Genomic DNA, 72,089 nt, shown 5'->3' on the forward strand with positions numbered 1-72,089 from the left:
CGTTATTGTCAAACTACTGATATAGCAAACTAATACCAAACTCTGTAATAAACATATACTGATATAGCAAACTAAGAAACACACAGAACAAACATGGTTACTGAACAAAGATATAGCAAACTAATACCAGACTCTGTAATAAACATATAAACACCCAAATAGAGTGGGATTACCTCTAGAAATTCTTTCTTGCAAAAGAACCCTGAGTTCTCAAGTTCTCAGATTCTTATCTTCAAGGAAAGAAAACAAATTAGCATTAGATAAAAACAGAAATCAAAGCCCTAATCTAGAAAAAACAAATACAAACCTTCACCCATGAGCTAATCGGATACAGAAGCTACATCGAATGGAGTTGGTCCAAGGTCGAAGGTCGAATGGAGGTTAGGGCAAAGGTCGAAGGTCCAAGGTCCAAGGTCGAAGGTGGAGTTGGGTCAGGGAAGATGCGAGCAGAAGAAAACGTCGGGGAGAGAAGGGACTAGAAGAAGACGTCGTTCATGATTTAGGACTTAGGTCGAAGAAAATCGCAAAGGAGAGAACAGAGAAGTAAATCGCAGAGGAGAGAGAAGGGAGAGACGTTGAGAGAGAAGAGAGAGACGCACACGTTTAGGTTTAGGTTTTAATTTAATTTAATTTTCTTTTTTCTTTTTAATATATAATTTTGGTTTATCCTATTTTGCTACTAAGCTTTGGTCACCGGATGAAATTTCCAGTAGCTGTAATGGGCGGCAATTTTACCGCCTTGTGCAGCGACCAGGAACAAGTATGGGCGACGAAATTAGTCGGTAAATAGCGACCAAAATCCATACGGTCGCTAAAAACAGTAGCTAACTAGCTATTCACGTGTAGTGGTCGCTGTCCTTCATCAGATCGCAGTGTTACCCACTGGTTCATAGCAAGCTCCTCTCCTCTTGGCAGACACAAAACAGGCTACATAACAGCCTTTTTGACTTGATCAATGAAAATCTGCATAAAACACCAATTAGTCCTTCATTTAAACAAGATTAAACCTTTATTACCCCCATTTTATCACATATGGTATGCTTAAGTATGATCAATTTCGTGCCTATCATCTAGTCAAAGATTACAAAACATAAAGTCTAGTAGAAGCATCATTAAAATATCTTAAGACATAATGTAGTACAACAAAAGAAAATGTTTAGAGAAAAAAACCTAGTGTAGAGTGTGGATCTCAGAGATTGTTGAACCAGACTGAATATCTGAAGAAAAAAAATCTAGAATTGAGTTGAACTGTTGACTTTGTCTATAGGACTGAAATGAATTGTACCATTGATTTAAGGAAAAATTACAAAAATAAAACTTGTGGTTACACCCATTTTCGAACAATACCCATGTGGTTTAAAAGTTTACAAAGTAGTACCATGTACTTTATTCCGTTAGCAAACACATACCAAATTGACTAACGGTGTTAAAAGTCAAAGAGAAAATAGTTAATTTGGTCTTTATATTTATTTATTTTTATAAATTGATCCTCTTATTATCTAATTACCACAAACAAAACCCAAAATAAAAAATAAAACTGAAATATACCATCATCTCTATCTTTCTTTAATTTTTTTTTTTTCTCTCTATTTATCTCTCTATCATGTCAGCCAACATAAGAAATTAAACTGAACCCCCTAATCCTGATTTCCCAAGTTGGATCGCTTCAAACCCAGACCCAGATGGAAACTATACCCGTCTCTTTGATTATCCTACTTTACCTGCAACTCCAAATCCAAAACTCCAAATCCAAATTCATCTTCCTCTCCTGTCCTAACTAAAGACATCCAAATTAACTCTGCTAACAAAACTTGGCTCTGAATATATCTTCCACGCCATGTACTCGATTCTTCATCCTCCGCCAACAACCGTCGCCTTCCTCTCCAGCTTTATTTTCACGGCGGCGGCTTTATTTCTTCGCTGCAGATTCAACCATTAACCATCACTTTTGCGTGATCATGTATCAACGCATCGATGATGCCGTTGTAGTCTCCGTTGAGCATCGTAATGTGCCCGAACACCGCCTTCCAGCAGCATACGCCGATGCATTTGAGGCGCTGGAATTTATAAAGTCTTTTCAGGAGGAGATATTGAATTAAAGAAAACGCAGCTTGTGTCCAGATGTGGTGGAGAAAGACAACGCAGCTTCAAATTCAAGTTTGGCAGCAGTCGTTAATGGAGATATTGAATTAAAGAAAAATGGGCCAAATCAAGTGATATGTATTTTGTTTTTATTTATTTATTGGTTGGGTAGAGAGAGAAAAGTAGAAAAAAAAATTAATGGGAGATGAAGAAGATGGTATAATTGATTTTTATTTTTTATTTTGGGGTTTTTTTTATAATAATTAGATAATAAAGGTGTTTAATATATAAAATAAATAAATATAAGGACCAAATTAGCTCTCTTCCCTTTGACTTTTAATACTGTTAGTCAATTTGGCATGTGTTTGCTAACGGAATGAACCTCAAGGTACCAGTTTGGAAACTTTTAAACCACAAGGATGCCGATCGAAAACAGGTGTAACCACAAGGTTTATTTTTGTACTTTTCCCTTGATTTAATTAGGTAAAATTCCGGAGATTTTCAAATTCCTAATATTACTGAGTAAATATGTTGCAGATTCTAGAACCGGGCCGAATATCCGGAAAAAAAAAGATCTAGAACCGGATTGAACCGTTGACTTTTTCTATAGGACGGAACCGAATTGTACTGTTGACTTTATTAGATGTAATTCTGGAGATTTTCAAATCCCCGAATTGTACCGAACTGTACTCACCCCTAGAAAAACCTAATCGGATAAACCTTAGCGTAATTAGCTTTGGTGATGGTTATATTGGTGTGAATGTGTTTCTCACAAAGATTTCATCAAGTTACATCAAGGTGAAACTTTGTGTTTCGTGAGGTTTTAGCAAGTTTCATCTTGGTGAAACTTAGGCAAACCTTGTTGAAGTGGAGTTGGAAGTCGATGAAAATTTGAAAGGTGGTGAAATTGTGGGTTTCATCAGGTTTCACTATTGAAATTCTAGTTAAATTTTAGTGAAACTCGGTGAAACTCTAATGAAATTTGTTGAACCGCTAATGAAACTACTTTGAAACCCAATGTGATACAGTGAGTTTCATCAAAAGTTTCATTAAGTTTTAGTGAAACTCTAGATTTCATAAGTTTTCATCTAGTTTGATGAGTTGAGTTTTACCAAGTTTCTCAAAGGTAAAACTATGGATTATTTCACTAGGTTTCATTAAGTTCCATTATTGTGTATGTGAAAAGGGCTAATTATTAATATAGCTCATTTGAATGGGTCCATTAATATATTTGACCCACTTTGCTTCCATCTCACCAAATTATACAATTTCATCCACTTTGGACAAGAATACCCTTATTTTAATTCATCTTCTTCCTCAGACACTCAACGTCTTCTTCGCCATCCCAAACCGACAAAAAGACGGTGGTTTATAGAGAGAAGAGATTAATGTTTCGTTCAACCTTTGAAGAATTAGTGTCTGCGGAAGAGGATTAGGATGGAAAGCTCAAAAGATAAGAAAGAAAAAAATCTAACAATTGAACTGCTACGATGTCGTATTTGTGACGAATTCGTCACAAATGCGACAAGAGTTGTCGCATTTGTGACAAAATGCGACAACTGTTGTCGCATTTGTGACGAAATGCGACAACTGTTGTCGTATTTTGTGACGAAATGCGACAACTGTTATCGCATTTGTGACGAGATGCAACAACTGTTGTCCCATTTATGACGAAATGCGACAAATTTCGTCACAAATGCGACAACAATGGAGGAAATAGAGAAAATTGAAACGATACCATTACAGATGAAGAAAAAAGCAAGACCAGCGAGAAAAGTAGATGTATAAGCTAAAAACATACCATTTCTACGGGAAATTGAACATAATACTCCAATAATCTCAAAAATCTCTAACGATTGGTATCAAAAATTGAAGAAGATGAACCAAAGAAGAAGAAGAAGAAGAAGAAGAAGCGGACGAAGGGGAATAAGAAGAAGCGGGAGTAGGAGCAGATGGATCGATCGTATAGAACTAAGGATAATTTTGTCCAAAATGGATGAAAGTGTCTAATTTAATGAGATGGAAGCAAAGTGGGTTAGATATGTAAATGGATCCCTTTATTTGGGCTAGATTTGTAATTTGCCCATGTGAAAATCTACTAAAACCATAGGTTGAAATTGTTGTAATGATACAATAGCATCAATGTGTAGTAATTTCACTAAAACATTTATCAAATTTGACTGTGATTTCACCATGGTGAAATTGATTTCACCATGTTTGATTTGTTTAGTAGAGTTTCACAAAAATTTCATCAAGGTAAAATTTTGGATTTCATTAAGTCTTATTGTATATCTAAAATACTAGTTGATATCACACTTCTTGTAAACGTCTCCTTTTATGACACTCCAGTGACCTGAGATCACAAAATATGTCAGAAAAGCGGGTCGGAGTTCCGACGAACTCTCTCTGATGGTAAAGTTAGAAGATATTAGAGGTAATATCTAGCCAACAAATAACAAAAGAGTGAAGTATAGAAGCTACATGAGGTTGTGGAATGTCCCTGCTATTTATGAATAAAATAAAGTGTATCTGGACATATGGCAGCATCTGATTGGTCGGACCCTATCTTTTCGTGCCACAATATTTCTGAATGTGGGGAGCGTGTATTTGAAATAAATAAGGAGTGAATATGATAAGTATTGTTAGAGATAATATGCATTAATCATTCCTTAAATCACTAAGGGCTTGATTGGATGGGGGGTTTGGAGGGGTTCATAAGGGAAGGGTTAGTAAGGGTTGATAGAAACCCTTATTTGGGAGGGGAAATGGTTAATAAGGGTTTCTACAAACCCATATTTGGAACACCAAAAAATTTAGAAAGGTAAGGGTTTGGAGGGGTTTTGAAGGATTTTTTCACTCCAATTTTCAACCCCCCAATTTGGTGGGTTTGGAAAGGTTAGAAATTACACTTCCTTCCCCTTCCTTACCTTTCCCTACCCTTCCTTTATTTACCCTTCACTACCCTTCATCCAATCAAGCCCTAAAGGTTAAGTGTTTATATTATCTTTATCGAGGTGGACTAAAAGTTTTTAAAGATGTTCTAATAACATCTAAATGTTATCTTCAGGTGTGTACATAAGCATCTGTCCTTGATTTACAAATCTTTATCAGCTTTTTAAAGCAAATCAACACTACAAAAAAATCGCGAATTACCGGCGGAAAAATCCGTCGGTAAGATACTAAAATCCGTCGGAAATACAACTTACCGTCGGTTTACCAGCGAAAATTATCCGCCGGTAAAAAGGTCGCTGCTCCCGCACACCGACCATATTTTAAATCCGCTGGAAAATATTTCCGGCCCATTTCGGTAGGAGATTTCCGCCGGAAATAATAAACAGCTAGCGTTTCGTTCCAACGAAATTCCGCCGGTAAATTTAAATACCGACCATTTGGTTCCAGCGGAATTCCGCCGGTAAAATAAGGTCCGACGGATATTTACCGTCGATATCCGTCGGAAATTTGTTATTCCTGCATTAATCTGTATTATATTAAATTTGTATAATTTTATTTCATTTTTATATAGAATAAATACTTTGACAATATATTTATAAATAGTGAATAATAAACCTGTCAAACCAAAAATATATATTATAAAATAATATTTAGTACTTCAAAAAACAATATCCAGTAGTAATTAGCATAAAACACACTACAACAAATATCTAATATTGTGACGAAAATTCGTCTGAAAAAATAATTTTTATCACAATTAATGTACTTATTGTGACAAAAAAAAATTATTAGTAAAAAAATGTGAAAATTTCAAACAAAATTATGACAAAATAATGTTTCGTCCAAATATTTATCACAATAAAGCACCAGTCAATGAATATTATGACAAAAAAAATTGTCAGACATTTTTGTCATAAATACATAAGGTTGTGACAAAAAATCATACGTAAAAATAATTTTTTTTTATCACAATTAATGTATTTATTGTGATCAAATAATAATTAGTAAGAAAAGGTAAAAAAACCAAAAGAAATCGTGAGAAAAAATATTTTGTCGAAATATTTATCACAAAAAAGTAGAACTTAATACGTGTTATGATAAAAACAAATTGCCACGTCGTTTTTGTCATAAATATATAAAGATGTAACGAAACATTCATATGATAAAATAATTGTTTTTGCAATTAATGTACTTATTATGACAAAATTACAATTAGTAAAAATATGAAAAAACAAAACCAAATTATGACAGTAATATTTATCAAAATATTTTGTAACAATAAGTCATGGCCTAGTAAATATTATGATAGAAGTACGTGGTCACACTTTTTGTAACATAAATTCAGATTAGAATTTGTCACGCTTGATATATTTGTTATGACAAATTTTTTTTATCACACTTTTGCTGTCACAAGTAATTATCACTAGATAATTAATGTGACCAGTATATTCTCATAATAAAAGTGTTGTCACAATATGATTTATGTTTGATTTTCTGACAAAAGAAAAATAACCAAAATAAATAATAGATTGATAAATGTTTTTTTATCACAATAAAGTAGTATATAATAATTAGACTAATCTATTGTTTCGGAAATCAATTTACAAATTTTCATATTTATTTGGGGATTAGAATGTGTCAGAGATTAATATACGATTAAGCTTTAATCATCTTGAGCTTTTAGTTCAAACGGTTCCATGACATGGTATTAGAGTTGCTTGGACCAAACGGTCGAGGGTTCGAGTCCTGGCAACCTCATAAATTTGTAGAATTAAAAACACATGGCGTGTTGCATCCCCTCACGAGATTGCTCTTGACTCTCAGAAAGAGTTTGTACTATCAATGTGGGTCAGATGATGATGTTGAAGTTGATGCACCTGGTGTGTCCATCATGGCGTTTTGTGTGAGTGAATACAAATAATTCATGAGCAGTCGGTACACGACCAAGGAGTGTTGTCTGTACAAAATGAAAAGAATGACAAAAACATGAAAGAGGATTAGAACTTTCTAATGTGTAGGAAACACAAAAAGATAATATAATCTAGATGCAGAAAATAATAGTAAACATAGTAACTATTTAATTATGGCAGCAAGGGAGTGAAAACAGAACACCAAAAAGAAAGCACACACAAAATAACATCCATATTCTATCTCTACAAGCCATTGTATGAAACCTATACAATAAACCTAATCCAATTTAATATAGCAGAACCATACAAACATATAAAAGAGCTGTTATTAAGAAAATTCATATAACAAATGCCACAATGAAAGTAACAAAAAAAAAAATGCTCACTGAAGCCACAGTGAAACTAACAAAGATACTTAGCTAATCAGCTATAAGAAAGATTTGATAAATATAATGATATATAAGGGAATGGAATATTAATGTTATGTCTTTAGAAATGAAATTCCATGATTTATTTCAAATTCATTATTCCAGCCACAAAGGATTATTCCAAGACTTTTAGACCCTAGCATTTATGATAGAGCATGATAACCAATTCAGCTAAACATGAACATAAAGTTAAACTAAATCAACCATAGACCAATATACAGTCTAGGCAAGTTAACGATAAAAAAAATCTTATTTCAAACTCTAAAAATTATAAGTTCAGACACATATAAATCAACCAAGATTCTTTAAATTGAACTCGATGCTCACAGCAAACTAATTGGTTAAGTAGAGATTTAATGTGGCAAAATATAAATGACCAAGAGTCTGATATGTGAAATAAAATATCAGGGACTCAACCATAAAAATGACTAAACCAAATAAAATTGAAAGTTATGAACTCGTGGAGTTTAGAAGGTAAAAACATTGTTAACCCTCAGTAAGACACTTAAATTCCATCCATTCAGAGATTACTAATACTTAATTGTAGTAGTATTAATTAACTAATTAAACAGAAATGGAATCTAAATAACTTAATGGAAGGAAATCAGAAGTTGACTATTGAAAAAAAAACCAGATTGTAGAATAATCAGGATTATTCCATCAAAGACTCATTTCTAAGCCCAAATCCTCACCTGCACATTAACTAATAGATATAGGATGTGTTCCTCTCCCAAATCTGATTTTGATCAGATTTGAAACACATAAAAAAAATCTTTAAGACAATGTTGTAGGAAATTCAAGTGTAAAAAATAAACTCTAAAAATCCAAGAAGAAAAAGCAATGGAATGAATCTAAAACCTTCAAATTAAAGATTGAAAATTCATTTGTTGATATGAACTCCAAATATTATGATATTTTTAGGACCCAAGAAATCATGGATTGAAGCTTGTACAAAACTAAGAGTATGCAGAAGAGCCTTGAGGATGTAGCGGTTAATGTACAAAACTTTACTTGTTTGAGACTTGAGGGTTTACTGGTGAGAGATGAGGAGAAATAAGGGGAAGAATGTGCTAAACTGAGACACGAGGTTCCAAAATACATGGGCAGAATGATATATTGACAACTTCCTTAGAGATGTTTGAAAAGGATTTGTTCCACTTCTACATATCCTCTTTGAACATATTGACCAATCCAATTAGAGAGGTTCATCTAATTTTCTTTCATCAATAAGGAACCAACCAAAAAGTAGATTGGATAAACTAAACAATTCTAAAAATGATATGGAAATACTAAAACAAATAAAAATAAATTTGTGTTCAAGCATAGAGAAAATGACCATTACTGATAAAATTGACCATTAGATGTTATAGGGATAACTCTTGAATTCACAGGAATCCAATAAATATGTCCACCATAAAAACTACATTGGATGAAGTAAACAATTGAAAATATAAAGCAGAAACACTCAACAAACCAAAACAAATTTTCATTCAAACAACTTATAAATTAGGCTAAATGAATGTGACTCATGAAATTAAGCATTCCTTGTATGGAGTGATAAATCCTCAATCACAAATTCACAGGAATCCAGTAATTATGCCCACCACATCCCTTATATGAAAAGGCAAAGTAATCATATCTGCCTCGTTGTAGCTTATCATGGATGCACTAAATTATAAACCAGTATCAATATTAAACTCTAAATTCCATGTTAAGGGAGAAATTCTTAAACCCATTCAAAATTAAAGCAAAATTAAGAAGTTAACTCACCTAAAATGAATCAAAATTCACAAAATCCAGTCCCTTGATGACAGAGAGAGGCCTGAATAGACAGCTGAGTAAATGGAAAAAAATGTTATAAATCGATGACTTTCATTGTTAGAACTTCAAAAATGCAATTAAGTCACCCTAACTTCCAAAAATGTTAGAGATAAGAAAACCCATTACAAATTAAAGCAAACAAATTAAAAAACAAGGACATAACATACCTAAATGAAGAGATATATACGGTCCAAAATGTTAGATCAGAGAGGTCCAAATGTCTGAATTCGAACTCAGACAGAAAGAAAGAGGTGAGGGGTGGCTGGTGTTTAGCTGAGAGAGAAGAGGCGATGAGCTTGAGAGAGAAAGAGAATTAGGGCTCTCATATTGTTCACAGAGAGAGAACGCGCGTTGAGACAAAAATAGGACAAGGAAATAAATATAAGGGGGGAAAACTTTTCATTTTCCCGCTAATCCAAATTAATTTCATTTCATTTATTTTTTTATTTTTTTATTTTTTATATTACCAGCGGATTTCGATCGGTGACTTAGATATTCGGACGGTGAATTCTGCAGCGAATAAATTACCAACGATTCAGCCGGAAAAATTAGAAATTTGGGGCGGTTTTGTAATTACGCTGCAATTCCGCCGGTGATCAGTAGCGGTTATAATTCCACCGGTAATGCGCAGGTGATTTGCAGCGGAACAAATTCGGCCGGAAAATTCCGCCGGTAATTCTCGATTTTCTTGTAGTGCTAATACATATCATTTGTCTGTAACTTTTCTTGTTGGAGTTGTAATCTATCGTTATTCCACTTGTTAGTCTTTTTGGTTTGTAACCAAAAAGAGTTACAAACTCCACTTTTTGTAATCTCATAATGCAGTAACATTTTGGTTTTTACTTTTCAGAAAATTGCTTTTTTAGTCCCTATTTATTAATTAAACTTTTTTGCCACACAATAATTTTGAAATAACAACTCATTCTAATGAGATGTTACTTTTAGTTTCTTACTTGTTTTATGTGGTATCTAAGAGCATCTCCAATAGAGGATGCTTAAAAGAGTATCATCTAATGTAGCATTCGGTTTCACAACTTTCAAATGGTACCTATTATTGGAGTGATGGTGGGTGCCAATTAAGGTTGTCAATTTTTGGCAATCTTCTTTTCATATAAAAAAAAGTATAAAAAAGTGATTTACTTGATTACTATTGGTGCATTTTTTGATGAGTTTCTCTCTCATTTCACTATTGATTAACAATATTTATGATTAAAATAAATTATATATAAAGTAATAATTTGTGGGGTCATTGTAACAACTTTTAAAGTTGCTTAATATTGGAACATTTTTAACGGGTAAATTACACTCATGGCCACTGAATTTTATCCATTTTAACATTATGGTCACTGAACTTCAATTTTTAACAGTATGGACACTGAACTTTACACTTTTTAACACCGGTGATAACTCAATTTTAACTAACTCCTAAAAATGATCGTTAACGACCTCAAAATGAAAATCTTCAAAAATTAAAGTTGTTCAAAACAACTTTTACAATGAAATCACATTTTTTATTTTCCAAAAAGATCTTTTTTGGGGCTTTCTCTCTAAAAATTAACTTTTTCTCTTAACCAAACAATACTTAAATGAATTCCAAACGAAAATTTTCAAGAATTAAAATTCCTTAAAATATCATTAACTCTTAGAATTTTTTATTTTGATATCGTCAACGGTCGTTTTGAAACGTTGAGTGGCCAGCGGTGTTAAAAAGTGTAAAGTTCAGTAGCCATACTGTTAAGAATTGAAGTTCAGTAGGCACAATGTTATTTACCTTTTTTTTAAAAAGTTGCAATGAGTGATGTGGATGATTAAATTAATAAAATATTATATTTTAGTATACGTTAAGTTTTGACATTTTTTAGAGGATTAATCCTTTATTTGGAATATTTTTTTTCAAAAAATTACTCCATTGGACGTGGTTGGAAAATAATTCCTTTCCCAACCAGGGTTAATAAAATAATTTTTTTACTATTTTATTATCCATTACGGCACCGTATGGCACCGTAATGGGTATGTTGATAGGAATTCCACAAAAGGGATTCATGTCAATAATCACTGCCCAAAATTTTATATAATATTTTTTTAGATTTAATATTATAAAAATAAAAACAAAATTATATTATTGAATTTTTGTTTTATAGAATTTTAAATTAAAATTTAAATTTGATCTTATTTGAAAACGTTAGGGTTAAATTCGCATAATTTCATATGTTAAGACTAAATTTGTACTTCGTTTGAAACGTTGAGGTTAAATATTTAGTGCATTACTAACGTATGAAATTGTGCAAATTTAACTCTAACGTTTTAAACGAAGTGCAGATTTAACCTTAACGTATGAAATTAATTGTATAAATTTACCCCTAACGTTTCTAAATAAAATCAAATTTTAATCAAAATTCTATAAAAAAAATCAATAATATAATTTTACTTTTTTATAATATTAAATTTTAAAAAATATATATATTATAAAAAAATTTGGACAGTGGCTACTGCCCAGTTGTTGATAGGAATCCTTTTGTGCGATTCCTATCAACATGCCCATTACAGCACCGTAATGGGTAATAAGAATTTATTTTATTAATCCTCGTTAGGAAATAGTCCATCTTAAGGAAATATTTCCCAACCAACCATATCCAGTAGGGTAATTTTTAAAAAAAAATACTTTAAATAAAAGATTAACCCCTTTTAAAACAATTTCTATTGAAAATGCTCGTTATAAACTTTATAATTTGTCACTAGAGATGCTCTTATGGACTCTTATGACATCATGACCCAGAGACTGTTCCTAAAAATGGATTGTTTCTATTTTAAGTAAGATTCTTTTCGTTGTCAATAATTTTTCTAGAGTGAGAAAGTCTCACCTCTCTCTTCCTTTTCTTCTTTTCTGAGAATTCCTTCTTCCCTTCTCTAGTTTTCTTTTCCTTTTTCTTTGTTTTTTCATATTTTCCATTGACTTCCTTCTAATCAGATCTACTCCGGGGCCTCCTCCCATTTATATTTTAGTTTCCGTTTTTAGCTTTATATTTACATTTTCTTGCTAGTTTGAAGTCTATATTCCTTCTTGAACAAACAGAAATGACTCAGATCCGAACGTCCGGAAGAGCTTAAATGATGAAGTATGGATTACAACGGTTTTCAACGGGATTCGACTTATGAGAATGATATGATTTTTATGTTTGTTGTATTTGCATCTTTTCTGGTTTTATTGCTCTTGGTAGTCTTTTTATTGCTCTTCATAGTCTATGTAATGCTCTTTGTAGTCTATTTCTTCCCTTTGTGGGTCTTTGTCTGTATGGGATGGAGTTATTCCTCTTTGTTTCGTGTTGTACTTGTATTTTTCAGTTAATAGAATAATATATGGCATTTTATCGGAAAAAAAAATATTCTTTTCCAACAGGTCGTATTATTGCCTGAGGTAAGGTTACATTTATATATATATATATATATATATATATATATATATATATATATATATATAAGCTCTTTATATTGTTTAATTTTTAAAGCATAATATTTAAGCTTTAAAGTTAATTGTCAATTTAAATTATTAAAATTATCTCTTTGAACTAAATAAAAATTATCAATTGAGTTATTATTCTAAACAAAAATCAACTGAGTCTTTATAAAAAATCATTCAATTGAAAAGTTTCAGACCCCTTTCCTCATCTATTCTAAGTCAATACAAAGATTATTATAGTTAATATCAAAATAGTCACAGTTTCTGATTTTAGGATATAATAAAGACTTAATTGATGACTTTTGCTTAGTTCAATGACCTAATTGATGATTTTGATAGTTTAAGGTCTTAATTGACTTTTAAATTTTAATTTAGGGTTACAAAGAATCTTATGCCAATTTTTAAAGAAATTATATTGAGCTCAATTATTTTCGAGCGGCGAATTTACCCTTTGCCACATCATAAATTTTGGTAGTGTTAAGTCAAATTCCTCCATTTGTTAGTGGTGTAAAACACGATTCTCGTTTTGCAACAAACAAACTAGGTTTCATGGTCGACTCATGGTCGTTTGAGGACCTAGGCGGGATATAAATTATAGAGTCTTTATACATAAATAATATTTTAAAACTTATATAATTTTAATTTCATGAAGAAAAGTACTCTCTTTCATTGCTTGTTTTTCTTTTACTCTTTTCAATTTTTTTATTCCCTTCGTGGATTTTATATTAGTTTTAGTCTGTACTTATTAAAATTTTATTTCTTACTGTAATGGTACTTTTTTCATCTAATGAGATCATATAAGTATTTTTATTAAAAAAAATACCTTATAACTTTAGAATTTGTAAAAAACAGTAAAAAAAAAATATATTCATATAAACATAAAATATTATTATCTAAAAACGGTTCTATCCCTTTCAAACGTAAAATTACTAATTAAAAATTATATTCAATGTCTTTTTTTTTATTTTTTTTATAACTATTCTCTAAAAGATTAATGATATATTAAAGAAAAATAATTATATGGAGGCCTCTATTTTTGGGGGTCCTAAACGGCTGCCTCTATTGCCTTAGGACAGAGTTGGCCCTGTTAGGTTTAATACAATAGTCCCCCATTGTATTTCGTCTAAAATTTCAACTGTCTTCTGAATTTTCAAAAGTTTCAAATGACCTCTTATTTTATTTTTCTTCAATTGCATTTAATAACCATCTAACAATACTCTACTATTGTCCGATTGCATTCAACAACCCTATTATTGTCCAGTTACATTCAATAACCCCAAAACTTTAATTGAGCTGTGAACTTTAACAAGTTTCTAATTATTTGTTTATTTGACATTTTTTTGACACGTGGCGATCACTTTGACACCTGAACGTCTCTTATTTTCTGCATCCAACAAATTATATTAAGAAATATGAAATTATTAAATGAAACTTTGACAAAAAATAGAAAGTCATTTGAACCTTTTGAAAATTCATACCAACAGTTAAATTTTTTAACGAAGTATACATGGATAGATTCAGGGGAGTTAGGAGGATTTGAGCACATAGTCCCCGAAAAAATCCCAAAAATTCTATAAAAATTATGAACAAAACCCAATGTTATGAAAACCGCACTGGACTGGCCGGTTCGACCGTGAACCGGCCAGGTCTCCGATCCGATTGATACTGGGTTTTAACATGTTCAATAAATCGTACTGAACCGTTTGAACCGGCTGGGTCAATCGTGAACCGGTACGGTTGAGCGGTTTTGTCCGATTTGCTATTTTCCCATGTTTAATTTAAAAAAATATGTGATGAATGAGGGAATCGAACCTTGGCCATTATAAATATGACTATATATGTTGAGCTGTGAACTTTAACAAGTTTCTAATTATTTGTTTATTTGACATTTTTTTGACACGTGGCGATCACTTTGACACCTGAACGGCTCTTATTTTCTGCATCCAACAAATTATATTAAGAAATATGAAATTATTAAATGAAACTTTGACAAAAATAGAAAGTCATTTGAACCTTTTGAAAATTCATACCAACAGTTAAATTTTTTAACGAAGTACACATGGATAGATTCAGGGGAGTTAGGAGGATTTGAGCATATAGTCCCCGGAAAAATCCCAAAAATTCTATAAAAATTATGAACAAAACCCAATGTTATGAAAACCGGACTGGACCGGCCGGTTCGACCGTGATCCGATTGATACGGGGTTTTAACATGTTCAATAAACCGTACTGAACCGCTTGAACCGGCTGGGTCAATCGTGAACCGGTACGATTGAGCGGTTTTGTCCGATTTGCTATTTTCCCATGTTTAATTTAAACCTTGGCCATTATAATATGACTATATATGTCTTACCACTAAGCTAACTTTCAACTTATAATTAATAAAAAAACTATATAATTATATATAATACTAATACTTAAAATTTAAAATATTATTAGTATTTTTTTATATTTTGATAAATATTATTAGAAACGTAATTGATCTTTGCAATATAAACAAAGTTTACTTAGTATTTAAATTTTAAATATACATAAAATAAAATTTAAAACTCTTAGTAAATTTTATAATTTAAATTAAATTAATATATATATATTATTTATGAGGTCATCCGGTTCAACCAATCCGAGTCAACCGGTTCAACCAATTGACCCCCGACCTAGTTGTCAATTCGGTTTAACTTCCGATCCGGTTTTTAAAATATTTACAAATCCTTAATTTTAATTGTAAAAATACTCGCAAAACATCAATTTAGCTCTCATAAATCGCGATAACCACCCCCGGGGCCCTATTAGTATTAATCAATTTTGGATCCGTTGCCAACAAACTTTCAACATACATTTCAACAAAAAAAAAAAAAAAACGTGCAACTTTTTTTTTTTTTTTGATAACAATGCAACTTTAACATGTGGAATTCAGTAATTGTGACAAATAAATGATAATTGGGTTAATACATATTTACTCCTTAAATTTGATAAGTTTTATTAAATGGTACACTAAACTTTTAAAATAACTTATCACACTCATTCGGACCTCATGCACTCAAAATCATTGATTTTTCATCATTTTTGACAGATTAGATGGCATGTCCATACTATAGAAAAAAGAAAAGCGTATGAGTTCGTTTTGTATACCGCCTTAGGTGGCATTTCGGGAGCTATAAGAATCGCCAAATCAATCTTTTCCCCTAACACCAAAATCTATTTCAAGCAGGTTCTTCCAAGATCGATTTCCAGCTTAAAAAAACCTACTAGAAATCGATTTATGTAATTTCTTTTTACTCTTTACTCTATTCCCTAGTTAAGAAACTTATTTTTTTATTTGCATACGTAGAAGTGAAAATATCCACGTCAGTTAGTCAAAACCCTTAACGGCGCGTGTTGTCTAAACTCGACGGAAAAGTTAAATAAGAGTCGGATCCATAATGAAATTAATGATCAATTGCTTAATGTGGAGAAATAATTATCAGGAGTCTCGTCCTTAAAGCAAGCAAAATTCAAGAGTTTAATTATACTTTTTGCCGAAAAAAACTATGAAAGTACATTTCAAAAAAACGTGCAACAAAGAGTGTATATATAAACTTTAATAGATAGATGATCCACTTAAAGAGTATCTGATGACTCTTGAACCGGATAATTTAAAAATTTATCATAAAAGAAAAGTGTGCATTATTATTATATAATTTACTCTTATTATTGGAATTCAAATAAATGATAAATTTAATTAAAAGTTGCAAATTTAGCAACTAAATTATTCCAAAAATAGCACATAAAACAAAAACTCTAACCAGCCATAGCACACCTCAAATTAAAGCTACCATCAACAACCAAATTAACACCACTCACATACTTAGATTCATTACTCCCCAAAAACATGGCCGCCTCTGCAATATCCCTCGCATCTAAATTCACCTCTTTCAGATTCGCCATACTATAAAACCCTTTCTGAATCTCCGATGCATCAACTCCGGCAGCTTTAGCTGCCGTAGCTGTTCGGAACTCCCGCCGGCGAAACACAATTAACTCTAATTCCATATTTCCCCAATTCCACCGTCAAATTATGCATCAATCCCACAACTCCATGTTTTGAAGCCGTATAACTTTGCGGCATTCCACCATTAGAGCAATTCCGCGATAAATAGAAATAAGAGTTTATTAACTTTGAGAGGTAGAGAGTAAAAAGTGAAATAAAATTACAGAATTAATTTCCAGTAAATTCTTCCAAAATCGAGCTTCACATCTCTGATTTCACGGTTTCCAGTATCATAATAGACAAATTGAGCACCAAAATCCATTTCAAACAGGTTTTTCAAAATTGATTTCCAACTTGAAATAACCTATTGGGAATCGATTTATATAATTTCTTTTTACTCTTTATTCTCTTCCATAGTCAAGAAACTTATTTTTTTATTTGTCTATGCGGAAATCAAAACATCCACGTCAGTTGGTTAAATCCCTTAACGACGCGTGTCATCCAAACTCGACGGAAAAGTTAAATAAGGGCAAGATCCATAACAAAATTAATGATTAAAAGCTCAATGTGGAAAAATAGTTGATCAGGACCTAATCTTTAAAATAAATAAGGGATAAGGTGCAAAAATATCTCTAACGTTTACATGCAGGAGCAATTTTACTCCTAACGTCTAAAATGATATAATTTTACCCTTAACGTTTGCAACGAAGATCAATTTTAGCTTAACGTTGACAAGTTGGATGAATAACGCACATTTAAAGTGTAGATAACAAGATCCATGACAAAAAAGACAATTTGATAAATAATATCTGAAATTACCCAACTTGCCAACATTAAGAATAAAATTGTTCTTCCATAAAAAAAAGTATAATTGTTCTTGGCTGCCAACGTTACAGTAAAATTGCACCATTTTAAATGGTTAAAAGTAAAATTGTTGTTGCCTATAAATGTTAGGAGCATTTTTACACCTTCTCCATCGTGCTGAGGTGCTTTTGCCGGACAAAACTATGAACATGAAATTCAAAAAAAAAATTGCAACGAAGAGTTTTTATTATTATATAATTTACCCTCATTATTATTGGAATTCAATAATTGTAACAAATAAATGATAAATGTAAGTAAAAGTTGCTAATTTAGCAACATAACTTATTCCAAAAATAGCACAAAAAACAAAAACTCTAATCAGCCATAGCAGACCTCAAATTAAAGCCACCATCAACAACCAAATTAACACCACTCACATACTTAGATTCATCACTCCCCAAAAACATGGCCGCCTCTGCTATATCCCTCGCATCTAAATTCACCTCTTTCAGATTCGCCATACTATAAAACCCTTTCTGAATCTCCGATATATCAACCCCGCCAGCTTTAGCTGCCGTAGGCGTCGGAACTCCCGCCGGCGATACACAATTAACTCTAATTCCATGTTTCCCCAATTCCACCGTCAAATTATGCATCAATCCCACAACTCCATGTTTCGAAGCTGTATAACCTTGCGGCATTCCACCATTAGTCACCGAAGCTATACTTGAGGTAAACAGAATACTCCCTCTCTTCTTCGGAATCATTACTCTCGCCGCGTGTTTGGCTCCGAGAAAAGCTCCGACGAGATTTATGTCTAGAACTCTCCTGAAATCTTCCACATCGATTTCTAATATGTTTGTGTTGTATTTACCTGTGATTCCTGCGTTGTTGTACATTATATCGAGTTTTCCGTGCATTGAAACGGCGGTGTTTACGGCTTTTTCGACGTCGGATTCTTTTGTTACATCGCACTGGATGTAAGTTGTTTGTTGTCCTGATTCAGATCTGATTTCCTCTGAGAGATTTTTGCCTTTACTCTCGGATTGTACGTCGGCGATTATGACTTTGGCGCCGTTTCGTGCGAAGAGTCTTGCCGTTTCTTCGCCGATTCCACTTGCGCCGCCGGTTATCAAAGCTACCTTTCCTTGTAACCTGGATTGATTCAAGTGTAGATGATTTTAATTGTCAAATTCGAACAGATTTTGAGTTGAATTAATTTGATTCTGCGATGATTTAGGAGAAAAAGGAAGATACGCTTACCTCTTGGCGAAATTAGCGACGGCGACGGCGGCGGCGGCAGACATGGTTGATGGTTCTTAAGTGGGTTTATTTGAAGTGATGATGTCGAATGATTTAGTTGTCTATATATAAGTGGCCAAATATATATATATTCTTTTTTTGACGAAGATATATATATTTGAATATATAAGTTTTTGTCTTAGTCAATTTTGTAGTATTTTATTTCTTTTTCATATTATAATAAGGTACATTTATGTATGGTCACACGAAAAATGATCGGGTTAGTAATGAAATAATTAGGATAAAAGTAGAGGTTATATTTATTGAGAATAAAATAAGGAAAAACCAATTAAGATGGTTTGGCCATGTAAACGAATAGTGTGTGATGCGCCTAGGGCTTTAAATGAGCCGACCCGCTCATGAGCGGCTCGGTGATGGGCTCAATAAAAGTTTGGCTCGACTCGGCTCGATTTGTAAACGAGCCACTCGTGGACACGATTTACTGGTTCGGTTCGTAAATGAGTTGAGCTTGAGCAGGTCAAAGCTCGGTTTAAAAGCTCGCGAGCAGGCTCGATTAGAACATTTATGAATAAAGTTTTATTTTGTAGAAAACTATATAGTTTTGTGTTAGTTCACAAATATCTAAACTTAATATTATTTCATTTGCTATTAGATGAGTTCGTTCACAAACATAATAAATGAGTAATAGACGAACTATTTGCAAGTATCTTGTTTATTTATTCAGGAACTTTGCTTATGAGCTTGTTTATGTACACAATTAAAAAGTTATTTGCGAGCAAACATCACAAATATAATTAATGATTTACTCACAAACAATTCATTGTTAGATAATTTTTTGAATGAACCAAGTCTAAAGAGGATTTTGGGCTCGAAACAAACGCGAAGCTCGGCTCGAGCTTATTGAGCAAGCCAAAGCTCGGCTTGGACTCAAGCTCGTTAATTTTATAGCGAGCCGAGCTTGAGCAGGTCAAAGCTCGGCTCGACTCGATTACAGCCTCACTATGCAATTTTTCCTTTCACATGACACAAGATACATGACAGACATTTGTTTTCGTGTCGTCTGAATATGTTTCGTGACAGTATTTTAATTCTATGTCATCGGAATGCGAAATAAAAAATGCGCTCGTATCTCAGATGACGTTACGGTTACAGTATGTTGTCATCCCAAAAGAACGCGATTTTGATGGAAAAGTCACTTAAGCCTCAGACGACACTTCGAATAAATGACTGTCATTGTTGTACGAAAATAAAAAAGCGGCAACCAAAACTTAGAAAAGCGGGGGAGCAAAAAGAGCAAAAAAATTAACGCGCGCTCAAAACTCAAAACCTAAAATCGATTCCCCCTCTTCTCATTTCTAATTTCATATCCTCTTTTTCTATCTTCACATCTTTCTTCCTCAAACTAAAGATCTCCAAATAGTTTCTCTCTCTTTCCTCCTCTCAACAAAGCGTTGATGGCAACACCTTAGAGCAGCCATGGTCTCCATTTTCCTACTTTGCTTTATATGTTGTCTTTGTTCCTCCATTTTCTTCAGCTCTTAGAGGATCGATTTTAAAGTTGGAGGTAAGGTTCCCCATATTTTGAATCGATGGTTTACCTGTCTTTTTGTGGCCCTAATTTATGTATATTTCCTATAGGGTTTATACATAATCTACAATATCTACATGTTTAATCTTTTTGTTGTCTTTTTCTCTCTCTCTAGGCTGATCTGTAGATCCAAAATGGCATTAGTCTCCTTACTTGTGGATCTAACAAATTCTGTCCATTTGTTCATGGCTTTCTTGAATTCAAGTTCTGGTAAGTTCGATCTGAATTTTTGGGCTATAATAAATTTATGTCATCTATTATGCCTTTTTGTGCATAAATTGGTAATTGATCTTGTGAAGGAGTTTTTGGATTATTGTTGAACTAGGCAGTTTGGGTCTTGTGATTTGTCAATTCCTTCAAATTTTTTCACAGAGATGATTTTAGATAATTGCTTCAGGTAACTTTTCGCACTCTGAAATGCACACCAAGTGTTTATTTTTATGACTAACTGAACTTTTCTACAACAGAGAGGCTAACAAAACATGTGTATGTATACGTGTATGTTTGTGTATAATTGGTTATTGTGACCTTCATCTTCATCTCTTATAAACGATCCCTTTTGATGTAACGTTATGATATATTCCCCTATTTCTAGGATTTGCTAATTTGACCTTGCTAGCATGTGCTTTTGGTGAATCCTTCTAATTTGCATAACTAATGGCATGTGTTGCCATGGCTCAAAGATATTTGCTTTATGTGGTTACTATCAAATGCTGATGAAGATCAGTAAATTCAGATTTTGGCTATGTAATTAAGCAAATATACATGTTTTAATGAAAGCATGTTATGTTATTTAGAGAAGCATACAGTCGAAAGGAGACACAACTAGCAAAGACTACCTATCAATATGTTTCCTCTGTAACTTTAATAATTCACTTCACCTATTTCTAATCTATACAAAGACAAAATGATTATCCTCTCTTTAATTAGGATAGTTTGGAATTATATATATTTTGCTGTAAGTTCAAATTCAAAAGAAGTTTGTTTTTTGGTTTGTAAAAAGATATTTGTCTTATATATAGAAAAAAGTGGAGATGATAATCATATGGGTAACATGTATAAATACTAGTACATGTATAAATACCCTTCTTTGCTTTTTTGCCCGTATAAATACCCTTCTTTGCTTTTTTGCCCCTTAATCACACCAATCTAATTATTTCCCAATTTTATAATTAAAGTTGTGAAATTAGAGTTTGTTCTCACTATATATGTAATCAGATTTTGAAGTAGATACCAGACCGATCAGATCAATAACAAGTAATTCTGTTGTGAGCTGATTGGTGTATTGGGAAGGAAAGATTTTTGCGGATTATGTTGATAGGATTGTCAATGTATACTATTATGGAGAGTAATTAAGACATGGCCAGGTATTTAATGCACTAATTATGTGGCTTTGTTGTTTGTTAGTCCAGATAATTTTATTTTTCAATCCATGTTTGATCTCGAACCATATTTTTCGATCTCTGTTTGATCAGTCATTGAACTTGATGCAGCAAGATGCATAACATATATTGAAGTTTCCTAGTACATGCTACAGATATGTTCATCATAATATTTGTGCTTGCTGATTGCTTCAGTTTCATCCTGATATGTGATTTCAGTTTGTGTCAATGTTCTTTCACATTTGGCTATGTTAATAGAGGGTTTGATTATATGAAATGTTTCTTTACAAGAAATGAAAAATGGTGTAAGAGAAGCAACTCTTTTTTGTCTTTATATTTATATGCACAATGATCAGAATAATTTTTTAAACTTAAAATAACATAAGATCCATTTTATCCTAAATTGTGTTTGTCATGTTTTTTTTCCATATGAGTTTATTTCTTGTTGGTAGATATCATGTTCCCCAAATAAATTCTACCTTTGTTCTTGTTCCCCAAATGAATTTGGGTCTGGTTTCTATTAATGGATTTGCTATGAATTTGGGTGAGATTTTGAAATTTTTGGATGGTGTATTGTAGTTGGAGACATCAACGAATCAGGGGCTCAATCAAAGAGCTCCTTTGTTTAAAGGGATAAGGTGCCAAAATAGGCCTATGATTTTTAGGGAAGTATCAATTTAAGCTCAACGTACAAAATAGCATCAATATAGGCTTAACGTTTAAAAAAGGTACCAATTTAGGTCTCAATGTTATTAGATTCTCTATCGTGTTATTAGCATTCAGCTGCTGGTATTTAATTCTCTAATCTCAATGTTTCAGTTAGTTTCGTGTTGTTTGATGGTGTGAAAATCGAACTGCGAGAGCTTGATTCAGTTGTTTTGGGTTTGTATGATTGATCTATGTGTCTGTTGGGTTCTTCTTTTTGTAGCTCTTTTTACTTTTTGAGTCAAAACCGCAGAATAAAAGTGTTTGGTTAGTATTAAAAAACATCTTCTTGTAGCTATTTTTTTAAATAGATAACTAAACAGAATGTTACGTAGAAACTAATAAATTACTCATTCTAATCATAATTGGTGGCAACTCTTCCAATATAGATATTAATATAAAAAAACTCTTGTTTAAAATACTTAAAAAAAAATAAAAAAAAAACTATTTTATGCTTACAAATACTAGAATTATTTGTATTATTTTGTCTATTGACATAGAGACTGGGAAAAAAATTTAAGCTTGAATTTGGATCTAACAGAATTATATAAAACTAATAACGTTTTTTAACATAATTATATATTCACAACTTACTAATTTGATCATTAAAGACTTAATAAGATCAAAAATAAAAAATCAAGAGTTTAATGTATCTAAATAAAAAATTAAAAACATAATGAATCAAAAAATGAAAGATCGGGGGCTAATAATGCTTTTTACCTTTAAATTAAAGCATGTGTTAGAATTAAAGCATGTGTTTTATACTCCTCTATTTGGAAAACTTTGGTCATAATCATTAAAAAAATAATATCTGGCCATCTATGATTTTGTTAGAAAATTAATGTAAATAAAAGAAATTCAAGTCTAAAACGACGGCGTTTGTCTTTCCTCATGACGTGGGAGTAAATAATAGTACAAATTTTCTCATTCTAAAAAATAATAATATACTACAAAAAAAAAAAAAAAAATCCCAAAAACAAAATAATAATAATACAAATTTTCAGTTCTGATATAATATATGATGGCTCCATCTTATTAAATTATATAAGTTAATACGATCTTCCTTCTTCTATAATAAATAAAGGGACCATAACGTTTACAGTTAGGAAAAATTTTATTTCTAACATTTAAAATGGTATAATATTACTTCGAACGTTCACAGTCAAGAGCAATTTTATCCACAATATTGAAAAGTTGGATCAATTTTAGACATTATTCATGAAACGGTCTTCTCGATCATGAATCTTATCATCTACATTTCACATGCGAGTTTATCACTCATTAGTAACAGATTATAAACATATAATTAGACGTGAAATTTTTTTTTAAAAATTAAGAAATTTATTGTCTATTGTACGATTTGGATAGAAAAAAATCAAAATATTTCACCGAATTTATAAATATTAATCTCCAATTCTATTATTAAACTACCGAAAATATGAAAACTTTTTTCTTAAACGAACTGATATGCAATTGATGCAGAATAATGAACAAAATATCTGTGTTTTACAATAATGCCTGAAATTGACCAAACTTATCAATGCTAGGGTAAAATTGCTCTCCGCTATCAATGTAAGGAGTAAGATTGCATAATTTTTAACGTTAAGATTAAAATTACTTCTAATGGTAAAAAGTAGGATAATTTTACACCTTCTCAAAGTAAAATACAATCTTCCTTCTGCAACCTGCTCTGTATAAAATATATTTGGATTTAAATAAGATAACTGAAAAATATCAGTCTCAATATTATTTAATAGTGTTATTATTGTCAGAGATAACATTTCCTATTATGCTGTAAATAGATTCTTATCTAGTTAGAGTCTCAATTTTCCTATATTACTAGCTAGATAGAGTTTCAATACTTCTATACTTACATATTGTATTCCTATACAAACTCCAATTGTCTCACTATAAATACAAGACCTTAGAGCTAATCACATTCAAGGTGATTCAAACATTATTGTGTATATTACTTCTCTCTCTCTCTCTCTCTCTCTCTCTCTCTCTCTCTCTCTATCTATCTATCTCCATATTACCTTTGTATATCAAACTATACATCCAATATGGTACCAGTAGTCTCAACTTCCGCCTCTTCCAAATCCTTTGATAATCCGCAATCCACCTCCTATAACCCTGCTTCAACCGCCGCATATCAGCCCGCCATCGCCGCCGCCGCTGTTGGAACCTCTGTCGTTCCCAATCAGAACATTGCCGCCGCATCCGGAGCCTCCCTCGATCCAAGCTCAGGCTGGCGTTTCACATCACCGTTCAACACGGAAGACTCCATCTTCCTCGCAAACGCAGCGGCACCGACTCCTACCGCCCATCCGTCTCCTCTACCGACGGCAACAGGCTCACTCCCGCCTTCCGTCGTGACCACAATCGCAGCTCCGCCACCACCGCACAGCAGCCATCCTCCTCAGCGTACCAGCCATCAGCCGCCGCTCCTGATGCCGTGATACTCGAAGCCCTTGCGGCATATCAGGCTGCTGCCCCGACCTTTTTCCAACAACATCAGATTCCCCTGCAGCAACCGCAGCTTCCTTCGCAGCAGTCGTCTGTCACCACAGCAACCCTGTTCTCTCCGTCTGTTCTTGTTGCCCTAGCCGCCTATCAAGCAGCCGAAACCAGCAATCAACGTCAGGTTAATTCTGAATCCAATACCTGTTCGTTTGTGTACAATTCTCATACTCAATCAGCTCGTGATCCATCCCCATCTTTTTTCTCATCAAATTCTTTTCACAATACTTTAGATGCACCTTCAAAGAATTTTCAACCTAATTTTATTCCTCCTTCCAATCCCCCTCATCCAGTCAATCCTGTCTATACGGGACCTGTTTCTTCCTCTGTCACCCTACCAAGACAACATCCCACAAATATCACCATTAACATCAAATTAACCACTCACAATTACAAAGTCTGGAGAATGTCTATGGAGTCTACCCTCAAAACCTATCACATTTTTTCTCATATTATTAGTACAACACCTCCTCCACCTCAATTTCTTTCCCGAACAGTTTTTATGACATCTACTACGGATTTAATCATAAATCCATCTTTTTCCCAATGGGATGATTTAGAAAATATGGTTAGGGCTTTGCTCCTAAATTCCATCACTGAAGAAATTTTTCCTGATATCGCATACCTCAAATATTCACATGATATTTGGGTAGCTTTGGAAGATGCCTATGGCCTTATCACATGAACCAAACAGTTTCAGTTAGGTATTGAATTACATGAGCTTGAGCAAGGGGGGATGTCGGTAACTGCTTACATGCAAAAAGTAAAGTCTATCCTTGATGATCTGGCTGCCTCAGGGAATCCATATCCTCGACATTTACTCCCGTTAGTGCTTTGCAAGGGCTTGGGAGAAAGAGTATCGCTCCACTGTTCAGAATCTTGTCACCCAGCGCGACACCAATATCAATTATCAAGAGCTTCTGAATAGTTTGAAGACTGTTGAAGGCATGATTCAATCAACAAGAAAGACAACTTTGTTTCCTTCTGATGGTATACCTACGCATAGTGAAGCCAATGTCTCCACAATTGCATCAACACAGTCAAAGAAACAGAATCCAAAGAAGAGAAGGAGTGGCAAGTGCTACAACTGTGGAGATCCAAGTCACTGGGCTGATAAGTGCAAAAGACCGAAGAACTTTTCACATCCAAACTACAATCATGGACCGCAAGCACACATGGCATGGAAACAACCGCAGAATCCATTGGGCCCTCATCAGCCGTGGTATCCCGACATTGGAGCCATAAACCACATGATAGCCAATCCAGCTCAGCTTCAACAGATGCAACCATATCAAGGATATGACATAGTTCAATTTGGCAACCGTCAAGGTCTGCAAATTTCTCACTTTGGAAACTCACATATAAATAATCTGAAAATTAATGATGCCTTGCTTGTTCCTAAACTCTCTAAATCCCTTCTGTCAGTTCAAAAAATTTCTCGTGACAACTCATATTTCTTTGAATTTTGGCCTAACCATTTTCTTGTGAAGGACTAAACTACTAGGGAAATCCTGTTACACGGCCCGAGTAAAGATGGGCTATATGTGCTTACACCCACCCTGAAGGAGGTGCTTGTAGGAGAGAAGGTGTCTTTCGAAAAGTGGCATGCACAGCTTGGACATTGTCAAAATCAGACAGTCAGTACAGTTCTCAAAGGCAACAATCTATCCTCTTCAAGTCCAATTAGCAATTGCTCTTCTTGTCCTTTAGGCAAGCTTGCTAGAAGCTCTCTACCTTCTATTAGTCACTCTAGCACATTTATTTTTGAAAACTTACATCTGGATGTTTGGGGACCAGCTCCAGTTCTATCTTGTTTTGGTCACCGTTATTTCTTAATTATTATTGATGAATTCAGTGGATTTGGATGGTTGTTTTGTTTAAAGAACAAGAGTGATGTTTTCTCAACCTTTTGTGACTTTTATGCCATAATTTCTAATCAGTATAGTGCAAGGGTTAAGAATATCTATTCAGATCTTAGGGAAGAATTTCAAAAATTACAACCTTTTTTCAAAAGACATGTGTTGAGCGATTTCCGCAAGTGCACGGTTTCGCTTGTAGTAATAAAAATATCGATCCCACAGAGATACGTTTTTTAACGAAAAACTTATTTTTGAATCTTTAATTTCGAACTTGTTAGATTTATAAAATGTAAATAAAAGTGAAAATTGGATTAATTGAATTTAGGAAATTTATTTGATTGAATTTGAAAACTTTGAGTATTTGAAAATGCTGGAATAAGATTATATATTTAGAATAAATCGATTGTTAGAAAGATCTTCTGATTTTAAGGATGAATTTTACAAAACAGGAACATTTAGAACTTATTAGAAAAAGGAATGAATTTGTTCATTTGCATTAAGCAAAGAAAACAACTTAAACTTTGTATTATTATGATGATGAAATAAATGACGGAACCTCTAATTAATTGGCTTTGAACGCGACAAAACCCTTTCGGGATAGTTGCCCTTACTCAAATTACCACTCTTTCGAGATGATAATTTGCCTAAGTGTTCAACAAAGTTTCCTTGTAATGATTTTGAATTCAAGTGCATATTAATGAAAACACCAGCCTCACTTATATTGGATTGGTTACCATAAGTGCTGCATAACGATTTGTCGAATAGAACGGACTTTATTAGATGAAATGTAAATTGATACAAGTTTACAGAGAATAAGGAGCATCGAGTTCTTCGAGGGCGTGCAAGTGAAGGGCTTGATCGGTTCCGCTTCCTTGGATTTCCTAGGAGGTTGTCAGGCTCGGGGGCGAACACTTTACTCAATCTTCTCGCTGTAACTTCGTAATAGGGATTCGGTCGGCCACTACCATGATGCAAACTAAAACTGGAACAATGTCTAAACGCTACTGAGTTGTAATTAAACTATAAACAATATGTGTACCTCATCTTGTTTTGTACAGAATCTAATTTCTAACTCTCGAAATGTTTTTACTTAGAACTTCGACATAAGTTCTACGCTCTGATTTCTATATCTATATTATAGCATTTCATTACACTTTTTCTCAACATCAACTCTTTATTTATAGATGTTGAAGGGTTGTGTTTGAAGTGATGTATCCGTTGGTTAAGAGTCGTGTCCGTTGTGAAAGGACGTCTTTATCCACTTGAACGAACGCGTTTCTTGGATTTTCAGCATGTGTTAAATGCTCTTGGTGAATTTCTGCACTTACCGAGGATAGTAATCCGCGGCCGTGAATGACGTAGCACTGAGCTGAGCGACGGACGAAGGGGAGAATTGGTTGTACCGCGCGTGTCGTGGCCGCGGGTCTGTGATCCACTATCGCGGCCCGGCAGGTTTTTCTTACTTCTTGCTTTCGTTCGTGTCCTCGACTTGGCGCTTTCGATTTACGTCGTCTTTGACTCCTTGTGAAGGGTTTTTCTTCTGTTTTTGATCCTTTTTCGTTCCTATTTGGATTTTACCAAATATTCAAGTACCTTGCAAGAAAGAAAGATATTCGAAAGTAAAAGTAATCTAAACAGATATAAATAACACGAATTCGTAATAAAAATGATGTAAATGTTAATGATATTTTAGGTATATTTTGGGCTTAACAAATCTCCACACTTAATCTTTTGCTAGTCCCGAGCAAAATTTCACTGAACTTATTCTTTAACTAATCTCTTTATGAAAATAAAACATATATCTTTGTGTTTACTTTTTAAATTAGTTAAGCCGAAAAGACTAACTTCGCATGGCAAATTTATACGCAAAATATCAAACTAACTTAGTATAAATACGATATATCATTCGTCTTGTATTTCTATTTTTAAATTGAAGTATTCGGGACGATGTAAGCACGCATGTTATTGAGTTTTCCATCTCAAGGCATTTCAAAGCACCAAACTTCCTTTCCCAAACTTGAATTATTATATATGAGTATTTAGTTTAATTTATTTGCTTAGTTACGCCCGTGATAAGGGTGGTCTCGATCGTAACTTTATATGTAATTGTTTTGTGTTCGCTTAAGAGGTACCGACCATGCCATGGGTGGACGCAATCGTTACTTTAAACTTTAAACACGCTTAATTTTTCTAATTTAAACGTTCCTTTCATACCTCGATTGTGATAAGGGTAGTCACAACCGTGGCCAAAAGTACGCTTTACTTATTAATTTCTTCCCTTTCATACCTCGATTGTGATAAGGTTGGTCTCAATCGTGGCCAAAAGTTAAGAATACGATTTATTGATTAATTAATATGAATTGGGAAAAAGAAAATTAGCACATTCATCCTATATTGACTTAAAATTCAACATGTATTATGGCTATAGTTTCCTTAAAAACTTCAATTGGTGTTAATGTAAGACAAAATCAAAACCGAGCTAAAAATTGTTAGTTCAAATTAATGCCTATAAACCTAATTGAAAATTTAAAATAAGATTTATTGTATCATGAAGATATAAAATAGAGATTATAATGAAAGAATTTTTACTTAAATACATTCACTCGAGACAATTTTACTTAAAATCGTGTCGAAGATTTGTGAAAAATTTTGAAAAATATTACCCGTATAGAAATATATTATTTCTATCGATAATGATAACCTAAAAATAATCATAAAAGATGTATAACTTATGATTAATTTGATAAATGTAAAAAATGATATTTCATAAAAAAAATGTTAAGTTTTTGTCATTTGTTGCAATATAGTTAAAAAGTGTTGTAATATATGTTGCATTTGTAATTTTGAAAAACAAGTGAATATGCATTCATTCATTCATTTGCATACATTCATTCATTCGTTTGCATAAAATGATATATGTATATATCTCCTCGCACACTTAAATTGGACCATGTCCTCATGGGGGCAAAAATGGAGATAAAACACTAAAGATAAAACAAACGGAAATAAACGAAAGATATAGCAAAAACATTCATCATAAAATTAAAGTGAAATTAGAAATTGTACGAAACATAATAAATATAAAAATGTACGAAACTGAAATTGAAATAAGATAAAATAAAAATAAAAGATAAAACCTAAGCATGTGGCGGGGAATCCGGAGGTGTTGGTGAAGTTTCCACATTTCGGCGTCGAAAAAAGGAAAGCATCCGATGCCGAGTTGAACGATGCGCACGCCTCAAAGTATTGAGGTTGTCATTCATCACCATATTGTTCTCCACCAAATCATCAATTCTCAAATTCATTTGTCGATTATTTGCATTGATTTGGTTCAAAATCCGCCTTAAATCCACCGGATCAGTGTCTTGGGTTGCTTGGGCTTGTGGGGCAGCGTCTCCACCTTCCTCCGCTCCTTCTTCGTCGGTACCTACATTATGAGAACTAGAAGCACCTCCACCCATAGTGCCACGAAGATGTGCAATACGGGTAGCATACGAAATAAAAACAGGAGGAGCCGCAGAAACCAATAAATGAGCCCGCTCAAGAGCCGCAATGTCCAAAACTGGAACATATCCATGGTAGGTGGACATATCAAAAGTAGCCAATTCATCCTGTGCCCCTAAAACAATAGCGGTGATCAAATTACCGAGAGGGACTTGAGTGGTGTGAGCCCTCGAAGCACGATACAAGTTGTCAAAAATCATTCCAATGCTATCAACCCGTAAACCCTTGAACAAACAATCCCAAACAAACAAATCCCGGACTTGAATCTTCGAACTCTCAACACGACCAAAAAGTGAAAAACTCAAATACTTGTGAAAGAAGAACACACAATTGTCCTTAATCAACTTGCTTGAAGTGTTCTTAGAATCAAAAGAAGTTTGGTCAGACAGAGTTTGCCAAAAAGAGTTATTATCAAAATCCCGAGGCTTATCATAAAAGTCACTAGTAGGGAAACCAAACATGTTACCCATAGCCTCATAATCAACGGTATAGGTAATACCCTTATTCCGAAAAGAAATTTCTGTCCTCTTTTTGTTCATCGTCAAAGTAACCAAAAACTCAACCACATACTCTTGAATTTGTGGAAAACGCATAGAAGCAAAAGTTTCCCATCCCAAAGTTTCAATAAAAGCAGTAATTTGTGTAGAGAAGTTCAACTTTCTTACCGAATCAAAGTCAAGAAACTGCATATCCACGAACTTACGATTGGCGTGTGAAAAGTGCTTGAAACGGCCAACTTCTTCTTCAGAATGAATGTCGAAATAAGCCCCACAACTAACCCTAAGGCGATTAGCCTCAGTGACAGCTGGCTTGTGTCCAACACGCTTTGCTCTAGGCATGGTTGTGGTGTTTATGTGTTATGAATGTTAGGGTTTAGAGAAAAAGATGAAAAAGATGAAAAGAGAGAAAAGCTTGAGGTTAAAGATGAAGTATAAGTGTTGTGGATTCTTGAGGTTGAAAGGTGTAGGTGATTGAAAAGGGTAATGATGAAATTGGGAAGAGTAAAAGTAAGGTATTGGGAAGAGGTAAGAGTAGGGGATTAGGTAAATTTGGAGGTGATGTAAGGTTTGTGTAGGTAATAGGTATATATAGGGTTTGAATAACAAGGGAAATAGGTAGAGTAGAAATAGGAATTGGAATAGGTAGAGGTGAAATAGGAAGAGTAATTAATATACTTAGAGGTTGAATAGGAAAAGGTGTAAATAGAGGATGAATAGGAAGAAGAATAGGTATAGGTGAAATAGAAAAGGAAAAGGTATAGGAAGAATGGAAAAATAGGTCTAAAACCGGACCTGGAGTGCCTGAATTACGCGTGTCGCGGTCATGGATGTATATCCGCGGTCGCGGATCGCGTTTTTCAACCAACATATCTTCTGAAATTGGAGAAGAAAAATCTGAAGTTACCGAGAATCCAACATTCGCGGCCGCGAATCGCGCTGGGCAGCGAATCTTGTGTCTAAAATTTTCTGGAATTTTTCTGATGTTACCGTGGAAGCGCATCCGCGGTCGCGGATCACCTCGTGGCTACCCAAATTCAACTTATTTACTTCATTTCGTGCATTTTCTTGATAAATCCTATCCTGAACTCCTTAAAAATGTCATCTGTACTGAAAACATAAATGTAAAACATTAAATGATAAGGAAAACCAAAGGTTTATCCTTATTAATGGAAAATTAAAATAAAAATTGCATTAATTAATGAATGTTAAAATTATGAATATGAAAGGTTTGGAACTAAAATTAAATGAAGCATTAATGTGCATTTATTAATTGAAGTTAAATGAATCTTATTTAAGGAACTTGAAATGCAATTATGAACATTTAATTAGTCATGAATAGATTAAGTTTGCATTTAATTGATTCATTGGTCTAAATTCATGAAATTAAAATGCAACCATATAACCAAAATCGAAATATAGTGCAAAAAGAAATTTTATTTATTAACATTTATGTACATATATTTACAAACAATATAAAACACAAACTATGCTAAAAATTCGTCCCTTTTAATCGGGATTTTCTTAGCCCTAAATTGATCAATTTTCAACTGCACGAAGGCTTGTTGTTCGGGTGTAGAAAGAAAATTTGGTCCTGATCGAAAAACTCGCTTCACTAGACCTTCAAATTCTAAAAATTCATAGTCTAGCATCGGGAAAGATTCAGCATCACTCCAAGGAACAGAAATACTTCCCTTGGTCCCTAGTATTATTCCACATATAATATTCCCGAACCCAACCTTCTTAGCCTTGGATCTAGATGCGGCTACAAGACCCTCCATCAGAATTTTTGAAGAATCAACCACGTTGCCTTGAAATGTATCGCCAATGACATAAAGATCAGATTCTTGGACGACACTACTGAATGTGCGACCGAACAGGCTGTGACTCAGAAACTTATGCAAATATAGTATAGAGTTGGAATAGAAAGACTTATTATAGGCAAGTTTTGGCTGGAAAGGCCAGATACCGGTGAGCATTCGCCAAATATCAGTGGACGTCATATCTCTTCCATGATGGCGTTTGGTAGCATCCTTCAAAGGAAAACCAAACCAAGCATGCAATTCAGGATATCCAAAAGTGAAAGTTTTGCCATCCCGACGAAAACTGAGACGCACACGACGCTTGTTAACAAAACGCACAGTGCAGAAAAACTCTAACACCCAGTCTCCAATTATAGGAAACCTCATATCGACAAATATGGTCCATCCTAGTCGCTCCATGTAACGACTCATATCTTCCTTAATTCCTAATTGATCATTAAGAAAGTCGTCCATGTACAGCATTCCGACAAAGAAAGTGTACCGAAGTTTTAGGAAGCGCCTTCCCTCATCGTGATTGAAGATAGGAAAGTTACATCCATAACGCTCTGATATATCCACATGTTTATTACGTGAAGTAATAACTTTCTTAGATGAAGTGTTTGAGGAAGCCATGATTTTTGGAAAGAGTAAGGAAGAAAAGTTCTGAACTTAGTGTTTGGATTTTATGAATGGTAAGAAAATCAGAGATAGTTCTGATAGAGATGAAAAAGAAAGTGACAGAAAACTGGACCTCTAGTACCTATATATAAGATCCTAGGACGAAAAGAGGTGTTGTTTCGAAGTGAAAAGGCATGAAACAAACCTTTTAGAAATGAGAAAAACTTAGTGTTTCATTCTGAATAGTTACAACTGCTGAGAAAAGGTTCAATCTAGGCAAAATTTCCCCCATGTCGCGACCGAGGATGCTGACCCGCGGTCGCGGCACGCTGATTTTCCTGCGAAAATCAGTTGTCAATACTCTAAACTCCTGATCCTCTACCGAGAATCCTCATCCTCGGTAAGTTCAGAAATTTTTCCCTTCAATTTTCAATCAGAATTCTCAACTGAGAATTTGAAATTCTCTATAAGTCCAGAAATTTTCCTGACTTCATTTCAAATATGTGAATTCTCAACTGAGAATCTGAAATTCTCAACTGAGAATCACTGAACTTTCTAATTTTTATGAAATTCCTAAAAATTAATCATGACTCGAATATATTTTTTATATATCTAAAATTCTAATAAAATGATATAATCTAAAACAAAACAAAATAAAAAATAAAAAAAATAAAAATAAAAATAAAAACTAACTATTAGAAAAATAAAATGATTTATATGTCAGGAAATCTTGTTACGAAATTAGTTCCTATTTCGGAAATATTTTCGTAATAGATTTTACATCGATTACCGTTAACTTTGAAACGCTTACCATTAGTTTCCTCAAGTTCCAAAGAACCATAGTCGAACGTTTTGACGACTAAATACGGTCCGTCCCATCTAGACTTAAGTTTTCCCGGAAATATACGAAGCCGTGAATTGAATAACAGCACCTTATCTCCAACATTAAAGTGTTTGACTTTAATCTTGGCATCGTGCCATTTTTTCACTTTTTCTTTATAAATCCTCGCATTTTCATACGCTAGATGACGTAACTCATCTAACTCATTTAAATCGAGCAAACGTTTCTTTCCTGCTTGTTGTAAATCAAAATTAAGTTTTCTAATAGCCCAATAGGCTTTATGTTCTAATTCAACTGGTAAATGACATGTTTTTCCATACACCAAACGGTACGGAGACATTCCTACTGGTGATTTAAATGCAGTACGGTATGCCCATAGCGCATTATTGAGTTTTTGTGACCAATCTTTTCTTGATGACGAAACAGTTTTCTCTAGAATCCATTTGAGTTCTCTATTTGAGATCTCCGCCTGACCATTCGACTGAGGATGGTATGGCGTTGACACGCGGTGGCGTACTCCATATTTTTTCATAAGCATATCGAAATTCCGATTTATGAAATGGGTACCGCCATCACTAACAATGTACCTAGGACAACCGAATCTACAAAATATATCGTCAAGAAAAGTAATAACTACTTTAGAATCATTCGTAGGGGTTGCAATTGCTTCAACCCACTTCGAAACATAGTCAACGGCTACTAATATGTAAGTTTTACCATTGGAAGGCGGAAAAGGTCCCATGAAATCAATTCCCCACATGTCGAAGATTTCAACTTCCAACACGTTTTTGAGGGGCATCTCATCTTTCCTTCCTAAATTTCCCGTTCTTTGGCATTTATCACAACGAGTAATAAATGAACCAACGTCCTTAAACATTGTAGGCCAAAAGAAACCACATTCTAATATTTTAGCTACCGTTTTATTAACTCCATTATGTCCTCCATACGAGCTGGAATGACATTCTGTTATTATAGATTCATATTCATTTTCTCCAACACATCTCCTAATTATCCCGTCACCACATGATTTAAATAGAAAGGGATCTTCCCAATAATATTGTTTAATATCGAAGAAAAATTTCTTCCTCTGTTGGGGAGATAATCCTTCCGGAACGATATCGGTTGCAAGATAATTAGCAAAATCTGCATACCATGGTGACATGATACTTTCTACATGATAGAGATGTTCATCGGGGAAATCATCTCGTATACCGAAAGTTTCACCTATAGGACCGTTTTCATCTTCTAGTCTTGATAGATGATCGGCGACAATGTTTTCTACCCCTTTTTTGTCTTTAATTTCTATATCAAATTCTTGTAACAACAAAACCCATCTAATTAGACGCGGTTTTGCATCTTTCTTAGCAAACAGATAACGTAAAGCTGCATGATCTGTATAAATAATAACTTTAGATCCTAATAAGTATGACCTAAACTTATCACATGCAAATACTACGGCTAACATCTCTTTTTCTGTTGTTGTGTAATTTAACTATGCACCGGACAATGTATGACTTGCATAATAAATAACATGTAATTTTTTATCCTTTCTTTGACCTAAAACACATCCTACTGCTAGGTCGCTTGCATCACACATGATTTCAAAAGGCAAATCCCAATCGGGTTTAGCAATTATAGGCGCACTGACTAAGGCTGTTTTCAATGTTTCAAAAGCTTTAATACAATCTTCATTAAAGTCGAAGGTTGAATCCTTCATAAGTAAATTAGTAAGTGGTTTGGAAATCACAGAAAAGTTTTTTATAAATCTTCTGTAAAAACCTGCATGTCCTAGAAAAGATCTTACTCCCTTGACAGTTGTTGGTGGGGGTAATTTTTCTATTACTGAAGTTTTTGCTCTATCCACTTCTAATCCCTTTTCAGATATTTTATGACCTAAAACAATTCCTTCGTCGGTCATGAAATGACATTTTTCCCAATTTAATACCAAATTCGTTTCTTCGCATCTAGAAAGAACTCTATCTAAGTTTTTTAAACATGCATCAAAAGAATCTCCATAAACTGAAAAATCATCCATAAATACTTCCATGATATCTTCGATGAAATCATTAAAAATTGCAGTCATGCAACGTTGAAAAGTTGTTGGTGCATTACATAAACCAAAAGGCATTCTTCTATATGCAAATGTTCCATATGGACATGTGAAGGTTGTTTTATATTGGTCATCCGGGTAAATATATATTTGAAAGAATCCGGAATAACCATCGAGAAAACAATAAAATGCATGACCGGCTATCCTTTCGATCATTTGATCGATGAAAGGTAAAGGAAAATGATCTTTCCTAGTTGCCTTATTTAGGTTCCTATAATCTATACAAACCCTCCAACCGGTGGTGGTTCGCGTAGGTATTAATTCACCTTCATCATTCCTTACTACAGTTATACCTCCCTTTTTGGGTACACAATGGATTGGACTAACCCACTCACTATCCGAAATAGGATAAATGATTCCATTGTCTAAAAGTTTAGTAATCTCATTTTTTACTACTTCTTTCATGTTCGGATTTAAACGTCTTCGTCTATCCGCTTTAGGTGGCTTATCTTCTTCTAAGTGAATCCTATGCATTACAATACTAGGATTAATCCCTTTTAAATCTGAAATCTGCCATCCCATACTTCCTATTCTATTTCTAACAACTTCTTTCAATTTTTTTCTTGATTTTCTGTTAATTTGTTAGAGATGATTATAGGTAGAGTGTCACTTCCGCCTAGGAAAGTGTATCTCAAATGGTTTGGTAATTCTTTAAGTTCTAATTTAGGTGGAACTATTACTGAAGGCGGAACTGGTCCATCTTCTCGAATCAAAGGCTCTGGGTCCTTATCTTCTAATTCTTCGCCCATTACAGGTTCTATTATTTCTTCTCTTTGAACAATGTCATTAACACATTCTTCAATTAAATCAAGCTTCATACAAGCGAAATCCTCCATAGGATATTTCATCGATTGATTCATATCGAACTCGATCTTATCGTCACCTATTCGTAAAACTACTTTTCCTTCCGACACATCAACTAGAGCACGTCCCATGTTCATGAATGGTCTACCAAAGATTAGCGGACAATTAGCATCATAAGCAAAATCTAAGATAACAAAATCAGTAGGAAAAATAAATTTGTCAACTTTTACCAAAACGTCTTCAATTATACCATATGGTCTTTTAGTGGATTGATTCGCTAATTGCAAAACCATATTGGTACGCTTGATGTCTTCTTCTAATCCTAATTTCTCAAAAATAGACAATGGCATCAAGTTTATACTAGCTCCTAAATCACAAAGACAACTTGGGAATTCCATATTTCCCAAAGTACACTGAATGGTAAAGCATCCAAGATCTTTGAGTTTAGTAGGTAATTTGCTTGATACTATCGAACTACATTCTTCAGAAAGTGAAATGGATGAAATTCCTTCCCAACTAATCTTTTTTGAAATTAAATCTTTCAAGAATTTTCCATAGTTAGGAATTTGCGTAATTGCATCCATGAATGTTAAATTTATATGTAAATTTTTAAGTTTATCTAAAAATGATAACAGTTGTTTATCATGGTCCTTATTTCGGACCCTGTGTGGAAAAGGTGGCTTTGGTACAAAAGGTTTTGGATTAGAGTCAATTGGCGTATCTTGTTGTTTTAATGTATCTTCTTTGGATTTTGGTAAATCATTTCCAGGTAAAGTTGAAATTCCGGGCATTTCCGGACCTAAGTAGTTTTTCCCCGAACGAAGAGTGATATCCTTAACATGCTCTTTCGGATTTTCTTCCGTTTGGCTGGGAAGACTTCCCTCTTTGCGGGATGGAATTGATTTAGCAAGTTGTCCAATTTGAACCTCCAAATTATGGATGCTAGATGATTGGTTTTTGATAAGCTGATCGAATTTATTTTCGATCCGTTTAAAACCATCGTCTTGATTACTTACCTTTCCATTCATTGCATCTATAAATTTGTCGATTTTTGAAGATAAAGTGCTAATCGTATCTCTTGTTTGATTTTGATAATTATTTATACGATATTGATTAGCATTTGCATTATTATTATTATTACCATCTTTCCAGTTAAAGTTAGGATGATTTCTCCATCCAGGATTATAAGTATTAGAATAAGGATTAGTAGTTTGGTTTTGTCCTTGGACAAAATTTACCTGTTCTATCTCGTTCATACCTTCGTAGTCAATATCTCTCTGGATCGGATCATTAGGATCGCATGGTGCCATAAATTTATCAATTTTGTGCGATAAGGCAGAAAATTGGGCTTGTAACATTGCTACAGGATCAAGATTCATTATACCTTTAACCGATGATGTACATGAGGATGATGGTTTCGCCGTTCGTATATGTCCACGCTCTGCGGGCCACATACTGCTGTTGATTGCCATTTCCTCCAAAAGTTCTCTTGCTTGGGCGGACGTCTTCTTCATAAATAACCCTCCAGACATAGCATCTAATGAACCTCTAGTCGTAGGATTTAATCCATTATAGAATGTCTGCATTAAAAGTGCATCTGGCAATTGGTGGTGTGGGCATAAACGTTGAAGTTCTTTAAAACGTTCCCAAGCTTCATAAAGAGTTTCATTATCATTTTGTGTGAAAGATGTCAACTCTTTGATGACTCTTGCGGTTTTTGCTAAGGGAAAATATTTTTGTAAAAATGCTTGGGCTAATTGGTCCCAAGTTTCAAATGTTGCAGCAGGCATAGAAGTTAACCAAATTTTTGCCTTATCCTTCAAGGTGAAAGGAAAGAGGCGAAGTTTGATTGCTTCTGCTGTTACATCAGTAATTTTAAAAGTGTCACAAATTTCTAAGAAATTTGTCAAATGTGCATTAGGGTTTTCGTTAGGCAATCCGTAAAACGTTACGTTGTTCTGCAACATATTAAGCAAAGCAGGCTTAATTTCAAATTGATTTGCGTTTATACGGGGTCTAACTACACTATTAGTTACACCGGCCATTCCTGGCCTAGCGTAATCCATAAGTGTCGGTGGATCGGCCATGATTTCTGGCTGGACTACTTTGGTTTTTAAGGGTGTTTTGTCTTTGTTTTTGTTGTTTTTCTTGTTTTTCTTAAGTGTTCTTTCAATTTCTGGATCAAAAGGATCTGGTGGCGTGCCCGAATTTCGTGAACTGCGCATCAACTTGAAATTGTAACACGAGCCAAACTACCTTCAAAACAAAATTGAAACCAAATATATTATAAAACTGAAAATAAATAAAATATAAAAGTTGTATAAAAATAATCTATAAACCTAGATTCGAAAATAAAATGCGAAAAATAAAAATTTTGTCAAAAATTTTGGCGTATCCCCGGCAACGACGCCAAAAACTTGTTGAGCGATTTCCGCAAGTGCACGGTTTCGCTTGTAGTAATAAAAATATCGATCCCACAGAGATACGTTTTTTAACGAAAAACTTATTTTTGAATCTTTAATTTCGAACTTGTTAGATTTATAAAATGTAAATAAAAGTGAAAATTGGATTAATTGAATTTAGGAAATTTATTTGATTGAATTTGAAAACTTTGAGTATTTGAAAATGCTGGAATAAGATTATATATTTAGAATAAATCGATTGTTAGAAAGATCTTCTGATTTTAAGGATGAATTTTACAAAACAGGAACATTTAGAACTTATTAGAAAAAGGAATGAATTTGTTCATTTGCATTAAGCAAAGAAAACAACTTAAACTTTGTATTATTATGATGATGAAATAAATGACGGAACATCTAATTAATTGGCTTTGAACGCGACAAAACCCTTTCGGGATAGTTGCCCTTACTCAAATTACCACTCTTTCGAGATGATAATTTGCCTAAGTGTTCAACAAAGTTTCCTTGTAATGATTTTGAATTCAAGTGCATATTAATGAAAACACCAGCCTCACTTATATTGGATTGGTTACCATAAGTGCTGCATAACGATTTGTCGAATAGAACGGACTTTATTAGATGAAATGTAAATTGATACAAGTTTACAGAGAATAAGGAGCATCGAGTTCTTCGAGGGCGTGCAAGTGAAGGGCTTGATCGGTTCCGCTTCCTTGGATTTCCTAGGAGGTTGTCAGGCTCGGGGGCGAACACTTTACTCAATCTTCTCGCTGTAACTTCGTAATAGGGATTCGGTCGGCCACTACCATGATGCAAACTAAAACTGGAACAATGTCTAAACGCTACTGAGTTGTAATTAAACTATAAACAATATGTGTACCTCATCTTGTTTTGTACAGAATCTAATTTCTAACTCTCGAAATGTTTTTACTTAGAACTTCGACATAAGTTCTACGCTCTGATTTCTATATCTATATTATAGCATTTCATTACACTTTTTCTCAACATCAACTCTTTATTTATAGATGTTGAAGGGTTGTGTTTGAAGTGATGTATCCGTTGGTTAAGAGTCGTGTCCGTTGTGAAAGGACGTCTTTATCCACTTGAACGAACGCGTTTCTTGGATTTTCAGCATGTGTTAAATGCTCTTGGTGAATTTCTGCACTTACCGAGGATAGTAATCCGCGGCCGTGAATGACGTAGCACTGAGCTGAGCGACGGACGAAGGGGAGAATTGGTTGTACCGCGCGTGTCGCGGCCGCGGGTCTAGGATCCACTGTCGCGGCCCGGCAGGTTTTTCTTACTTCTTGCTTTCGTTCGTGTCCTCGACTTGGCGTTTTCGATTTACGTCGTCTTTGACTCCTTTTGAAGGGTTTTTCTTCTGTTTTTGATCCTTTTTCGTTCCTATTTGGATTTTACCAAATATTCAAGTACCTTGCAAGAAAGAAAGATATTCGAAAGTAAAAGTAATCTAAACAGATATAAATAACACGAATTCGTAATAAAAATGATGTAATGTTAATGATATTTTAGGTATATTTTGGGCTTAACAACATGGCATTATACACAAAATTACATGCCCTCACACTCATGCACAAAATGGTATAGCTGAGAAAAAAATTAGACATGTAGTTGATACTTTCCTTACTCTGTTAGCCAATGCATCTTTGCCTCTAAAATTCTGGAACTATGCCATGATTCACATCATTAGGTTAATCAACTATCTACCCACCAAAGTTCTCAAAAACAAATCTCCATATTTCCTGTTTTATAAGAAACAACCTGCCTATAAGGCATTGCATATTTGTGGAAGTGACATCTATCCTCTCCTTCGCCCATACAATCAGCATAAATTTTATTTTCGTTCTAAGTTGTGTGTCTACCTTGGTCCATCGGAGAATCACTCTGGGGATATCTGTCTTGTGTATTCCATCGGATGTATATACATCTGTAAATTTATTCAGTACAGTGAAGATGTGTTTCCTACTTCAACAGCCACTGCATCACCATCTTCATCTAGCAACTTGGGGGTAAGCACATCATATCAACTCCCATCTCTACTCGGCCCGTATCCAGGTAATTTCTCTATTCCCAATCCTATATTATCTCCTTCACATTTGGTTCCTTATTCCCAACCAACCACACCTATCCACTCTGGGCCTAATCCTGGTACCCCAAATGCTCCCTCTGACTCTAAAGTAACAAACACTGCTCCACTAGCTCCACTAGCTCCACGTCAAATTCTGTCACCAGTCATCATAGTTGCATCAACACCAGATCCTCAGAACAATTCTGCTACACATGTTGATTCCTTGGACAACGACACACCTGCCCTACCAGATGCAGCAACTGCAACACCTCATGAACAACACACCATGCCACAAACACAGTCTCCTCCTCATGAAGTTGCACCACCTGCTCCAATTCCTACTGCAAGACCCCGGTCTCGCACTGCATCCATGATTGGTCCATTTCAACATTATATACAACTTCAACAATCGTCTCTTCATTCGAGAGGGCGTTTTGAGGGACTTCTAGCTACACATCCAAATGGCACAGTGGACCCCACATGTTTTAGCAAAGCCAACAAACAATCTGAATGGCGCATGGCAATGTCTGACGAGATTCAAGCTCTTCTTGACAATGGCACCTGACAACTTGTTCCATGATCAACATGTCTGTTGAAACACCTTTCCACATGATTTTGATTTGACAAAATTATTTAAGTTAATCCCATGATTAAACAATTAAATTTAAGTGCTTTGATTTAATTGTACTAATGAATTTGTTCAATGTTGAGTAAGTTGACTAACGAGAAACAGGAACTTAAAGTCCATAAAAGAAAGATAGAACAAAGTCAGCATAAAGAGTCGCACAGCGGAAGCTGAGTGGAACTCAACTCAGCCTTGCAAAAGAAATGTCTTCTTCAGGAAAGCTTGAAGGCAAAGCTGCAAAGTCAAGCTGAGCAATATTCAAGACGCCGTGAGTGTCCAATTATCCGTCAACTTGCGAGACAAAGTCTGACACATTTCAGAAGCCTCGGAAATCCGTTTCAAGGACCTTTTCGCATGGACCATCTGACGTTTGGCAAGAAGACAAACCTGGTGCTAGAAGATGAACCTGGCGCAAGAAGACGAAAATGGCAAGCCTGCCTCCTGCGTAAATCAGAAGACAGGATTGGCCTGCAATTCTGGAAGCTGACCAATCAATGACGAAAGAAGACCGTTTACTCTCAACGGATATGTCGGATTTTCAAATCATTGAAGCTTCAGAATTCACTATAAATGGACAAGTTCATCACTTGGATCATTGCCGAACACATACAAGAGAGATACAGACAAGCAAAATCTTCACTAAGTCAAAAATCCAAAAGAGAAGCTGTCTGAATAGAAAAAGCAAGTTCTTACACCCAATTCTAATCATTGTGTAAAAGTCTAGAGTAAATTTTATTCATCTAAAGTGTTCTTCGTTTTGTGAGAACAATCTTGTATCAATTGTAAAGGTTAGAAGAGTAAAGCTGAGTACTCGGTTATAGTACTCAGTGGTAGAGAAAATCTGAATACTCGGTTATAGTGTTCAGTGGTAGATAGGATTGAGTAGACGAATAGAGGACAGTACTCTTGCATACTCAGTTGCTATTGTAAAAGGTTTGTGCTCTACCTTTAAAGAGCTCAGTAGAGGATTGAAAAAGCTCGGAAGGATTCTGGGGACTGGACGTAGGCGGTGAGGCCGAACAAGGATAAGTCTGCTGAGTAATCTCTAACCCTTTCTCTTGATATATATATATATATATATATATATATATGTATGTATGTGTTGCTTGCTTAAATTGCTCAATAAATAATTTGTATAAGCCGATGCTGAGTAATCAGAGTGTTGAGTTGGAAGCTAACTTAAACTGTTACTTCTCATCTCACAATTGAAACAGCTCTAGTCAGTATCCGATTAAAGCTGTCTTACACCTCACTCAGCCTTGCTGACCTAAAAGTTGAGTTAACTTGTCAAACATTTAATTAACTCAGCATAATTAAGTGAAAAAGTTACATTAGTTCCTAACCCCCCCTTGGAACTAATCCTACTACGTTACATGGGACCAATAAGTCATATCAGAGCGCAGTAGCTCACTATTCAAGATAAAACTATCTTGAGCTGATCCCTGTAAATGGCTGAGAACAGCACTCGTTTCCTTCCAGGAAATCAAACAACATAGATACTCCCTGAGGGATTATCTATTAGTCGGCCTCCTCTGTTCTTTGGATCTAATTATACTTTTTGGAAGAACAGGATGAAAAACTTTATTCAGGCAACAAATATGAGTGCCTGGCTAGCTATAGTCCAAGGACCGTTTGTTCCCTACGAAATTATTGACGGTGTAAAAACTGTCAAAAGTGAAGCTAAGTGGTCAGAGGATGACCTTAAAAAATTACAAAATAATGCTTCGGCTATCAATATGCTTCACTATGCATTAGATGTTGCAGAGTATAATAAGATTTCAGGTTGCGAGTTGTTCGAGATGAATGATAATGAAGAAATCTCAGAGATGAATGCAAGATTCACTAACATCATAAATGAGCTTAAGAGACTCGGCAAGAACTTCACAGAAGAAGAACAGGTGAAGAAAATCTTGAGAAGTCTCCCCAAGAGTTGGCAAGCTAAGAAGACAGATATGGAAGAAGCTCAGGACCTGACCACGTACAAATATGATGAGCTCATCGGATCTCTGCTGACCCACGAGATCTGCATGAAGAATTTTGAGGCCAAAGAAAAAACTGAGGATAAGAAGCAAAAATCTCTTGTCATGAAAGCTGACTCAACAGAAGCTGACTCATCAGATGATGAGGAAATGGCCATGTTTACAAGAAAGATGAAAAAGCTGTTTAAGAAAAATGATAAATACAGCAAAAGGCCATTCAAAAGAAGTGACAAATACAAAGATGAGTCTAGCGACACCAGACAGAAAAAGGACAGCTCAAAGCCAGTCACCTGCTTTGAATGCCATCAAGCTGGGCACATCAAATCAAGCTGTCCCACCTTAAAGAAAGACAAGAAGGCAAGAAGAAAGGCAATGGTGGCCACATGGAGTGACAATGATGAGTCAACCTCGTCAGAAGCTGATGCCATCGAGTCAGCTAACATCTATTTCACGGCTGACGAAACTGCTGACCACTGTCTATCTGAGCAAGCTGACCTCTCTGATGAATCTGATCATGAGGAACATACAATTGAGGTAATGTCTCTACCCTTGTTTAGAAATGAAATGATTAATGCCCTGAGTGATCTCTATACACTGATCAAAAAGTGTAATAAGAAAGTAAAAGCACTCAGCAGGCGATGTGATGAGATTGAGGAGGTCAAACTCAGTGACCTTCGACATCTCCTTCAGGACAACACTAGGCAAGATAAAAATCTAAAAATCATGCATAGGTTTGTCTCTGAAGTCCAATCAGATTCTAAGAAACTGAGGAAGGATATCACATCAATACAGAACCAACTGAATACATCGGCTAAGAAGAGGTTCCATCTAAAAGCTGAGTACTCAGGTACCAGTCAGCAAATGTGGAATACTCAGCGGAATGTTCAATGTGACTTCTACGGAAAGAAAGGACATACCACAAAGGTATGCTGGCATGCTCAGCACAATCGTGCTGACCAAAAATGGAAATACCCTCAAAGGGTAGTTTATTGTGACTTTTGTGGGAAAGATGGCCACACCATAAATGTATGCCGTCACAAAATAAAATATGATGTATCACCTGCTGACTCTAACAAACGAGGACCCAAAAAGAATTGGGTACCTAAAGATAACTAGTTACATTGTAGGTGAGCCTGAGGTGCGCGGAGAAGTCAAAGCTATGGTACATTGACAGCGCATGCTCGAGGCATATGATTGGTGATAAAACTCAGTTCATCACACTTGTGCATAAACAAGGAGGAAATGTAAGTTTTGGAGACAATAAAAAGGGTAAGATAGTAGGGTCAGGTACCGTTGGTGGTAATCCTACTATTGAGTCAGTATCCCTAGTCAGAGGTCTTAAATATAACCTATTGAGCGTAGCTCAGCTGTGTGATAGTGGTAGGAAGGTTGTATTTGACGCCACTGAGTGTAGAATACTCAAAGGCAAAACAAATGAATTGATTTTAACTGCCCCTTGTGTTGAAAATGTTTTCATGCTTAACTTGGAAAAGAAGTTTTCAAAGAATATATGCTTAGTGTCAAAGGAAGAAAATTCCTGGCTATGGCATAGGAGACTTGGTCATGTAAGCATGGACCTCCTAGCCAAATTAGCAAGAAAGCAATTAGTTGAGGGATTACCCAAACTCAGGTTTGAGAATGATCAATTATGCAATGCTTGTCAGCAAGGTAAACAAACCAAAAAGTCTTTTCAAAGTAAAAATGTAGTCTCAACTAAGCGACCATTAGAGTTACTACACTTGGATCTTTTTGGACCAGTCCAGCCGCTGAGCTTGGGTGGTAAGAGATTTTCCTTGGTGATTGTAGATGACTTTTCTCGGTATACTTGGGTCATCCTGTTAAGTAGCGAGGATGAAGCCTTTGAGAGGTTCTCAACACTGATTAGAAAACTTGAAAATGACAAAGACCTAAAGTTAGCTCACATCCGAAGTGACAATGGCGGAGAATTCAAAAATCAACAATTTGATGAATTTTGTGAAGTCAGCGGCATTGACCACAATTTTTCTACTCCTAGAACTCCTCAACAAAATGGGGTAGTTGAAAGGAAGAACAGAACCTTAGTTGAAATAGCTAGGATAATGTTGAGTGAGAATAGGCTTCCAAAGTATTTATGGGGTGAAGCTGTCAACACAGCTTGCTACATACTCAATAGGGCTCTAGTTAGACCTATACTTAAGAAAAACCCCTATGAACTTTGGAAAGGACGAAAACCCAACATTGGATATTTTCGTGCCTTTGGCTGCAAATGTTTTATTTTAAATACTAAAGACAACCTTGCTAAGTTTGATTCAAAAGCTGATGAAGCTATCTTCTTAGGGTACTCAACAAACAACAAAGCATATAGAGTGTTTAATAAACGAACTCAGGTCGTAGAAGAGTCTGTACATATTGAGTTCGATGAAACTGACCCTGCAGGGAAGATAAGTCAGCCTACCGAAGATGACCCATGCTTAGCTTCCGCTGACCAAAATAGAGCCACTGAGTCACAACCTCAAGGGTTGACCAAAGGTAAGAACGAACCTGAAATTATCTTTACTGACCAATATAATCCTGCAGATACTGTTGAAACACCGACTCCTGAAAACTCAACACTGCCAAAAGAGATCAAGATTCCAAGAGGACACTCAGAGAAGTCCATTCTTGATGCTGCTGAGAACACCCTGATGACCAAAAATCAACTCAGGAGATATCTCAGTAATGTTGCATTTGTCTCAGTTCATGAACCGAAAAACTTCTCAGAAGCTGAGCACGATGAATTCTGGATAAACTCTATGCAAGAGGAACTTGATCAATTCAAGAGAAACGAAGTATGGGACTTAGTGCCTAAACCGAAGAGTCAAAAGACCATAGGAACAAAATGGGTATTTCGTAATAAGCTAGATGAAAAGGGAAACATAGTCAGGAACAAAGTCAGACTTGTAGCTCAAGGTTACAGTTAGCAGGAAGGTATTGACTATGGTGAGACCTTTGCACCCGTAGCAAGGTTAGAAGAAATAAGAATATTGTGTGCATATGCTAGCTTTATGAATTTTAAATTGTTCCAAATGGATGTCAAAAGTGCATTTCTTAATGGAGTTATAAATGAAGAGGTTTATGTTAGTCAGCCTCCAGGGTTTGAGGATCCAAAATTCTCAAACCATGTTTATAAACTCAAAAATGCTCTGTACGGTCTGAAGCAAGCACCGCGTGCTTGGTACGAAAGGCTGACCAGCTTTCTGCTGACTAGGAACTATGTCAGAGGAAAAGCTGACACAACCTTATTCATTAAGAAAAAAGGTAAAGATACCATGTTAGCACAAATATATGTAGATGATATTATCTTTGGTGCTACTAATGAGTCTATGTGCAAGGAATTTAGCAAACAGATGCAAACTGAGTTTGAGATGTCAATGATGGGAGAAATCAACTTCTTCCTTGGACTTCAAATCAAACAAGGCAAGAATGACATCTTCATTAGTCAGACTAAGTATGCTAAGGAGATATTGAAGAAATTTGATATGGAAAAGTGTAAGCCAATATTTACCCCAATGGGTACGGACACCGTGCTTTGTGCTGATGAAAAAGGTAAGTCAGTAGACAGCAAATTATATCGAGGTATGATAGGCTCTCTACTCTATCTAACAGCAAGTAGGCCAGATATACAGTACTCAGTATGTTACTGCGCAAGATATCAAGCTGACCCTAAGGAATCTCATTACATAGCTGTAAAAAGAATCCATAGATATTTGCAAAGCTCAGTGAATGCAGGTTTATGGTATCCCAACACGAACGATTTCACACTCGTTGGATACACTAACGCTGACTATGGACGAGACAAACTTGAGCGGAAAAGCACTTCAGGAGGATTTCATTTCCTTGGAAGTTGTCTGGTGTCTTAGTTCAGTAAGAAGCAGTCGTCAGTTGCCCTGTCAATAACTGAAGCTGAGTACATTGCAGCTGGAAGCTGTGTAGCACAAGTCCTATGGATCAAGCAACAGCTGGATAATTATGGAGTTCAAACGAAAACAATAGAAGTCAAATGTGACAACAAAAGTGCCATTGACTTATCAAAGAATCCAATCCAACACAGCAGGATAAAAGCATGTTAGCATAAGGCATCACTTCATCAGAGATCATGTACTCAAGGGTGAGATCAAGCTAACCTATGTCCCAACGGATGAACAACTTGTAGATATCTGCACGAAGCCATTGGCTCGTGAGCAGTTCAGCATACTAAGGGAAGTTATCGGTATGTCTAATCCTCTTCAATAAATTTCTGAGCTAAATGAATATTGAGTGATTATATTATGCCGAGTGATCATTACATGTTGAGTAACTATCATATACTGAGTAAAATTGAATGCTATGAAATCACTGTATACTGAGTTGCTATATATATTGAGTGATTACTAAATGTTGAGTTACTTCACATGATATGAATCCCTTCTACGCTAAACTGAGCACTCAAAACACCAAACATTTAATATCCTAGATGCTTAGTAAGACAAACTGCGAAATTTAATGGTTGCACACGTATCTAAGTATCTACTTAGGATGACGTAAGCATAATGATTAGAAACCCATGCGCCGAACGTGTCATCAATGTTAGAATTTAAAGTCGTTGAACGATTCAAAACCAAACTGCCATTCCAACCTATCAGATCGACGCGCTCCGGCTATAAATAGTGGATGATTTCCCACTAACTCTTCTTTACGCTTGAAACAATTCGCACTCGATCTCTCTTTCTCTCAAACCACAAAATCTTCTGCATCTCTCAAATCCTCAAGAAAACAATGTCGAGCGATTCTTAGAACAACTCTGGCGACCAATATGACGACGACCGCTCAAATATAAATCCTCCATCTCCTACAGAGCAGGAGTATCACGAGACATCTTCTGAGTTTTAGGAACCGACCCATGGTCAACATGACCAATCTATTCCCAAGGTCAGCATCCCTCGTGAAAACCCTCAAACTGACCAACCAACTTCATCGAAGAAGAAAGAGGAGAAAAAGAACCATAAACCTAAGGAAAGGACGTTCTCTCCGGTCCTCAAAAACATTAAAATCTCAAAGTTTTCCATTCTCGCTGGTTCTCCAAGAGCTTCGTACAAGCTGAGCAACCCTTCTACGAATGGATATCAAAGAATGGCTAGACCGACCTCTTCTCTCTTCCTGGAACCACTTATCCGCAGTTAGTAAAGGAGTTCTACACAAACCTAAGGGTAGCCGATGATGACTGCGACTATATGATCACGAAAGTCAAGAACAAGGAGTTCACCATCACTCCTTCTTATCTTGCTAAACTGCTAAAACTGAAGGAAAAAGGATCAGAACTCAGGTGCACAAACGACTACATGCATGTTGATTACGAAGCTGAGTTCTGCAAACCCAAGAATCATAAAGGTGAAATCTCTAGTACAAGTATGGGTCAGCCTCAAAAACAAGCCCACTATATCCTGACCAACTTCTTGTTTCCCAAGGTCAACTCCTCATCCTCAGCCTCAAACTTTGAGCAGTGCTTTATCTGGCACATGCTGACCTACCGGCCGTTTAATATGCCCGTCTTTCTAATTGGGGCTTTTCAACGGAGCACGGGGATACTCAGGATGGGCTCCCTAATCACCAAAATCCTTTAGGATCAAAAGGTCAGCCTAAAGGAGGAAATTGACATAGAGGGCACTGAGATCACTTCAGTGATTCTATTTGGCATAGCTCACAGCCTTCCCATCAAACCTAAGAAGGGTAAGGGACCATTGGTCGAAAAAGCTCTTGCTGAGGAAGATATGGTTAAAGAGACAACTGATGAGCTTTCAAAGGAAGGAAAGAAAGTTATGGTTATAGCAAAACCTACTGAGCGCACTAGGCAGGAAAGAAAGAGAAAAGCTTACCAAACCCTACTGGCCAGGGATATTAACAAAACTGCCAAAAAAATCAGCGTGGTAGTTGGTGGAAAGAAAGCTGCTCTTGCTGAGCCAGTGCAAGAAAAGCCAGAGTCAGCTGAGAAGAAACAAAAGAGAGCTGACCCTGAGGAAAGTGAGGAGACACTCTAACAGACGCTTAAGAGGAAGAAAATCTCTGGGTTGAAGCCGATAGACGCTAACCCACTTGACTTTATGATTTCAGTAGACTCACATTTTGTACAAAGTCAAGAAATTGACTTGGAAAAGACACCTTGTGATCAGGATGAAAACCAAGGGTGTACTGAGGAACTGGCTCAAGCTGATAAGGCGGGTTCTATTGAGCCAAGTAAAACAGCTGCCGCTGAGCAGACTGATGAGCAAGGAGTTAAGTCTCCAGTAAAGGACAAGGTTGAAGAGACTCTCTATGCTGACCTAGGACTCAATTTCTCTTCTGAGTCACCTGACTCTCCTACCGCTTGAAGGAAAATAGGCAAACGTTTGGCAGCGGAAATATAAAAATTTTAACCTTTTTCCATTAACCCAAGATCCGTTAATCGTTATTTCATATAAAGAGGGATAGAAGGAAATACCTTTTGATGTTCTATCTACCATTGCAATCGAAGTGCCCACAACTTACTTCGAGTTCCCGAGCACAAGACAAAAACACAATTCAAAACCAAGTTAGAATTCAACCGTATGACAGCAATCAAGAATAGATTGCCTCTAATTAATCAACACAAGATCAAGGAATAGAGAAAGAGATTAATAATCAATTGAAATGGAAAGAAGCGGTGAATAATCTCGTCCTCAATAAGGGGGTCGAAATTCTTCTCTTCGGTAGACTAGGGCTTAACCAAAATTTACATATAAAGGGGGTATATATACTCTCTTTTATCTAAATCCTAGTTAGATAGAATTAGGTTACTGAATAAGAATTTAATTCGGAATATAATTCTTATTTATTATCTATAATTATATCTAAATATAAAGATAATAATAATAACCTTTTAGGATAATAATAGGAGTAATTTAATCTCATTAAACCTCCTAACTTATTTATCCTTTAATTAATTTAATTCACAATCATAATCTAATTAGGATTTCTTAAAATCAAATTAATTTCTTTATGTATTTTATACATAAAAATCGCCCCCCCCCCCCTTACTTACTGGGCCTTAGTGGACTCAGTTGGGCTTCCATCAATTAATTAACATATGTTTCTCTTTTGGGCTCCAAGTCTTATGTGTCACCCATTAGGTTCTTATTGCTTCTAGCCGTATGCAACTATTAAATTAATTTTCTCAGAATTATATTTTAATCTTTGCATAACGGAATGAGTACGCGAAATGTGATTAGAAAATCCAAAATATTCCCCCAGAGCTATAAGAAGACAGGTTGATTCTGTCGTTGACCTTTCCATATTAGTTACAGTATAATTCGATCCTTTATCAACTACATCCTTGAACTAAATCTTATGACTATGGATAATGTCAAGTCACATATAGCGAGACATTCGTTTTACTTTTACAGGCCGAGTTAACTCAAATTAGATAGGTTAAGTGAAATCTGTATTTCAAGTCTTAAGCTATCACCTTGCAAGGATTTAGAGTCAAGTCTTCCACAAGCGATCCTTGGACATATCTCCCATTTATCGGGAGTGAAAAATGCTCAATCCAATGTATAACTATCCTGCAATTACTTCCTGTGATACCCAACATCTGCTGTTCACACCCCAGAGTCATCTCTGTTATGGATCGTGTTACAACAGGATCAAAGCATCACATTCCATAATCCAGAATCACTAATTAACATTCCTTTGAGTCTGAGGATTACTTATACCTATTAATACCAATGAGATGAACAGGTAACAAGGATAAATCTACCCATCCTGTTATCTCAAGTCGGGTCCCCAATCCTAATGAACTCCCTTTCATTAGATCCATGTAACTGTCCAGATATCTGCATATCTGAAGCTTGTGAGATCAGCTCTCTGTCTCGACAGAAGACATTGTTATATGCAAGTCTCAACAGTGATATGTCGATCCTATTTCTAAACATATTACTTGACTTGGGGTGGTTTTAAGTTTATTAGTTTATTATAAAGTTTCGTCTCACTTCATGCTTGTATGAACACTTTATAATCACTTTAAACAAACTTAGGGATTTCCTTTTATTAGACTTATTTAGTTCTTAAAAGAGGTTGCCTTTATATAGTTATGAAACCATATCTTATTAAAACAAATGATGTAAAGAACACTTCATTTACATTAAGTTTATATCCTAGAACAATTGTCTATTGGACACTAAACCCCAACATACTCCCACTTGGACTAAAGCCAATTATTTCTACAACTTATCCCAGTAGAACTTAGATGACGATCATGTACTTTTTGGGCTAAGGGCTTTGTCAACTGATCTGCAACGTTGTCCTCAGTAGGTACTCTTTCTATTCTCACATCTCCTCTTGCCACAATCTCTCTTACAATGTGGTATCGCTTCAGGTAATGCTTAGATGCATTATGAGACCGTGGTTCCTTTGCTTGTGCAATGGCTCCATTGTTATCATAGTACAGTGTAATGGGATTTACAATGTCAGGCACCACACCAAGTTCAGTAATGAACTTCTTAATCCAAACCGCTTCCTTTGCTGCTTCCGCAGCAGCGATGTACTCTGACTCGGTCGTAGAGAAAGCTACGCTTCCCTGCTTGGAACTCTTCCAACTGACCGCACCCCCATTCAAGATAAACAGGTATCCTGATTGGGATCTAAAATCGTTCTCATCTGTGAGATGACTGGCATCTGAAAATCCTTCTATTTTCAGATCCCCTTCTCCGTACACTAGGAACATGTCTTTAGTCCTTCTCAAGTACTTAAGAATGTTCTTGATGGAATTCCAATGCTCGTCTCCCAGATTACCTTGATAACGACTCGTTATACTTAACGCGAACGCTACGTCAGGTCTAGTGCATAGCATAGCATACATAATCAAACCGATTGCGCTGGCGTACAGGATTACAGCCATGCGTTTCTTATCATCTTCGGTTTTAGGACATTGATGATTGCTTAACTTTACTTCATGTACCATGGGTAAGTTACCTTGTTTCGATTCAAGCATGCTAAACTGTTTTAGCACCTTTTCAATGTATGTATCCTGTGAAAGACCAAACAGTCTTCTTGATCTATCTCTGTAGATCTTTATACCAAATATATAAGCTGCTTCACCAAGGTCTTTCATGGAGAAGTTACCTGATAACCAAACTTTTACCGACTGTAGCAGAGCTATATCATTTCCCATTAATAATATATCGTCCACATATAATATTAGAAATGCAACTGAGCTCCCACTTGCTTTCTTGTAAATGCAAGCTTCTTCGCAATTTTGTTCGAAACCAAATTGTTTTATGGTTTCATCAAAACGCTTGTTCCAGCTTCTAGATGCTTGCTTGAGTCCATAAATGGATCTCTGTAGTTTGCAAACCTTGTTTGCATCCTTTGATATGAAACCTTCAAGCTGCATCATATATACATCCTCAAGCAGGTTTCCATTTAGGAAAGCTGTTTTCACATCCATTTGCCAAATCTCGTAATCCTAGTGAGCGGCAATAGCGAGCATTATTCTGATTGATTTGGACATAGCCACAGGAGAGAAAGTTTCGTCATAATCAATTCCTTGTTTCTGACGATATCCTTTCGCTACTAACCTAGCTTTGTAGGTGCTAACCTTTCCATCCATGTCAGTCTTCTTTTTGAAGATCCACCTGCACCCAATGGGTTTTATCCCTTCGGGTGGATCAACCAAAGTCCACACTTGGTTGGTGTAATGGAATCCATTTCAGAATCCATGGCCTCGAGCCATGCTTTAGAATCTGGACTGGTAAGAGCCTCTTCATAGTTTTCGGGTTCGTCGTCTAACACGGGAACCTCATCATCATCTCTCACTAGAAAACCATATCTAATTGGGAGTTCACGAACTCTTTGTGATCTACGAATGGGTGGCACTTGAGTCTCATCCAATGGGACTGCTTCGGGTTCCTCAACCGCCTCTATTGTTTCAGTCGGTGTTTCGTCTTCTTGAACTTCATCAAGTTCAATCATGCTTCCCTTTTCTGTTTCTTCGAGAAACTCTTTATCCAAGAAGGTTGCGTGCTTGGATACTATTACTTTCTGATCATCTGGATGATAGAAGTAATACCCTACAGTTTCCTTAGGATATCCAATGAAGAAACATTTATCAGATTTAGAATCTAGCTTGTCTGACGCTACGCATTTGACAAATGCTGAACAACCCCATACTCTCATGAATGAGAATGTGGGTTTCCTACCAACGAACAATTTATATGGTGTGGAACTAGCGGATTTAGTTGGTACTCGATTTAGGGTGAAGAGGGCAGTTTCTAAGGCATAGCCCCAGAATGTCTTTAGAAGTAATGCTATGCTCATCATAGATCGTACCATATCTAGTAAGGTACGGTTCCTCCTTTCGGATACACCATTGTGTTGTGGTTTATAGGGAGGTGTCCATTGTGAGCATATCCCACACTCAGTTAGATAATTCAGAAAATCATCTGAAAAATATTCGCCACCTCGATCGGATCGAAGTATCTTTATTTTCTTTCCTAATTGATTTTCTACTTCATTCTTGAAGCATTTGAATTTCTCAAAAGCTTCGGACTTGTGCTTCATCAAGTAAACATAACCATATCTGGTATGGTCGTCTATGAAGCTTATGAAGTATCTGAATCCTCCTCTTGCTTGGACCGACATAGGACCGCATACATCTGAATGTATTAATCCTAGAGTGTCTGATACACGCTCACCTTTATTGCTAAAGGGTGTCTTTGTCATTTTACCTTTTAAACATGCTTCGCATGTTTCCAATGATTCAGAATCAATTAAATCTATAAGCACATCTTGATGTAGCTTAAGCATGCGTCTTTTGTTTATATGGCCTAAACGACAATGCCACAAGTAAGTCGAATTATCTAGCTTATGTCTTTTGGTATCAATTGCGAATACAGAAATTTTGTCATCTAGCACATAAATCCCATTTTGTGATATTCCTGAAAAATAGAAAATCCCATCTCTATAAAACTCACAATGTTTGTCTTTTATTGAAATATGAAAACCGTCGTCAACAAGACGGCTAATAGAAATAATGTTTCTGGACATTTCTGGAACATACAAACAGTTCCCTAATTCTATTACAAGCCCAGAGGGCAAACTTAAAGCATAATCTCCAATAGCGAGGGCAACAACTCTTGCTCCATTTCCTACTCGCAAGTTTATGCTTACTTTCTTCAATTCCTTAGTCCGATTTAGTTCCTACATATTTGTACAAATATGAGATCCACATCCGGTATCAAGTACCCAAGATTCAGACTGTGAAATTGTATTTATTTCAATATAAAACATACCAGATGTTGAAGCACCATCTTTTCCCTTCTTGAGGGAGGCTAGGTACTCCTTGCAGTTCCTTCTCCAATGCCCGTCTTTACCACATAAGTGGCAGTCTCCTTTGGGCTTCTTCACTTCCTTTCCCTTAGCTCTAGTGGGCATGGCCCTCTTGCCTTTCTTGGGATGTTTAGGATTGGGAAAATTCTCCTTCCTCTTCTTTGATCCCTCTATGACAAGAGCCGGTATTGCTTTGTCTTTCTTCATATTGGGCACAACTGTCTTGAGCATATTTGCAAGCTCTTCAAGAGAGGTTTGCAAGTCATTCATCTGGTAGTTCATGATGAACTGTGAATAACTCTCTAGGAGGGATTGAAGAATTAAGTCTACACTTAGTTCGTTATCCATCGTGAATCCAATACTAGAAAGCTTGGTAATATAGCCAACCATCTTGACACAATGTGTCATTACAGATGTGTCCTCTTGCATCCTGCAACGATATAGCAATTTTGATATCTCATAGCGTTCGCACCGAGTTTGTTTCCCAAACAACTCTTTTAGGTGCACGATGATGGAATAGGCATCCATTTCCTCATGTTGCCTCTGCAATTCCGGTGTCATCGATGCAAGTATGATGCATCCCGTATGATCATCATCGGCCTTATGCTTCTGGTAAGCATCGATCTCTTCGATGGGAGCATCATCAGCTGGGATAGGGGGTATCAATGTATCAAGTACATACCCTATCTTATCGAACTTCAAAACGATTTTGAGGTTACGAAACCAGTCGGTGAAGTTTGAACCGTTCAACTTGTTATCGGTAAGTATATTTTGCAGATTGGTTTTAGTCATGATTTTAGGAGTGTTTTAATTTAACCTGAGAGTGGGAAAGAGTAAACGTACGTTATTCATTTGCTTTAAAATCTATCAATCTAAAATTATAGGTGTTTTAATTCATTTTAAATTGCTCCCACTATTTTGCCAAATTAATAGCCCTCCATATTAATTCGAAGAATTTCACAAATCCTTTAGTGAGCTAGGATCCTAACTCCTGAGATTTCACCTTGAGTTTGCTTAACAAGCTAGTCTCATTTGTTAGGTAGATTCATGTAATCAATCACATCTTTAATGTGATTCCTAGGTTATTGGGTTACTAACTACATTAGTAACTAATATGCTATTTATATTAATCCCAACCATATTGCCCATTAGTTTATGATAACATGAGTTTGCTCATCCAATTATCATAATCTAATTTAAGTATTACCCCATATTCATGAAAGAACGATTTTCGATAATTCAGGGGTTACCATAAGACCCCGAGCTTGAGTTTGCTCAACAACCCAAAGGCCCCAGTACTGCCGGGTGAATTATAATATTAGGGAGGGACAACCAATTTTAATAACTTGCTTATTTACTTGACTTTTAATTTGTGAGGGATTTTTATTTTAAGTCTCATAATCTAACTTAGTCTTGATTTGCTTTAGCATACATCAGACACATACATTGGTGTTATGGACATATTATCTAAATTATTCCGTCGAGCCAGAGACGGAATAAAAGGCCAAATCTAGGGAAATACTAACTATTACATATTTATCTTTAGGTCCTCCGTCTTCTCCATGGCGCCTTGAAATTACATATTAATTTTTATACTACTAAAGAAAACTTCAATTAACTTGAAGGGAATTAGATGAGAGGAGAAATTACAATAGATAGTAGATAGGCAGGACTCGCAAGCCCTATTTCAAAAATACCAAAGACTAAATAGAAGGTCCAAATATGTCCATAACTCCAAACATACATAGACTCAATTAAATAAATTTAATTGGTTGATTACATAAAATACTTATGTAATATTTAGGTTAATCACATTAACTCATCAAATTAACTTTCATCCAATTTTAATTCTAACAGTTTCGTATCTTCTATATTAACCTATTAGATTAATACAACTATACAAAACTTTATTTATGCATATCCCAATTATTTTGATTTTAATTCATTTAATACTTTTGATTTACAAATAGGTAAAACAAACTTTTAAATAAATTCTTTTATTCGATAATCAAAACAGAAAACTATTAATTTCTGAAACATATATATATATATATAACTATATTTAAAAACATATTTTAAAACAGTTTTAAAATATACATGTTCCGGACTGGGCCCCGAACACGTGGCTGCTACCGTTTGGTAGCAGCAGCCACGCGTCTGGTCCGCCGCTGCCTCGCGGTAGCGGCGACCAGACGTTATGCGATTGCTGCCGCGAGGCAGCAATCGCACGACGGCAGTCGGGTTGCGCCATGAGGCGCAACCCGAACTGATGTCCTATATATTTTTTTATTATATATATATATATATATATATATATATATTGGTTTTAAAACGGTTTTAAAATGATTTTCAGAAAATAAGAAAAACTTATTAAAGATTTTCCGTTTTATCTTTAGAATAATAAAACTAACTTTTATCAATCTAACTATAAAACTAATAGATTTTGTTATAATTTCTACCAAAAAAAAAATAAATTTTGTTATAAAGATTATCAACCAAAATAATTAGGAACATATGCATAATCTATTTTAATTAACAATTAATTAAAACTTATTTATCTTTAGAATTAATTAATCAAAACAGTTTCGTTAATTAACCTAACTATAAATATTCATTCAATCTGATTGAAAAAACTTCTTAATTTTCATATATGAAATAACGGATTTAACGCAGTCTCTGATACCACTGAAGGAAAATAGGCAAATGTTTCGCAGCGGAAATATAAATTTTTTAACCTTTTTCTATTAACCCAAGATCCGTTAATCGTTATTTCATATAAAGAGGGATAGAAGGAAATACCTTTTGATGTTCTATCTACCGTTGCAATCGAAGTGCCCACAACTCTTACTTCGAGTTCCCGAGCACAAGACAAAAACACAATTCAAAACCAAGTTAGAATTCAACCGTATGACAGCAATAAAAAATAGATTGCCTCTAATTAATCAACACAAGATCAAGGAATAGAGAAAGAGATTAATAATCAATTGAAACGGAAGGAAGCGGTGAATAATCTCGTCCTCAACAAGGGGGTCGAAATTCTTCTCTTCGGTAGACTAGGGCTTAACCGAAATTTACATATAAAGGGGGTATATATACTCTCTTGTATCTAAACCCTAGTTAGATAGAATTATGTTACTGAATAAGAATTTAATTCGGAATATAATTCTTATTTATTATCTATAATTATATCTAAATATAAAGATAATAATAATAACCTTTTAGGATAATAATAGGAGTAATTTAATCTCATTAAACCTCCTAACTTATTTATCCTTTAATTAATTTAATTCATAATCATAATCTAATTAGGATTGCTTCAAAATCAAATTAATTTCTTTATGTATTTTATACATAAAAATCCCCCCCCCCTTACTTACTGGGCCTTAGTGGACTCAGTTGGGCTTCTATCAATTAATTAACATCTGTTTCTCTTTTGGGCTCCAAGTCTTATGTGTGACCCATTAGGTTCTTATTGCTTCTAGCTGTATGCAACTATTAAATTAATTTTCTCAGAATTATATTTTAATCTTTGCATAACGAAATGAGTACGCAAAATGTGATTAGCAAATCCGAAACATTCCCCCAGAGCTATAAGAAAACATGTTGATTCTGTCGTTGACCTTTTCGTATTAGTTACAGTATAATTCGATCCTTTATCAACTACATCCTTGAACTGAATCTTATGACTATGGATAATGTCAAGTCACATATAGCGAGACGTTCGTTTTACTTGTACAGGCCGAGTTAACTCTAATTAGATAGGTTAAGTGAAATCTGTATTTCAAGTCTTAAGTTATCACCTTGCAAGGATTTAGAGTCAAGTCTTCCACAAGCGATCCTTGGACGTATCTCCCATTTATCGGGAGTGACAAATGCTCAATCCAATGTATAACTATCCTACAATTACTTCCTGTGATACCCAACGCCTGCCGTTCACACCCCAGAGTCATCTCTGTTATGGATCCTGTTACAACAGGATCAAAGCATCACATTCCATAATCCAGAATCACTAATTAACATTTCTTTGAGTCTGAGGATTACTTATACCTATTAATACCAATGAGATGAATAGGTGACAAGGATAAATCTACCCATCCTGTTATCTCAAGTCGGGTCCCCAATCCTAATGAACTCCCTTTCATTGGATCCATGTAACTGTCCAGATATCTGCATATCTGAAGCTTGTGAGATCAGCTCTCTGTCTCAAAAGAAGACATTGTTACATGCAAGTCTCAACAGTGATATGTCAATCCTATTTCTAAACATATTACTTGACTTGGGGTGGTTTTAAGTTTATTAGTTTATTATAAAGTTTCGTCTCACTTCATGCTTGTATGAACACTTTATAATCACTTTAAACAAACTTAGGGATTTCCTTTTATTAGACTTATTTAGTTCTTAAAAGGTGGTTGCCTTTATATAGTTATGAAACCATATCTTATTAAAACAAATGATGTAAAGAACACTTCATTTACATTAAGTTTATATCCTAGAACAATTGTCTATAGGACACTAAACCCCAACACCGCTGACCCTTCTCCTCCAACCAAAACTCAAAAGGGCAGTGCGGACAAGCATTTCAAACGCAAATCTCAAAAACCCAACGTTATAGATCTGCTGGATGAATCACCATTAAAGGACCCAATCACAGACTTAACTGGGCTCTAGTTCCAATTCTTCACCACCATCACTGAGCCCACTCCGGACCAAGTAAATGAAAAACAAGCCTCTGTTTCTCAAGCTGGGGAACAAGCCACTAAGGGTCAAATCTCTACCGACACTTCTGCTCAACCTTCCACTGAGCAAGTGCTCGAAGTTCCCGCTACTCAACATAAAAATTTATCAAAGGAAACTCCACCTGCTAAAGACAGTGATGAGTTGCCTCCACCTCAAAGTTCTACTCAACTCCAGACTGACCCTAAGCAGGTAAATAAGACTGCTGAGCAATCACTTCCATCCTCCACTGAGCAGTTCATCAACCAGTCAGCTCCTGATGCTGACCTTACCAATAAAAGTGCAGCTACTGACAAAGCTGGCACTTCTACTTCTGGACAGCATCAAAATTCTCCACCTACTGCTAACCAGAAAACGGCCACTGAGCACAACACTGATGATCCTTATACTTATTTGGATGCTTCTGAGTCTGGAAGAAGAATCATCCACTTTGCTCAAACTCTACTTCAAGAGATTCATCAGTCTCAAGCCGATGCTGCTGGGTCCATTCTTGCTGAGCTAACTCAATTTTCCTCCGTCACGCAACTTTTGACCGAACTCAAAGGTCTCAAGGAGCTGATGAGTGTTATGACTTCTCTAGTATCTCAGCAGCCCTAGCAAGAATTCATGGTCAAGATGGCCGAACTTTAGCTAATGATGGTTAATCATGTGAACTCAATCAAAGGGAAAATCAATGCCCTAACTGCTGTGAACTCATCATCCTCCACTTCTACTGAGGTCACTCAACATTTCTCCCAGCTGTCCGCCGAGCTAACCGGGGCTCGTGAACTTATCTCCTCATCTTCTCAATGCTCCATAGAACAAATCGGTGAGGCTATATGCCTACTCAACTTGAGCAAAGAAGAAATGGATACTGACCAAGTCAAGACCAATGACATTTTGCACTGCATCAGGTCAACACTTACGCATGTTCGGCACATTAATACTCAGCGTCATTCGTATGATTCTGCACTGCTCAGGATGTATTATCAATCTTATGCACGAATGAAGGACTCTATTACTTGGGTAGGGAAATCACTTGAGTACCTACTCAGCATTTTCAGCGCAAATATTAAAATCCCTGCTTCAAGTATGGCCGATGGCGTGCACGTCTTTAAGGGTCTTAGAGAAAGTACGGGTCACATACAACACTATTCATCCATACTGACTCGTGCTGTTCAACAAGGGTAGTTCTATGCTCCTCCCCTTCAATCTAATGATGCTGGCAAAACGGGGGAGAAAGATCAAGCTAAGCAAGCTGCTGGAACTCAGCAGAAAATGGGGGAGAAAGATAAGGCTAAGCAGCCAGCTGCCGGAACTCAGCAGAAGCCTCCTGGCTCAACTTCTGCTATCCCAGGCAATCAAAGTCAGCAACAATGAACAGCCAAGCCGAGCCAAACCAAACCCAAGTCAAATCAAGTTCAAGCCAATATCAAGAAATAGAACTAGCAATAGTCTATAGTCTTAGCTTGTAACTTATGTTTTTATGGCATGTTCTTGTTGAGCTGAGTATTTCTATATATAAGCATCTTTTATACAAACTATTTTTATATATGCGATGCTTACTTGTTGTGTTTATATGCTGATCTGTCTCATACAAACTCATTGAACAACAACTTAAAACTTGTGAACATAAAAATTTATCAAGTAAAATACACTAAGTATACCCCAACTCTAATATTTGAATCTAATTCTGATACCAGAACCCAACTCTAATACCTGAATTAAACTGAGTATCAAAACTGAGTAAATGTCTAAATGTTCTAAGTATTGACCATCTTCAGAAACTGACCTTAGGCTCTTTTCAATTAAATCTTATAAGGTTTAGAATTGAACTAAGTCAGTGGACTTAAGTCTTAGATTCACTCAATTAGATCTTAGAAGGTTTAGAGTTGAACTAAGTCAACAAATGCAACCCTTACGGGGGAGTAATTTCAGAAGAATAAAAAGGTCAAAAAAAACATGAGGGATGCTCAACACTGAGTTCCTTGATTAAATACTTTTGCCAACATCAAAATGAGGGAGTTTGTTGAAACACCTTTCCACATGATTTTGATTTGATAAAATTATTTAAGTTAATCCCATGATTAAACAATTAAATTTAAGTGCTTTAATTTAATTGTACTAATGAGTTTGTTCAATGTTTAGTAAGTTGACTAACGAGAAACAGGAACTTAAAGTCCATAAAAGAAAGACAGGACAAAGTCAGCATAAGAAGTCGCACAGCGGAAGCTGAGTGGAACTCAACTTAGCCTTGCAAAAGAAATGTCTTCTTCAGAAAAGCTTGAAGGCGAAGTTGCAAAGTCAAGCTGAGCAATATTCAAGATGCCGCTAAGTCAAGCTGAGTGATAATCAAGTCAGTGTCCAATTATCTGTCAACTTGTGAGACAAAGTCTAACACATTTCAGAAGCTTCGGAAATCCGTTTCAAGGACCTTTTCGAGACGCATAGACCATCTGACGTTTGGCAAGAAGACAAACCTGGCGTAAGAAGACAAAACTGGCAAGCCTGCCTCCTGCACAAATCAGAAGATGGGATTGACCTGCAATTCTGGAAGTTGACGAATCAATGACGAAAGAAGGCCGTTTACTCTCAACGGATATGTCGGATTTTCAAATCATTGAAGCTTTAGAATTCACTATAAATGGACAAGTTCATCACTTGGATCATTTCCGAACACATACAAGAGAGATACAGACAAGCAAAATCTTCACTAAGTCAAAAATCCAAAAGAGAAGTTTTCTGAATAGAAAAAGCAACTTCTTACACCCAATTCCAATCATTGTGTAAAAGTCTAGAGTGAATTTTATTCATCTAAAGTGTTCTTCGTTTTGTGAGAACAATCTTGTATCAATTGTAAAGGTTAGAAGAGTGAAGCTGAGTACTCGGTTATAGTACTCAGTGGTAGAGAAAATTTGAATACTCGGTTATAGTGTTCAGTGGTAGATAGGATTGAGTAGACGAATAGAGGACGGTACTCTTGCATAATCAGTTGCTATTGTAAAAGGTTTGTGCTCTACCTTTAAAGAGCTCAGTAGAGGATTGAAAAAGCTCGGAAGGATTTCGGGGACTGGACGTAGGCGGTGAGGCCGAACCAGGATAAGTCTGTTGAGTAATTTCTAACCCTTTCTCTTGATATATATATATATATATATATAGGGGTGAGATCCAGCGTGACAAGGGCTTAAGTTGTGACAATGAGCTTATTGTGTAACATAACAAAACTACGTAGTTTTGATGATAATTAAAAAGGGCAAGGTGGCAAATTGGTAAATAAAATGAAAGAGAAGATAGAGAAAATTGTTTTATTTCTTTTCTTTAAAATACATTTTCCCGATATCTCTAACATCGTTTTTCAAAAATTTTTATACTATTAGACTCGTCTAAATTAAACGGACATCTTAAGATCCCTGAAGCTCAAGTAAAAAAATTCCCGGTGAACGGAATCCGGGTGGGCGTTTTCCGGCGAGAAAAAAAGTGCCCAGAAAATTCTCAAAAAATTCCAGAAAATGTACAACATTATTATAAGAAACTTTAATTCTTGGGTCAAAACATGATTTCTTACGGTTTAGTCCCAATAAAACTTTTTTCTTAATTTTATCCATTTTACATGCTTCAACAATTTGTTGGGACTATACCGTAAGAAATCTCGCTTCGACCCAAGAATTAAAGTTTTTTAAAATAATGTTTTACATTTTCTGGAATGTTTTAAGAATTTTCTGGACACTTTATTTCTCGCCAGAAAACGCCCACCCGGATTCCGTTCACCGGAATTTTTTTTACTTGAGTTTCAGGGATCTTAAAATGACCGTCTAATTTAGACGAGTCTAATAGTATAAAATTTTTCGAAAAACAAGGTTAGAAATGTCGGGAAAATGTATTTTAAAGAAAAGAAATAAAACATTTTTCTGTTGGAACAATGCAAGTATTATGTTGGAATAAATGGTACACTGATTTGGAACAATGTAAGTAGGACAAAAAACGTGCCCAGAACATTATCAAAATATTCGAAAATATGTAAAACATCATTTTAAGAAACTTTAATTCTTGGTTCAAAGCGAAATTCCTTACAGTTTTGACCCAATAAATTGTCGAAGCATGTAAAATGGATAAAATTAAGGAACAAGTTTTATTGGGACTAAACCGTAAGAAATCCCGCTTCGACCCAAGAATTAAAGTTTCTTAGAATAATGTTTTACATATTTTGGAATTTTTTTAGAATTTTTTTAGAATTTTTTGTGCAGTTTTTTTCTTGCCAGAAAACGCCCACTCGGATTTCGTTCACCGGAATTTTTTTTACTTGAGCTTCAGGGATCTTAAAATGACTGTGTAATATAGACGAGTCTAATAGTATAAATTTTTTCGAAAAACGAGGTTAGAAATGTCAGAAAAATGTATTTTAAAGAAAAGAAATAAAACAATTTTCTGTTGGAACAATATAAGTATTATGTTGGAACAAATGGTACATTGATTTGGAACAACGTAAGTAGAACAAAAAACGTGTCCAGAAAATTATCAAAAAATTCCAAAATATGTAAAACATTATTTTAATAAACTTTAATTCTTGACTCAAAGCGAGATTCCTTACAGTTTTTACCCAACAAATTGTTGAAGCTTGTAAAATGGATAAAATTAAGGAAAAAGTTTTATTGGGACTAAACCGTAAGAAATCTCGCTTCGACCCAAAAATTAAAGTTTCTTAGAATAATGTTTTACATGTTCTGGAATGTTTTGAGAATTTTTTGGACACTTTTTTGCTTGCCGGAAAACGCCCACCCGGATTCCGTTCATCGGAATTTTTTTACTTAAGCTTCATGGATCTTAAAATGACCGTTTAATTAAGACGAGTCCAACGGTATAAATTTTTTTTAAAAAGCGAGGTTGGAAAAGTCGGGAAAATGCATTTTAAAGAAAAAAATAAAACAATTTTCTCTTTCCTTTTATTTACAAATTTGCCACCTCCTTTTCGTTAATTACAAAATTGGTTTTTGTCACACAATAAGGTTTGTCACACCATAAGAGATGTGTCACACCTGATCTCTCCTATATATATATATATATGTGTGTGTGTGTGTGTGTGTGTTGCTTGCTTAAATTGCTCAGTAAATAATTTTGTATAAGCCGAGGCTGAGTAATCAGAGTGCTGAGTTGGAAGCTAACTTAAACTGTTACTTCTCAACTCACAATTGAAACAGCTCTAGTTAGTATCCGATTAAAGCTGTCTTACACCTCACGCAGCCTTGCTGGCCTAAAAGCTGAGTTAACTTGTCAAACATTTAATTAAGTCAGCATAATTAAGCGAAAAAGTTACATTAGTTCCTAACCCCCCCTTTGGAACTAATCCTACTACGTTACACGGGATCAACAATGTCATCATCTCTAGGTGGATCTTTCGCACAAAGAAGAAGTCAGATGGAACCATTGATCGATACAAAGCTCGTCTAGTAGCACGGGGATTCACTCAGAAAGCTGGTATTGACTACGAAAAGACATTCAGTCCCGTGATCAAAGCTACGACCATTCGTTCTGTCTTTGCCATTTCAGCAGCAAATAACTGGTTCATCAATAAACTTGACGTCTCTAATGCGTTTCTCCATGGAAACTTATCTGAGACAATCTATATGGAACAACCACAAGGGTTCGGGGACAGTGACAGACCGGATCATGTATGTCTTCTCAAAAAGAGTCTCTATAGGTTAAAACAAGCACTGCGAGAATGGTTCACACGGCTTCGAACATTCCTACTCTCACTTAGGTACAAGATGTCAAAGGCAGACAACTCTCTTTTCATCAGACGCACCGAAACTGAAAAGACCTACATTTTGTGCTATGTTGACGACATCCTCATCACATGTAATAATGCTGCACACATCACTAGCATAATTGCAGCCATTGAACATGAGTTTCCCATTCGTAACCTTGGTAAGGCAGAATACTTTCTGGGAATCGAGATAAGATATGAGAAAGATGGCATTCACTTATGTCAGGCTAAGTATGTGGCTGACATCCTTGACAGAGTAAAGATGATTGACTCCAAACCTACCTTAACTCCTATGGCTAGCACACCAACACTTTCCAAAGATCTTGGCATCATCTTGTGATGAATACAGAAGCATTGTAGGAGCACTTCAATATTTAACATTCACTCATCCTGACATTGCATTTGCGGTTAAAAAACTATGCCAGTTTCTGCATTGTCCAACTGATGAACATTGGAAAGCAGTCAAGAGGGTCATGCGTTACATTCAAGGCACATCTAACTTTGGGATAGTCATGTCCATCAAACCACTGGATCACATTCATTATTACTCAGATAGCGATTGGGGAGGGTGTCCTGATGATAGAAGATCCACGGGTGCATTTTGTGTCTACCTTGGATCCAACATTGCATCATGGCAGACTCACAAACAACTAACAATAGCTAGATCCTCCACCGAGAGTGAATACAAGGCAGTGGCCAATGCCATGTTAGAGCTTCTATGGTTCAAATCGCTTCTCTCGGATCTGGGCTTCCCTCTACCCACTCCGGTTCAATTGTGGTGTGATAATGTTGGGGCAATCTATCTTACTTCAAATCCACTATTCCATGCTCGTACGAAGCACATAGAGCTTGATTATCATTTTGTTCGTGAACAAGTGTAAAATGGATTTCTCAGCATCCGATTCATTCCGACTGATGATCAAGTTGCAGATATCCTTACCAAGCCGCTAGCTCCTGCTCGCTTCACGATGCTCCGCTCTCGACTCTTTGTTCATGCTCGCCCTCGGCTTGAGGGGGGGGGGGGGGTGTCAGAGATAATATTCCCTTTTATCCTGTAAATAGATTCTTATCTAGTTAGAGTCTCAATTTCTCTATATTACTAGCTATGTAGAGTTTCAATACTTCTATACTTAGATATTGTATTCCTATACAAACTCCAATGATCTCACTATAAATACAAGGCCTTAGAGCTAACCACATTCAAGGTGATTCAAATATTATTTTGTATATTACTTCTCTCTCTCTATCTCCATATTATCTCTGTATATCAAACTATACATCCAACAATTATTACTTACTTTATTTGTCACCAATTTGTCAAGTAATTTAATCAAAATTTAACAAGTACCTATATGTTAAACTACATAAATTAAAGAAGTTTGCAAAACCAAATATCATATTTTATTGGCAAAAAAATATAATTAAGTCCGTGAACTTTACATGTTTTAAGGATTAAGCTCATAATCTATTATTTTTACACATTAGGTTTTTGATCATTGATTCTGCTATGGATTAAGTCATTATTTAATTTTTCGTTGAGTTTGGGTTGCATACGTCGTTAGGACGATCCATTCTGTTGACATGGACAAATAAAAATAAGTGTTTCTTGACTATGAGAGATAAAAAATTAAAAAGAAAAAAGAAAAAAGAAATTCCAGAAATTAATTTCTAGCAGGTTCTTCTAAACTCGATCTTCTCCTCTCAAATTTCGTGATTTCCAGCATCAGAATCGCCAAATCGATCTTCTTCCGTAACACAAAATTCATTTCCAGCAAGTTCTCCCAAACTCGATTTCCAGTTTAAAAAAACTACTAGAAATCGATTTTTATAATTTCTTTTTGATTTTTACTCTCTCCCCTAATTAAGAAACTTATATGTTTATCTACGTGGTAGTAAAAATGTCCACGTCAGCAGGTTGGGCACTTGCCGTCCAAATTCGATGGAAAAGTTAAATAAGGACCTGATCCATAACAGAACCAACGATCAATAACTCAATATAGAAAAATAATTGATCAGGGGATTGATCATTAATGACTTAATGACCTGAGTATTACTGAAATCCCGGGCTTTGTTAAAACGGAGTTTTAAGGGTGTCGAATCTAATGGACGATCCGATGTCAACGAAGTTGTGGATGCTCGACTCGATGAAACATCCGAAATCGAGACAACTCAGATGGTTCATCAATTAGTATACTTCAAGAAAAAAAGTTCATCAATAGTTAATTTTGATTCAAGAATTTGAAGTTGTTGGAGTTTGAGTAGTCTATGTTCAAGAATGAGAGCTAAATAAAATATGGTGGCTACGGGTTATAAAATTGAATGGTTAGGTAAAAGAATCTAGAACGGAGGCTCAAACGCCATTATTTTTTCAGATTTTGAAAATTGTACTTGTATATCCTTGAGTCAACTATGATGGCCGGCTATTTTCCGTTTTATATATTTTACTTTTCCGTTTTATAAATTAGTATAATAGTTTTTACTAACGGGTTAGACTATTTACTTTGTTTTAAACAAAGTAAGCTTTACTTTGTTTTTTTTGTACTATTGGATAGTAATAAATTTTGACAAAATAAGCTTATCCAATGGTAGAAAAAACAAAGTAAAACTTATTTTGTCAAAAAGAAAGTAAGCATAGAAAGCACCAGGTTTTTATACTTTTAAGAGATATAGATGAAAAAAAAATACAAGTATAAAAATACGTTTTAACATGATCAATTATGCTCCTAACGTTGGTAGCTAAGAGTAATTTTTTCTATAATATTGACAAGTCGGAACAATATCAGATATTATTATAAAATATAGATATTTTGTTCTTAATTCTGCACCAATTGTACGTCTATTTATTCTAAAAAAATTTATATTTTTTGTGATGTAATAATAGAATTGAACATTAATATTTTTAAATTCGGTGAAATATTTTAGTTTTTTTTTATCAAACTCATACAAAATACAGTATATTTTTTTATATTTTTAAAAAAATTTCACATTTAATTATAATTTTGTGATCCGTTACTAATGAGTGATGATGTACATATGAAGTGTAGATGTCAAGATTTATGACCGAAAAGGCAGTTTGATGAATTATTTCTCAAATTGATCAAACTTGTTAACGTTAAGACTAAAATTGCTCTTCGCTGCCAATGTTAGAGGCAAAATTGCATTATTTTAGACGTTAAGGGTAAAATTGCTCTTGATTGTAAACGTTAAAGGTATTTTTGAACCTTATCCCAAAAAATTGATAACTCTAGTGTTGACAGTCAGGAGCAATTTTATCCATAATGTTGACGGCTAACAACAAATTTACCCCTAGTGTTAACAAGTTTGATCAATTTCAGACATTGTTATAAAAGATAAATATTTAATTCTTTTATTATGCATCAGTTTCATATTAACTAGTTCTAAAAAAATATTCCGATATTTTTGTAATTTCATGATTAAAGTGGAGATTAATATTTTTAAATTCAAAGAAATATTTGTTTTTTTTATTAAAATGGCAAGTCCATCAGTTTCCGGAACGATACCTGGATAGGAGACAAACCGTTATTAGAAGTGTGCAGCTCTCCCTCGCCTTATAATATCCAGAATTGGAGGATTGCCGACGTGGTGGACTCTGAGGGGGACTGGATTTGGTCAAAGTTTGATACTTTCTTTAGCCTGGATACTCTCCTTAGAATTAGGGAGGTGAAGGTTAGTAATCTAGAAGAAGACAATGATAGGCATTGATGGGCCTTGACCAACAATGGTGCTTATTCCTGCAAATCGGCCTTTGAAGCTTTCACCCTTAACAGGTCTGATCCTCTCTCTAATACTTGGAAGTCCATTTGGGCCTTTAGAGTCCCTTACCGTATTAGGAGTTTCCTGTGGCTGGGAGTTAAGGATAGGTTGCTTACTAATTCGGATAGGCACAGACGGCATTTGGTGGATTCAGGAGCTTGCATTAGATGCAGAGGCCATGTTGAAACTTTGTGTCATGCTCTTAGGGACTGCTCGAAGAGTAAAGAGGTGTTGAAGAAACTTCTTCCTCACCACATTCTCTCTCCCTTCCTTGCCCACTCGGAGTATGACTGGTTCTCTGATAGTGTTAGTGGGAAATTACTGGCTAATTTGGAGCATGGTGACATCTTCTTTGCTATCATCTGTCACCAAATTTGGAAGTGGAGGAACGAGGAGATTTTTGGTGGTAAAACTGTTTTTATTTCCAACCTTTCTGAGTTCTTCTCCAAAAAACTCTCATTTACTACTGAGAGTTTCAAAGGGGATTTCTTTGCCAGGGCTACCCAGAAAAGAGATGTCCACCTCGTTGGTTGGAGCAGGCCTAGAGAGGGGGAGGTTAAATTGAATACGGATGGCTCTTGCCTTAACAATATGAAGATTGCGGTCGGAGGGGTTCTTAGAGATGGGGGGGTGTGTGCCTAGCTTTCTGGGTTCACCCAGAATCTGGGATTGGGCTCTTCCTTTTCTGCGGAGCTTTGGGGTATTCTCTCTGGTATCAAACTTGCCAAGAGTCTGGGGGTTAAGAAGTTATCTGTGGAATCTGATAACATGGAGGCCATCAATATGATTTGTGATAATCATGCTATTTGTCTTAATAGCCGCAACCTTATCAAAGCTATATTAAAAAGCTTAGCTCTTCCTTTGAGTCCTTAAAGTTTAGCCACATATTCAGAGAGCAAAACCGGGTCGCGGATCGCTTGGCGGTAGCTGGCCATGAGGGGTTTTTAGGCGTTACTACCTTTTCTGATCCTCATATCTATCTTTCTTCTCTTCTTTTAGAGGATATGATTGAGGTTAGCTTTCCTAGGCTGATCCCATGTTAGGTTTTTCTTTGTTTGTTTCTTTTTCCTTTCCTGTTTCACAAAAAAAAAAAAAAAATTAAAATTGTACAAAATACAGTATAATTTTCATTTTTTTTTGTTAAAAATAATTCACGTCCATTTATATGGTTGTGATTTGTTACTAATTTGTGATAAAATGACGTAAATGTGAAATGTAGATGACATGATTTATGACCGAGAAGATTGATGAAATATTTTTCAAATTGACTCAACTTGACAACTTTAGGGGTATATTTGCAAATATTAAGATAAAATTGCATAATTTTAAACGTGAGGAAAAGATTTATTCATTCCTATTTTTAAAAATAATTATACAACCTTTTAATTTATGTACATAAATTTTGTTAAAATCAATAGTCAATAAACAGTGACACATACAAGATTCATAGAGAGGGACGCTTATCGTGATTATAGATGCTAAATTAATATATATTTTTTTTTTGAATGTTTTTATATAAAAAGTTAAGGTTAAAACTTCATTCACATTTTGCATAGAATTTTTAATGTTTTATGGTTAATGGGTGTCAAAACCCGTTTGAATCCGTCCCAATAGTCAAACAAGAGCAAATGAAACTTAGGCCCCGTTTATTTGAGGGAAAATATTATGTTCTGGAAAATTTTATGCAGGAAAAATATTGTGCAGGAAAATAAAATATTTTTCTGTGTTTGGTAACAACACTGCAAAATATTTTACGGTGTTTGGCTACAACACTGGAAAATATTTTCCAACCACTAAAAACGTGAAAAAACACAAAAAAAAAAGTGAAATTTTGTTAAAAACACAAAAAGTGGAAAAATACAAAAATCACGAAAAGTAAAAAAAATATTAAAAACATGGAAAAAAGGTGGAAAACCATGAAAATGTGAAAAAAAATTAATGTTAAAAACCCGAAAAGCGTTTTTTCACATTTTTGGCATTTTTTGTACGTTTTCTCGTGTTATTAACATTCTTGTGTTTTTTCTTCATTTTTTTGTATTTTCACGTTTAGTTTTTCGGTTTTTCCTTTTTTCGCGTTTTTTATTTTTCGCATTTTGTTACTTTTTCGTGTTATTCACGTTTTCATGTTTTTCGTATTTTTCACGTTTTTGTGTTTTTTACAATTTCGTGTTTTGTTTGCATTTTTTGTCTTTTCATGTTTATCGCGTTTTTCACTTATTGTTACGTTTTTGTGTTTTCACATTTTTCGCGTTTTCGTATTTTTCATATTTTCGTGTTTTTTGTATTTTTCATGTTTTTGTATAATTCGTGTTTTCTCACTTTTTCGCATTGTTCATGTTTTGTGCTTTCAAGTATTTGCTTTTTTTTTTTTTGCATTTTTGTGGTTTTCACGTTTGTTCACCTTTTCATTTTTTTTGCGGGGTTTTTTCCATATTCTCGTGTTTTGTAACGTTTTCACGTTATTCATGTTTTTTCGTGTT

At 35.2% G+C, this 72,089-nt stretch overlaps 2 protein-coding genes, 2 long non-coding RNA genes and 1 other non-coding gene across 12 annotated transcripts in view; 2 read left to right on the forward strand and 3 right to left on the reverse strand.

Annotated features, from left to right (window-relative positions):
• LOC136208463 (protein ROLLING AND ERECT LEAF 2-like) overlaps positions 1–625 on the reverse strand; it is a 4,069-nt gene extending 3,444 nt beyond the window's left edge. For 5 of the 7 annotated variants that reach the window (XM_065999371.1, XM_065999367.1, XM_065999368.1 and 2 more), the window contains exons 1-2: positions 308–623; positions 174–230 (exon numbers count right to left, since the gene is read on the reverse strand). The gene's annotated coding sequence lies outside the window, so the exon portion shown is untranslated. Of the gene's footprint in view, positions 1–173; positions 231–307 lie in introns of all 7 variants that reach the window. The other 2 variants (XR_010677159.1, XM_065999372.1) reach the window with 2 other exon arrangements.
• A 5,918-nt stretch (positions 626–6,543) lies between these two features.
• LOC136207954 (uncharacterized) lies at positions 6,544–9,528 on the reverse strand. The gene is made up of 3 exons (XR_010676975.1): positions 9,361–9,528; positions 9,143–9,206; positions 6,544–6,991 (listed from the first exon to the last, which is right to left on the reverse strand). It is a non-coding gene; the product is annotated as an uncharacterized lncRNA (long non-coding RNA).
• An 8,124-nt stretch (positions 9,529–17,652) lies between these two features.
• LOC136210009 (borneol dehydrogenase, mitochondrial-like) lies at positions 17,653–18,828 on the reverse strand. The gene is made up of 2 exons (XM_066001669.1): positions 18,688–18,828; positions 17,653–18,579 (listed from the first exon to the last, which is right to left on the reverse strand). The coding sequence occupies exons 1-2, from the start codon at positions 18,729–18,731 to the stop codon at positions 17,799–17,801; spliced, it is 825 nt and encodes a 274-aa protein (XP_065857741.1). The 5' UTR covers positions 18,732–18,828; the 3' UTR covers positions 17,653–17,798.
• Positions 18,829–20,061: 1,233 nt separating this feature from the next.
• Positions 20,062–27,668, forward strand: LOC136208245 (uncharacterized). 2 transcript variants are annotated; one of them, XR_010677024.1, is made up of 3 exons: positions 20,062–20,251; positions 20,391–20,485; positions 27,551–27,668. It is a non-coding gene; the product is annotated as an uncharacterized lncRNA (long non-coding RNA). The 2 variants fall into 2 exon arrangements; XR_010677023.1 differs by lacking the exon at positions 27,551–27,668 and adding an exon at positions 21,494–21,762.
• A 10,851-nt stretch (positions 27,669–38,519) lies between these two features.
• Positions 38,520–38,626, forward strand: LOC136210080 (small nucleolar RNA R71). The gene has a single exon (XR_010677790.1). It is a non-coding gene; the product is annotated as a small nucleolar RNA R71 (small nucleolar RNA).
• Positions 38,627–72,089: the final 33,463 nt, after the last annotated feature.

The sequence above is a fragment of the Euphorbia lathyris genome, chromosome 10, assembly GCF_963576675.1.
Source record: "Euphorbia lathyris chromosome 10, ddEupLath1.1, whole genome shotgun sequence".
NCBI lineage: Eukaryota > Viridiplantae > Streptophyta > Magnoliopsida > Malpighiales > Euphorbiaceae > Euphorbia > Euphorbia lathyris.

Coding starts and splice junctions, on each gene's coding strand:
- LOC136210009 (XM_066001669.1), bottom strand. CDS start 18,731: ATGTCTGCCGCCGCCGCCGTCGCCGTCGCTAATTTCGCCAAGAG. Junction 18,580..18,687: donor GTCGCTAATTTCGCCAAGAG/GTAAGCGTATCT, acceptor GAATCAATCCAG/GTTACAAGGAAAGGTAGCTT.